At 44.7% G+C, this 72,089-nt stretch overlaps 4 protein-coding genes across 7 annotated transcripts in view; 2 read left to right on the top strand and 2 right to left on the bottom strand.

Annotated features, from left to right (window-relative positions):
- Window positions 1-10,195, bottom strand: part of sec23a (Sec23 homolog A, coat complex II component) — an 18,222-nt gene extending 8,027 nt beyond the window's left edge. The window contains exons 1-9 of the mRNA XM_080011740.1: window positions 10,126-10,195; window positions 5,687-5,922; window positions 5,388-5,445; window positions 4,696-4,782; window positions 4,318-4,554; window positions 3,931-4,010; window positions 2,534-2,678; window positions 1,467-1,625; window positions 748-863 (exon numbers count right to left, since the gene is read on the bottom strand). Of these exons, the coding sequence (XP_079867866.1) occupies window positions 748-863; window positions 1,467-1,625; window positions 2,534-2,678; window positions 3,931-4,010; window positions 4,318-4,554; window positions 4,696-4,782; window positions 5,388-5,445; window positions 5,687-5,907 (1,103 nt within the window). The 5' untranslated portion in view covers window positions 5,908-5,922; window positions 10,126-10,195. The remainder of the gene's footprint in view (window positions 1-747; window positions 864-1,466; window positions 1,626-2,533; window positions 2,679-3,930; window positions 4,011-4,317; window positions 4,555-4,695; window positions 4,783-5,387; window positions 5,446-5,686; window positions 5,923-10,125) is intronic.
- A 1,083-nt stretch (window positions 10,196-11,278) lies between these two features.
- Window positions 11,279-21,122, bottom strand: srp54 (signal recognition particle 54). The gene is made up of 16 exons (XM_080013006.1): window positions 21,012-21,122; window positions 20,077-20,160; window positions 19,908-19,999; window positions 19,588-19,672; window positions 19,167-19,271; window positions 17,911-17,977; window positions 17,730-17,787; window positions 17,427-17,577; window positions 16,952-17,100; window positions 16,378-16,478; window positions 16,185-16,271; window positions 13,933-14,006; window positions 13,747-13,855; window positions 12,419-12,589; window positions 11,780-11,875; window positions 11,279-11,708 (listed from the first exon to the last, which is right to left on the bottom strand). The coding sequence occupies exons 2-16, from the start codon at window positions 20,152-20,154 to the stop codon at window positions 11,617-11,619; spliced, it is 1,515 nt and encodes a 504-aa protein (XP_079869132.1). The 5' UTR covers window positions 20,155-20,160; window positions 21,012-21,122; the 3' UTR covers window positions 11,279-11,616.
- Window positions 21,123-25,608: 4,486 nt separating this feature from the next.
- baz1a (bromodomain adjacent to zinc finger domain, 1A) lies at window positions 25,609-48,978 on the top strand. Of its 4 annotated transcripts, none has more exons than XM_080011885.1 (30): window positions 25,609-26,041; window positions 27,217-27,495; window positions 27,951-28,076; window positions 28,215-28,307; window positions 28,399-28,486; window positions 31,154-31,282; window positions 31,414-31,605; window positions 31,874-31,969; window positions 32,196-32,289; window positions 32,485-32,613; window positions 32,773-32,868; window positions 34,446-34,670; window positions 36,272-36,437; window positions 38,967-39,056; window positions 39,257-39,318; window positions 39,510-39,589; window positions 40,032-40,225; window positions 40,752-40,939; window positions 41,086-41,195; window positions 41,325-41,437; window positions 41,535-41,668; window positions 41,848-41,919; window positions 42,162-42,244; window positions 42,649-42,813; window positions 42,914-43,161; window positions 43,870-44,091; window positions 44,882-45,006; window positions 45,311-45,480; window positions 45,906-45,993; window positions 47,835-48,978. In XM_080011885.1, exons 1-30 carry the CDS (start codon window positions 25,929-25,931, stop codon window positions 48,005-48,007), a joined length of 4,143 nt encoding a protein of 1,380 aa, XP_079868011.1. In that variant the 5' UTR covers window positions 25,609-25,928; the 3' UTR covers window positions 48,008-48,978. The 4 variants fall into 4 exon arrangements, with proteins under 4 accessions (XP_079868011.1, XP_079868010.1, XP_079868012.1 ...); XM_080011884.1 differs by having other exon boundaries at window positions 32,151-32,289; window positions 43,909-44,091; XM_080011886.1 differs by having other exon boundaries at window positions 32,151-32,289; window positions 44,930-45,006.
- A 9,269-nt stretch (window positions 48,979-58,247) lies between these two features.
- Window positions 58,248-65,108, top strand: cfl2 (cofilin 2 (muscle)). The gene is made up of 4 exons (XM_080012785.1): window positions 58,248-58,365; window positions 61,429-61,736; window positions 61,820-61,896; window positions 64,499-65,108. The coding sequence occupies exons 1-4, from the start codon at window positions 58,363-58,365 to the stop codon at window positions 64,609-64,611; spliced, it is 501 nt and encodes a 166-aa protein (XP_079868911.1). The 5' UTR covers window positions 58,248-58,362; the 3' UTR covers window positions 64,612-65,108.
- Window positions 65,109-72,089: the final 6,981 nt, after the last annotated feature.

The raw sequence follows: 72,089 nt of genomic DNA, 5'->3' as shown, positions 1-72,089 counted from the left end.
GACAGCACCTGATGCACTGACCACACCTGATGCACTGACCGCACCTGATGCACGGACAGCACCTGACGCACCAATTGCACCTGACGCACTGACCTCACCGACCACCCCTGACGCACCAACCGCACTTGATGCACTGACTGCACCGGCCACACTTGACGCTCCTGATGCACCGACCACAACTGACGCACTGACTGCACCTGACGCACCTGACGCACCGACTGCACCTGACGCACCGATCGCACCTGACGCACCGACCGCACTGACCTCACCTGTCGCGCTGACCGCGCCTGACGCACCAACTGCATTTAACGCTTCTGACGCAGGACCTCACCTGATGAACGATCGCACTTTCGCTTGTGCTGTTCTTTGGCATGTTAAAACAGATAAAAACTGAATAAAAACAGAGATAAAAAGTTGACAATCGTCACTTAAACACAAACCTTAGTTTAGGCAGTATTACAATAGGTAACCGGTCGCTCCAGGCAGGTGTTCCCCACCGAGCTATATGTTATATTATATTAAATTATAGTTATTACAGTAAATTGTTTATTATTATATAATATAATAGTTATAGCGGTAAAGTTTCATCAAACTACATCAAGCCCTCAACAGGGGGTTATTACAGGGGTTATTGTGCAATAATGCGGCTGGCCATACATATTAGACATAAATATATACATACTGTATATTATATACTGTAGTATTCCCTCTATAAGTGTGTGTGTGTGTGTGTGTGTGTGCACGTACCCTGTGTTGTTGACGCAGCACTTCATCTCAAGCAGGCCGCTCTGGTCGAGGGCACAGGCGTACAGGTCCATAATGTGGCCACTAGAGGACGCTCTATTGGCCAGGGCCTCATAATGCTGCAACACAGGACAGTGTGTACCAGCAAAGGGCAGAGCTACAGGGAACCAGCAGAGGAGGAGCTACAGAAAACCAGCAGGGGAGGAGCTACAGGGAACCAGCAGAGGAGGAGCTATAGAAAACCAGCAGGGGAGGAGCTACAGGGAACCAGCAGGGGAGGAGCTACAGGGAACCAGCAGGGGTGGAGTGTGACAGTTCTATCCGAGTGGTGTATCCAGGGCCTTCCAACAGAGACACTTGAAAACACAGTGGGGTTGAAAAACACACAGGGTTATTGTAGTGAGTGGGCTAGGTGTAACAAGCCTGTGTAGGAATGGGGGTTTTAACTGTTGCTCATTGAATACTCAAACGAGGAACAGGCGTACAGCCACCCTAATCCCGGGTCCAAATGACCCAAGACAGGTGTGGCTGCTTAAGCCACACTATCCCCACACCACAAGGTGCTACAGAGAACCAGAAGGGGAGGAGCTCCAGGGAACAAGCAGGGGAGGAGCTACAGAGGAGCAGCAGGGGAGGAGCTACAGGGAACCAGCAGGGGAGGAGCTACAGGGAACCAGCAGGGGAGGCGCATCAGAGGAGCATCAGGGGGTGGAGCCTCCTACCTTGGTGGCCTTCTTGAGGAACTTGGCGTTGTCCTTCTCGATGTCATGCCAGGACCTGATGGGCGTCTTCATGTCGTCGCCCACCACCATGCCGGGCCCTTGGGTGGCCGGGCCGCCCAGGAACGTCATGATTCGGGCACCCGTGTTGGGGAACGTGCACTGGGAGGGGGAAGGGCCATTAAACTACTGACCCCAACACACCCTACTAGGGTTGAACGATGAATCAAATTCAAACCAACATTGTGATATAATGGAACGCAATTTCCTAATCTCAAAGGCTGTGAATGTTACATCATCTAACATATAATATTATACTGAATATATTATAACATCTATTACAATTTAAAAAGTTATAATCTGACCAACTTTTGGGCTGTGTCCTCCCCCGCCTCCTCCGGGGAGCAGAGACGGGGGGCGGAGGGGGGACTCCTTTCTCCGGGATAGTTACATGATTTCATCCCCTTATTTTGCTCCTTCGCTCTTTATCCTTTGTCGTGAGATTTTGGGAAGTGGCCCCAAAAAATAGAAGAGAATAAAAAAAGGCCATATTAAGCGAATTGTCCGGGCCGCGGTGCGCTGTGCCCGGAACACCTGTCGAGTCCGGACGGAGCCTCTTCAAGAAAAATGCGTCTGTTTGGGGTTTCTTTTACCTTATTTTTTAAGTGAATGAGCATAAAGCTGTCCCTGAGTCCACGCAGCGGCGCACGGACAAAGCTCATTCACTTGCAGCACAAAGAGGATGTATGGGGATGTATGCGTGCAACATTTTTATAAAAAATAATACATTGCTGAAATGCTGCATTTTTTTCGAATGTTAATTTTCAGATTTAAACAATTACAAGGCTTGAAGTTAAATCAATCAGTTAATATTCTCCTGTGATTGAAGGTTTTTCTTTTTAAAATTCAATAGTTAAATCACAATATTGGTCTCACAAATCGCAACCCTAACCCTATCCCTAACCCTAACCCCAGTACTTTAACCCATACCATAACTCTAGCAGTACTCTAACCCATACCATATTACTGTCACAGTACTCTGGCAGTACTCCCTCCTCGCTAGCTCATACCTCCAGCAGTCCCACAGCGATGGACATGGCCACGCCAAGGGAGCGCAGCGGCCTCTTGCCCTGGGTGACTGGCCACGGGTCCCTCTGCAGCTCCCCCAACAGGTCGGTCAGGTTCATGTCCACATTCTGCACCGGTTGGAGGAACCTGGAACACAACACGGTCTGAGGAGCACTAGCGGGGCTGCTGGCGGGGCTGCTGGCGGGGCTGCTGGCGGGGCATTAGCTGCACCTGATGAAGGATCCAATCCATGTCACCTTTATCACCCCGCAGCTAAACATAACAGCACTGCATCACTCGGTCACCATCTCTACCAAGTCCAGGTGACTGGGGAACATCCTGTAGATTTTCTCCATTCCACAGAGGGAAGGCTGAGGCACGGACCGAAGCTGGGGCCACATCACAGGATTTCCTCAATCGCGAACGACAGCCAACAGCTTGCGCGTCGCACATTTAACAACATTTGCAGATTTTAAGTCTCTTCTACGCACAGACATAACAACGGCTGTCTCTGAGGAGCACAAATCTCAAGAGTGAGAGCAGACGGGGGCAGTTTTGTGCTACTCCCGCACTCTGCAAAAGGTATTTTATTGCAAGGTTCTCGCGAGGGGTAAAATATCTTGCGGTTTTGACACCAAAACAAACGTGTTTTGATTGAATCGTGTCCTGTATGACCCTGGACTACCCTAGATCACCCTGTTCAACCCGGTACTACCCTGGACTACCCTGACTCCGCCTGATCTATAATCACCCTAGCTTGAGCCACGGACTGAGACGAGTAACGTCAACAATTATCGATTAATTGCTGATAAGAGTCGAATCGAAAACGATTTTGGGTTTTCCATAAGAACTGAACAATCTGCAGTCTTGCTGTTATTGTATCAACGGGCGTCTTCGTGGGGCGCAGGGTGTTACGGGGGAAAAAAAAAAATACCCACGCAGGAAGTAGGAGTACTCGCCAGAACCGACAGGGGCAGGAAGTAGCAGTAAAAGTAGATGGAGGCTTTCTGAGGAGGAAACGATGTTTATTGTTTCTCAACAACTGATGCCGCGTTCAGATGGAGCATGGGAACGGGATAATGGCACTTTCTGAACGCCACGGGGGGAGGGAAAAAAAAAACGCAGCAGGGGAGACGTACGACGGCAAAACAAAACAAGCGATATGACTCCAGTACTGATAGTACTCCTTTTGTGTCCGTTCACATATGAGAATTTTAGTAACGTTTAGTTTAATTTATTAGCGTCTCGTTGTGTATATCTGCACCGGACCTGATCTGCTACGTAGCCACGCTGTCAACGGATCGACGATTGTTTGTTGAGGTTGACGACTCATCAATTGAGGCGGTTCCTTTTCAATCTGCATCCCTCACTCAGACACGGACCAGAGTGCAGAGTTTACCTGTTGGATAGCGGCTGTGCGGGCGACTGCTGGCCTCGCCCCGTCTGGGACCCAGAGGGTTTGGTCAGACCCAACATCTCCTGCAAACGTAGGACCGAGTGCAGACAGACAGACAGACAGTCAGACAGACAGACAGACAGAGTACCAGACAAACCTTAATGACCTTATCCTAAAGGTGGTTAGGAGCCATTCTGTCAGGTATCGAGGTACTAAGGCAGTAAGCGTGCTCACTCCTTTGCGCTCAGGTCCTTGGTTTGCCAGAACAGGTAGCTCTTGGAGAACCCCCTCGCAGGTACTAATGTGTTCAGGTATTTTGGCGCTAAGGTACTTATACACATTCGGGTAAAACAGTTTGTAAGTTATTGAGCTGCTAAGGCGGTGTGGCACCTGCAGCTGCTTGGCCGTCAGGTCCTTGGTTCCTCGGAACACGTAGCTCTTGCAGATCCCTTCGCAGCCCAGTTCGTGGACCTGCACCATGCGGCCGAAGGTGATGAGCCCCACCAGGGAGGTCGGGGGCAGCAGCGAGAGGGACATCTGCAGCGACTCTTTCAGGGCCTGGAGGTCGTCATCCTCCATGCAGGTGTCCACCACGTAGAGGAAGACCAGCGGCATCTGAGGACCCCTCTGGATGGAGGGATGAGAAAGAGGGCGAGAATAAGGAAGGAAGAGACAGACCAGGGGCATCTGAGAGCAGGTCGGGATGGAGGGATTAGTGAGTTAAAAGAAAATAAGGAGGAGGAGGAGGAGGAGGAGGAGAGTGTTTACCTGAACAACATATTCAATGGTGGAGAACTGTGGCAGCAGCTCTGCGGGCTGGTTCACCTCCGAGATGCCAGCGTATGTGGACGGGAACTGCAACACATGGTCTGTTAGGATAACCAGCTAGTGCCCAGTCTGTCTAGAAGTAAACAGCTAGTGACAGGTCTGTCAAGAACTAACCAGCTAGCGACCAGTCTGTCTAGAAGTAAACAGCTAGCGACCGGTCTGTCTAGAACTAACCAGAACTAACCAGCCAGTGAGTGGTCTGTCTAGAACTAGCCAACTAGTGACCGGTTTGTCTAAAACCAACCAGCTAGTGACCAGTCTGTCTGGAACCAACCAGCTAGCGCCCAGTCTGTCTAGAACTAACCAGCTAATGACCAGTCTGTCTAGATCTAACCAGCTAATGACCAGTCTGTCTAGAACTAACCAGCTAGCGACCAGTCTGTCTAGAACTAACCAGCTAATGACCAGTCTGTCTAGAACTAACCAGCTAGCGACCAGTCTGTCTAGAACTAACCAGCTAATGACCAGTCTGTCTAGATCTAACCAGCTAATGACCAGTCTGTCTAGAACTAACCAGCTAGCAACCAGTCTGTCTAGAACTAACCAGCTAATGACCAGATGTCTAGAACTGACCAGCTAGTTGACACAGTGGTACTTAGCTTGCGCTAGCATTAGCCCTAGCCTGGTCCTACCTGGTTCCTCTGGTAACAGAAGTTACACGCCCACAGCTTGGCTCTGTAGTCCACCTGGCTGGAGGGGACGACGACGACGACAACAACAACAACAACAACAACAACAACAACAACAACAACGTATAAGAACATGTTCATGTAGGATTCTGTTGATCCCCCTCACCAGTGTGTTTAGCCCCGCCCCTTACCACATTGGGTTTAGCCCCGCCCCTTACCACAGTGCATTTGGCCCCGCCTCTTACACACACAGTGTGTTTGGCCCCGCCCCTTAACACAGTGGGTTTGGCCGCGCCTCTTACCACAGTGGGTTTAGCACCGCCCTGCAGGTGGCCCTGCTGCACAGCACCGGCTCGTACTGGATCGGGGGGAGGTCGGGTCTCTCCTTCAGGGGGGTGAAGAGCGTTGCCATGGGGACCACCATGCGGGCGGCCTCCAGGCGGCTGGAGGGCCACACGTTCCAGCTGAAGCGGACCCCGTCGCGCTCCTCATTCTGGGAGATGTACTCTGGGAAGGTCGCCATGGCAACGCCTGCAGGCTGCACAGAGGGCGGGTGTTACCGCGGCAACAAAATCATCACATTTCACGTCAGGGTTCCTCCGGGATCTCGCGGTCAACCAGAACCACAAGCAGACAACCACAAGCAGACAACCACAAGCAGACAACAACAAGCAGACAACAACAAGCAGACAACCACAAGCAGACAACCACAAGCAGACAACCACAAGCAGACAACAACAAGCAGACAACCACAAGCAGACAACCACAAGCAGACAACAACAAGCAGACAACCACAAGCAGACAACCACAAGCAGACAACCACAAGCAGACAACCACAAGCAGACAACAACAAGCAGACAACCACAAGCAGACAACCACAAGCAGACAACCACAAGCAGACAACCCCGAGGGTCAACATGCTGCTCTGGCCAGACGGTTCTGTTGGTCATTGTGTGTAATACCCAAATGATCCAGGAGGGGGCGCTATGAGCTGAACACAGTGCTCTGCTGCTTCATTAAACCTGTTTGTCTGAGATTTGACAGAACATCACTTATCACTGATACCTTACTGATAGTACTATCATAGTACTATCATAGTACTATCATAGTACTATGATACATCACTGATACCTTACTGATAGTACTATCATAGTACTATCATAGTACTATGATACATCACTGATACCTTACTGATAGTACTATCATAGTACTATCATAGTACTATGATACATCACTGATACCTTACTGATAGTACTATCATAGTACTATCATAGTACTATCATAGTACTATCATAGTACTATGATACATTACTGATACCTTACTGATAGTACTATCATAGTACTATCATAGTACTATGATACATTACTGATACCTTACTGATAGTACTATCATAGTACTATCATAGTACTATCATAGTACTATGATAGTACTATCATAGTACTATCATAGTACTATCATAGTACTATCATAGTACTATGATACATTACTGATACCTTACTGATAGTACTATCATAGTACTATCATAGTACTATGATACATTACTGATACCTTACTGATAGTACTATCATAGTACTATCATAGTACTATCATAGTACTATGATACATTACTGATACCTTACTGATAGTACTATCATAGTACTATCATAGTACTATGATACATTACTGATACCTTACTGATAGTACTATCATAGTACTATCATAGTACTATCATAGTACTATGATAGTACTATCATAGTACTATCATAGTACTATGATACATTACTGATACCTTACTGATAGTACTATCATAGTACTATGATACATCACTGATACCTTACTGATAGTACTATCATAGTACTATCATAGTACTATCATAGTACTATGATACATTACTGATACCTTACTGATAGTACTATCATAGTACTATGATACATCACTGATACCTTACTGATAGTACTATCATAGTACTATCATAGTACTATCATAGTACTATGATACATCACTGATACCTTACTGATAGTACTATCATAGTACTATCATAGTACTATCATAGTACTATGATACATTACTGATACCTTACTGATAGTACTATCATAGTACTATCATAGTACTATCATACATTACTGATACCTTACTGATAGTACTATCATAGTACTATCATAGTACTATCATAGTACTATCATACATTACTGATACCTTACTGATAGTACTATCATAGTACTATCATAGTACTATCATACATTACTGATACCTTACTGATAGTACTATCATAGTACAATCATAGTACTATCATAGTACTATCATACATTACTGATACCTTACTGATAGTACTATCATAGTACTATGATACATCACTGATACCTTACTGATAGTACTATCATAGTACTATCATAGTACTATCATAGTACTATGATACATCACTGATACCTTACTGATAGTACTATCATAGTACTATCATAGTACTATCATAGTACTATGATACATCACTGATACCTTACTGATAGTACTATCATAGTACTATCATAGTACTATCATAGTACTATGATACATTACTGATACCTTACTGATAGTACTATATAGTACTATCATAGTACTATGATACATCACTGATACCTTACTGATAGTACTATCATAGTACTATCATAGTACTATCATAGTACTATGATACATCACTGAATCCCTTACTGATAGTACTATCATAGTACTATCATAGTACTATGATACATCACTGAATCCCTTACTGATAGTACTATCATAGTACTATCATAGTACTATCATAGTACTATGATACATCACTGATACCTTACTGATAGTACTATGATACATTACTGATACCTTACTGATAGTACTATGATACATTACTGATAGAACTATATTATACATTACTGATACATCACTGATACCTTACTGATAGTACTATGATACATTACTGATAGTACTATATCATACATTACTGATACATCACTGATACCTTACTGATAGTATTATGATACATTACTGATACCTTACTGATAGTACTATGATACGTTACTGATAGAACTATATTATACATTACTGATACATCACTGATACCTTACTGATAGTACTATGATACATTACTGATAGTACTATATCATACATTACTGATACATCACTGATACCTTACTGATAGTATTATGATACATTACTGATACCTTACTGATAGTACTATGATACATTACTGATAGCACTATATTTCACATTACTGATACATCACTGATGCCTTACTGATAGTACTATGATACATTACTGATAGTACTATATTATACATTACTGATACATTACTGATAGTACTATGATACATTACTGATAGTCTATATTATACATTACTGATAGTACTAAATTATAAATTATTGATACATTACTGATAGTACTATGATGCATTCGTGATACATTAATGATAGTACTATGATACGTTATTGATACATTACTGATAGTACTATGGTACATTGCTGATACATTACTGATACCTTACTGATAGCTATGATACATGACTGATTCATCACTGATAGTATTATGATACATTATTGATACATTACTGATAGTACTATATGATACATTACTGATAGTACTATGATACATTATTGATACATTACTGATAGTACTATGGTACATTGCTGATACATTACTGATACCTTACTGATAGTTATGATACATGACTGATTCATCACTGATAGTATTATGATACATTATTGATACATTACTGATAGTACTATATGATACATTACTGATAGTACTATGATACATTATTGATACATTACTGATAGTACTATATGATACATTACTGATACCTAATCGATAGTACTATTATAAATTACTGATACCTTACTGATACCTTACTCGTGGTATTAAAATACATTACTGATAGTACTCTATGATACATTATTGATACATTGCTGATAGTACCATGATACATTATTGACACATTACTGATAGTACTATATGATACATTACCGATAGTACAATGATACATTATTGATAGTACTATGATACATTATTGACACATTACTGATAGTACTATATGATACATTACCGATAGTACAATGATACATTATTGATAGTACTATGATACATTATTGATAGTACTATATGATACATTACTGATAGTACTATGATACATTATTGATACATTACTGATAGTACTATATGATACATTACTGATACCTAATCGATAGTACTATTATAAATTACTGATACCTTACTGATACCTTACTCGTGGTATTAAAATACATTACTGATAGTACTCTATGATACATTATTGATACATTGCTGATAGTACCATGATACATTATTGACACATTACTGATAGTACTATATGATACATTACCGATAGTACAATGATACATTATTGATAGTACTATGATACATTATTGACACATTACTGATAGAACTATATGATACATTACCGATAGTACAATGATACATTATTGATAGTACTATGATACATTATTGATAGTACTATATGATACATTACTGATAGTACTATGATACATTATTGATACATTACTGATAGTACTATATGATACATTACTGATACATTACCGAAAGTACTATGATACATTATTGATACATTACTGATAGTACTATATGATACATTACTGATACCTTATCGACAGTAGTATCACAAACTACTGATAGCTCACTGATGGTAATAAAATACATTCCTGATAGTACTTATACTACCCACTTATTACTGGTATAACTAAGTATTGAGAACATGGTGAATAAGACTCGTCCACTCACACGTCCAGCGGCTCCAGGTCCTGCGCTCTGCTTTAGCTTAGCTTAGCACTTAGCACTAGCTTCACCTCGGAGCTGTCAACGTAGCCAACATGGCGTCGCACGGAGGCGCGCTGCCACGTAGAGGCGTGCGCGCCCCCGCCCGCAGCTCTACAGTTGTGGAGTATTATTATTATTATTATGGGATGCGAGTAATAAGATCTTATAATGCATGTACAACTTATGCTAATAATGTACTATCCGGTATCTACACTACTACTATTATTGTGTATGTCTGTCTGACAGGAGACAGACAGACAGGCGAGACAGCAGAGGAGACAGACAGATCAAAAGAGGAGACAGGCAGACGGACAGACAGGAGACAGACAGACAGGCAAACAGACAGGAGACAGACAGACAAACAGACAGGAGACAGACAGATCAAAAGAGGAGACAGGCAGACGGACAGACAGGCAGACAAACAGACAGGAGACAGACAGACAGACAGGCAAACAGACAGGAGGCAGACAGACAGGCAAACAGACAAGACAGGCAGACAGAGGAGACAGGAAGAAAGAGGAAACAGGCAGACAAACGCACATATAGGCAGAGGAGACAGACAAATGAGACGAGACAAGACAGGCAGGCAGGCAGACAGAGGAGACAGGCAGACAGAGAAGACACAGAGGCATAGGAGACAGCGAAGCAGATAAACAGGCAGCCAGACAGATAAGACAGACAGGCAGAGGAGACAGACAGCCAGAAAGACCAGTAGACAGAGGTGACAGACAAGACAAACAGACAGACAGGAGACATGCAGACAGACAGGTAGGCAGGCAGACAGACAGAAAAAGGAGACAGGCTGACAGACAGAAAGACATGCGAGACAGGCAGACAGGCAGGCAGAAAGACAAGAGGAGACAGACAGGTGACAGTCGGACATAGACAGAGAAGACAGGCGGAGAGACAGACAAGCAGAGGCGATAGGCAGACAAGAGACAGACATGGGAGACAGGTGGACAGAGGAGACAGACAGACAGACAGGTAGGCAGACAGACAGAGGAGACTGGCAGGCAGAGGAGATGGGCAGAAAGAGGAGACAGACAGACAGTGGAGACAGGCAGACAGGTTCCCTCCACACATTTCCAACAAACACAAGACACTTAAAGAACAAAACTCCTTTTAAATAAAAACTTTATTTGGTGACAATAAAAGAACACAACAGTCCAACTTGCTCCGCTCAGGTTTCCATGGCAACCTCGTTAAATTAACAAAACAAAAATAACACCCCTCTGTCTCCGTTCTTCACAACCAGCCACTGAGCGGTTAGACACTAGTTATCCTGAATAAATCCTCTCAGATCGTCACAGATTCATGTGATCTCATCATTTTGTGGTTTTCTGAGAAAGAAGGAGCAACAAGCTTGGTTGAGGAGGTGGAGAGAACCTTTATTCTCTTTCACTACTTTTCTTCTGGTCGTTCTTTAAACCAGTCCATCAGTCCCACTGCTCCCAGTTACATGTTGTTGAATCCCATCATGCCTTTCATGTTTCCTGCCGCTCCTTGTTGGAACTGTCTCATCATGGACTGGAGCCCAGCCATCCCACCTGCAACACAACAACTAGTTAGTATACTGGTAACCACGGTAACCAACATCAGCCCATTAGAGTGGTCTTACCCATGTGGTGCAAAACTCGGGGGTCCATCATCTTGGCCATCTGCTGGTTGAGTTTGGCCATCTGGGACGGGTTCACATTCTTAGACATGTCTCCACCTGCAACAACAGAGAGAGTATTTGTGTGGTCGTACTGTGCTGGCAATGTGGTAGTACAGTGGTAGTACTGCTCTGGTACCGTGGCATACAGTGGTAGTACAGTGGCAGGACTGCACTGGTGCAGTGGTACTACGGTGGTAGTACTATGTTGTAGTACAGTGGTAGTACAGTGGCAGTAGTACAGTGGTAGTACTGCGCTGATACTGTGGTAGTACTGCACTGGTAGTATTGCGCTGATACTGTGGTAGTACTGCACTGGTACAGTGGTACTACAATGGTAGTACAGTGGTAGTACAGTGGTAGTACAGTGGAAGTGCAGTGGTTGTACTGCACTGGTACTGTGGTAGTACTACGCTGGTACAGTGGTAGCACAGTGGTAGTATGGTAGTAGTATTGTGGTAGTACTGCACTGCTACAGTGGTAGCACGTAGTAGTACAGTGGTAGTTCTGCACTGGTACAATGGTAGTACAGTGGTAGTGCTGTGGTAGTGCTATGGTAGTTCTGTAGAAGTACTGTGGTCCACTATGTCAGTACTGCAGTACCTTTGAACAGGCCCTTGATGCCGCCCATCTTCTTGACCATCTGGGCGAACTTGGTGTACTGGGTGAGCAGCTCCTGCACGTCCCGGGTCGCGACCCCTGACCCCCGGGCGACCCTCTGGATGCGGTTGGGCTGCTTGCTGAACAGCTTGGCGCCATCTTTGTTGTCCAGCTCTGTCCAGCAGGGGGCGCAGGTTAGACCCAAACTACACCCACACTTAACACAGTCGGCACCCAAATTCAGGCACCACAGTGTTAACACTGAAATTATTAAAAAGCAAACAAAGTACAATAATAATAGTAATAATAATATTTTTCATTTTGGGGCAAGGAATAGTACAGAACACCCAAAACACAACTTGTGATTGGTCACATAGTTCTTAGGGACTCATGGACGACAACAACAACAAACTTGTGTGGGCTGCGACCCTGACAGTGTGGGTGTGTGTATGTATGTATGTGTGTGTGATAGACAGTGTGTGTGTGTGTGTGTGTGTGTGTGTGTGTTCCCAGTGTGTCTGGGCGATCTCAGTGCGTGTGTGCGTTCCCAGTGTATGTGTGTGTGCGTGCCTAGTGTGTGTGTGTGTATGCGTTCCAAGTGCGCGTGTGTGTGTGCTCTGTGTGTGTGTGTGTGTGTGTGTGTGTGTGTGCGTGCCCAGTGTGTGCGTGTATGTGTGTGTGCATGCGTTCCCAGTGCGTGTGCATGCCCTGTGTGTGTGTGTGTGTGTGTGTGTGTGTGTATGCATTCCCAGTGCGTGTGCATGCCCTGTGTGTGTGTGTGTGTGTGTGTGTGTGTGTGTGTGTGTATGTGTGTGTGTGTGTGTGTGTGTGTGTGTGTGTGTGTGTGTGTGTGTGTGTGTGTGTGTGTGTGCGTGTGCATTCCCTGTGTGCGTTCCGTGTGTGTGTGTGTGTGTGCGTGCGCACACGCGCGCACACAGTATGCTCGGGCAGATTGTCTGAATCAACTTCCACCACACAGACGGAATTTCTTTCATATGAAATGTATTTTGTTTCCTTCGTTTCTTACTTGTATGGAAAAGGAAAAAGGGTAAACCTAACCAGTGCGGGCATCGGGCCGGTCCTTCGGTGGCAGGGAGCGGCGATGCTCCTCCGGTTCGGAGACCGGCTTGGAGCCCGGCCGGGGGGAGTGCATTTGCCGCATTACATCACGTTCTATCTATTCTTGTACTATTCTTCTTTCAATTGCTGGGGGGCATTCCCTGCCCCCCAGCGATTGCCAATTATAATTTTGCACTATCGCCCAAGCCTTGTGCAGAGTGTGTGTGAGCGTGTTCCAAGTGTGTGCGTGCGTGTGTGCGTGCGTGCTCTACCCTGGTCGTTCATGCTGTCCATGATGGTCATCAGCTTCTTGAGCCTCGCCATCGACTCCTGCTCGTTTCCTTTGCTCATGAAGTCTGTTCCAAAGCCTGGGATCATTCCCTGGGGAGAGAGTACTGGCTAGTACTGGGTAGCACTAGGTAGTATGATGTAGTACTGACTACTGTGCGTGTACTCACCATGATTTGTCCAAAGGGGCCCATCTTCATGATGTTCTGGAACTGCTCGTACATGTCTCTGAGGGTGAACTGACCTGGAGACAGACAGCTAGTTATCAGCTAGTAAACCAACTGGAGCAGGACCTGGATACTGGTCTGATGGTCCGGTTAGTTAGTGTGGTCAGTTGGTGGTTGATATAATGTTTAACCGCAATCCGAATTAACACATTCCTGGAGGTTTACATCCTAGAACGACACCAGGGAGTCTGGAACAGGGACCCAAAGTATTACGCAATGTCTTATAGAACCCAGACGTGGTAGTATGGTCCTATTCATGGATATACATTAAGATCAGAACCAGATTGTATAAAAGCCCCTTGAATGACCCTTTGTTCAGGGTTCGAGTGATACGATTCACGCTTGCTTGTGGTCGTACTGCTGCACCCGGCCATATCTTATTAAACTTGCATGCAGATACTTCTGCGTGGCCATCATGAATCTTTCATATCCAAGCAGAACCACTTCTATGAGAAACCCTCAATAACAGCTGTTAATTAGTCTGGTTAGCTAGTCTCGTTGGTGGTTAATTACTCTAGTTAGTGGTTAGTTAGTATGGTTGGTAGTTAACTGAAAACACTTTTCTGGTCTGTGTTTACATTCCACGTGACCAAACTCACAGGACGCGCAGCAGCTGGTCGCCCATCAGATACTGGATGTAGCGAGGAAACACTCAGAATCCTTGGTTATCGTCCTCTAGGACTTTGACAAAGGGAATTTAAGACACAAACCCCCGAAATACAAGCAGTTTAGTAACTGTCCGACCAGAGACGAGAACATGCTGGATCTCTGCTACACCACATCGTACACAACGCTTATCACGCCATAGCCCGCACTGTGCCGGGAAACTCTGACCGCGTCTTGGTCCACCTGATCCCCGCATGAAGGCAGAAAGTCAAACTGTCTTAAGTTGTTGCGAGGAGAACCAAGAAGCGGCGCAGTGAAGCAGCGGAGGATCTGCCTGAGTGCCCGAACCGCACGGACTGGGAGATGTTCAGAACCGCGACTGACGATCTGGACGTATAGACAGATGCTGTGACATTGTATATCAGCTTTTGTGAGGACGGCTGTATATCGACACACACCAGGGTGAGTTTTAAGCATGACAAGTCCTGGTTCACAGCCAAACTCGATTTTCCACTCGCCGCCAGGTTTTTGGAAACTGCCGAGCAAAGCCCCAGATTGGTGGGAAATAATTGTGTGATCCCGTGAGCGACGAGCGTGTGGTGTGAACTGCTCACAACACCACCCCACATCCCGTAGTTTGGAGACCTGACAGACTGGTCTGGGATTCTTCCTGGTGAAAGGTCTTGTAATGTGTGACTCCCTGTCGCCGATCAGTCATGTAGTGTGAAACCACAAGACTGCAAGATTCCCCATCACATGACAGAAAGTTGTGTAGTGTGAACTGTACGGCGATGTGACCACTTTGAAAGTGGTGTAGTGGCAAAAGGGATGGTTCGGACGCCATCTCCCAAACCCCCAGCTATCAGCACCAGCACCTTCACCCACCCCCCCATCTCTATTCAGGAGTAAGACATCAACAGGCTCTTCAAAGGGCAGAACCCCCGCAAGGCAGCTGGACCAGACTGTCTCCCCTTGCATGCTGAAACACTGTGCAGACCAATTGTCTACGGTGTTCGCGGATATTTTTAACACCTCACTGGACGCCTGCAGGGTGCCATCCTGCTCCAAAGCCTCCACCATCATCCCTGTTCCCAAAAAGCCAAGGATCACAGGTTTTAATGACTACAGACCCGTCACTCTGCCCTCTGTGGTGATGAAGACTTTTGAACGCCTTGGGCTAAGTCACCTCAAGTCTATCACCGTCACCCCATGGACCCGCTGCAGTTCGCTCAAAGAGCCAACGTGGCTCTCCACTTCATCCATAGTCCATTACCTGGACTCTCCCAGTGCCAGGATCCTGTTTGTAGACGTCAGGTCCGCATTCAACACCACCAGCCCAAGCTGGGGAAGCGTGTCTCTGACCACCCGACCATCGACACCGGTGCCCCAAGGCTGTGTCCTCTACGCGCTGCTCACCAACAGCTGTGCCTCCAGACACCGATCTGTCAAGCTCCTGAAGTAACAACCAGCCTCATCAGACTCATCTCTGATGGTGACGCGTCTGCCTATAGATGGGAGGTGGAGCACCTGGCTTCCTGCTTCAGCCAGAACAAACTGGGAGCTGTGGTTATTTAGTGGTTGGTCCTCACCGTGTTTCAATTTGTCGATTAACTCCTCGTTGTCGTCCAGTTTGAGCTCGTTGACTTTATCGATCAGTCCCTCGATGTCGCCCATACCTGCAACAGACCAACAGTTAGATCTTCTGACCCAAACCACTTTCTGGGCCAAACCACCTACTGACCCAAACCATCTGGTGTACTACTGACCAGACCAACTACTGACCTAGAAGCTTGCTGATGAAGGGCTGAGTCTTGAACGGCTCAAAGTCGTCTATGTGTTCTCCTGTTCCGATGAAGATGATGGGACTCTTAGTAGCAGCCACCCTGATGGGGGGAGATACTTTAATAAAATAATAATAATAGCTTAATTTATATAGCACCTTTGAAAACACAGTTTACAAGTGCTTTGACAGATTAATTAAAAGCAGAGTGCTCAGATCATGAATTTAAAAAACAAAGGCAAGACCTGAATTAAATTCCTTCATTAAATTGTAAAACGGAATATAGACACAAAAATAAAACAAATAGATACAATATGATGATAAGGAATAGAAATACAACAGAAAAATAAATAAATAAGTGACAAATAAAATAGATAAAGAAAGGGGGGGGCATCACACAAAAGCAGATCTATAAAAATGGGTTTTGAGAAGTGATTTAAAATAAGTCAATCGGTCAAGAAGTTCATCATCGTCGCAATCTGCTCCTGTGTTCTAACTCCCCTCAGAACACATTTCAAATCAGATCCCAACTCTGTGATTTTTCAGCCACCGTCTTGTTTTCTGCCCCTGACTCACGCGCTCAAAGCACCGCCCCCTTTGGCATGGCCGTCCAACTTGGTTATGATGACTGAGGCCACGTCCACCTTGTCCTTGAAGGCCTTGGCCTGGGCCTCGCACGCCTGGCCGATGGAGGCGTCCATCACGTACACAATGTTGTCAGGTTGCTAGGGAACGGCACGTCACATAATATTTATTATAATATTACGCGACATGATGTCATTAATCAGACGCTTTTGTCCAAAGTGACTCACAAGTACATTTTGTCAAAGTATTAAACCACTGTACATAAGATTCACAGCGAAACATTCTCTAGAAGTAAGCACATCACATGTTATACCAAATCACTTACACGGTGTTGCGAGGGAACAGCAGCATGTCATGACTTTGTGTTCTGAAGCAGAGACCTTCACCCGCACAGCAGCTGGCGTGTTCACCGTGATGTAAACTCTTTATGTTGGGTGTGGGAAAGCCTCTCGGGGCCTGGACTCACCACAGCGTTTGAGACCTGCAGCATCTCCTCGAATAGGGAGTCCTCCTGCTTGTGACGCCCGCTGGTGTCCACAATGAGGATCTCAAAGTTCTCCGACTTGAACTTCTCCACCCCTTCTGCCGCGATGACCACGGGGTCCATCTCTGTGTAACTGCACACGGGACATTGTGTTCACACACACACACACACACACACACACACACACACACACACACACACACACACACACACACACACACACAATATAAATGCTTACATACAGTATATAGATATAAACTGACAGATGTATAAATTAGAACTTACCTTCCATAAAAGGGGATCCTGGCTTTGGTGGCGTTCTGTTTCAGCTGATCAAATGCACCTTGGGAACAAGAGGTGAGATTTACTTTAGTTACTTTAGACACTTAGAAATGCATTTAGTTCATGTAATGTGCTTTTGATGAAACGTGTTCTATAAAAAGTGGAATATAGAGGAGGTGGTCACCAGCTCTGAAGGTGTCGGCGCAGATCAAACATGTCTTCCAGCCTTTCCTCTGGTAGTAGTACGCCAGCTGCACACAGAACAGAGTCAACAACCAGCAGAGGGGGCTGCCCGCTGAGTTCACATAGAAAGGCCTACTGCTGGCTAATCAATAACCATAACTAGGGCGGTGCTTAAAAAAATCTAATAAAATAAAATGTTGCGTGCATACATCCACATACAATGTATTCGTGCTGCAAGTGAACGAGTTTGAAGGACATATTGGACATATTGTGTGCTATCACCAGGTGCGTTGCATTACATTTCACTGCATATATGTATGGAAGTATGTATATGTATGTGACAAATAAAAATCTTTAATTTAACAATTTGGGTTTTTTTTGCTGATCTGAAAAATGATCCCGATCCGTGACTCAAAACCATGATAAGTGATCCATTGCACCCCTAGCCCAGACGTAGGGACCCGTTAGTTTGATGACGCTATCTTGAAAACCGCTGTTGAGCCATGTTGCAGTCCATGATCCTTTTTTTGATTCGGGACTCGCAGCGGCAGCTCATCCATTTTGGTCACCAGAGGCCGAACATTGGTGAGGAAAATGCTGGGTAGATAGCCGGTGAGGAGTTATCGTTAGCCTAGCCCCTAGCCCTCCTCTCTTGCCCTGTGCTTGATTACGGGTCTGGATGCTGCCTGCGAGCACTTCCGGTCGGCGTAGGCGGGTCGGTAGCCTCCATCGTCTTGGCCATCTCTGGAATGAGCTCGAGATCGGCAAAAAAATTTTCACTATTGCAAGATCCGATGTCCAAAAGTTCATGTCGGATGTACGATGTGTACCCAAGACTGTTCAGAGTAAACACTTGAAACAAATAGGCAGATAACTACTAATTTGCAGAATCTGGAGCGACGTTGAGCCTTGTGTTGTACATGCGCCGTCATCCACAAAGGTTAGGGGAAGGACCATGGGAGGATGGGACCGTACGTGCAGCTGTCCAATCACGTGAGTGTGGTCAGATCACACGACGTATTTGTCATTGACGTACAGCAGATATACCCAATGAGACCAAATGATAAGAAAATGTGATTTTACTGATCCGGATATAAACTCAAAATGATCGAACGTAATGAGAAAAAACCCAATATCCGTAACATATAGCCGGTTCACCCGATCAATCGGCTCACCCCTACTTATACCATACCTCGGAAGCAGCCTTGTCCCCTACCCAAAACATACCCATGTTCCCTACCTAGTGCTGTTCCTTACCTTGGAGCAGGTGGTGGTCTTCCCACTGCCCTGGAGACCCACAAACATGATGACGTTGTTCTTGCCCTTAGTAGGGGTCCAGGCTTTGACGCCGGGGTCCACCAACTGCAGAGGCACAGCGAGAAGAGGAGGAAACAGAACTTTGAGATCAGCCAGTTCTTTAAATATCCCCATGGGGGAGATCACAGTGGTTGTCATCCGTCAAACAGCTTCACCACTCAAGTCTCACATTCCACCTCAGATGGTCAGACATGTTGGCTCAGATTCTCTCATTCATGTGGATTTCAAAGCAGCAGGTGACTGGTAGGACACAGAGCAGGTCTGATGTCCTGGTTCTGTTGAACCTTCCAGACCTAGTGACTGGTAGGACACAGAGCAGGTCTGATGTCCTGGTTCCGCTGAACCTTCCAAAAGAACGGACCTTCACCAGCTCCTTGAACACAGCGTGCTGGATCATCCTCCTCTTGTTCAGACCAGACGCCATCTCCTCCAGGTCGATGGCGGCCCTGCAGGGACAGAAAACCAGAGAAGGCCTGACGATCAGCAGGAAAACTGCTGAGTAGGGAGGAAGAAGAACCTCCAGTAATATTCATTCCAATATTATATGTATTTCTTGGTATATACATTATTCAGGGTGTTCAGATATTAGAGGGGTTCTAGGTTTCTAACTACAGTCCATCAATTTTCCTATTAACAAATGGGGCTAGGGCTGGTCCGTAAATCTGTCTGTCTGTCTCTTACTTGACATTCTCTCTGAGTTGCTTCACCAGCTTGATGTTGACATCGGCCTCCAGCAGAGCAGCACAGACCTCCTTCAGCATGGCGTTCAGCACCTGTGGGGGGCACCACCGCCATGTTCAACTGACCTTGTTAAGAACAATTAAGACCCCGCTCACTCCCGTCCATTTACCTCCTCATTGATGATGGTGGCGTTGCTGAGGGACCTCAGCGCCGAGGTGATCTTCCTCCCAAGATCCGCGAGCACCATGTTGACCTGTGGAACACACTTTGTTTACCATGGAACACTGTACTGCTTCCTTTCAGACTAATTACTGCTCGATTCCACCTATTTGATACATTATATACAGTACATACAGGACAGTACACTGACGACAGAGGACAGTACACTGAGGACATAGAGGACAGTACACAGAGTACATGCAGGACAGTACACAGAGTACATGCAGGACAGTACACAAAAACAGTATACAGAGTACATACAGGACAGTACACAGGACATGTGTAATGTACACAGAGCACATGCAGGATAGTACACAGGGGACACACAATGCAGGACACAGAGTACATACATGACAGTACACAGAGGACACACTGGACAGTACACAGTACACGCAGGATAGTACACACAGGACGGTATACAGAGGACATACAGGACAGTTCACAGAGGCATACAGGACAGTACATCCAGGACAGTGCAGAGTACATACAGGACAGTACAGAGAACAGTACACAGAGTACATCCAGGACAGTACACAGAGGACATACAGGTCAGTACACAGAGGACACAGAGGAGGACACAGAACTGGGGGAGAATTTTGGTCCCATTACGGCTCTACTCTAACGTCACATCTGGGTCAGCTTTTAAGTCTGTTGAGAAGGGACGCGGTTTTAAAACTACGCATTGTTAACTGTACATTTAACTAATAATTATAGATGTAAAACAGGATCGTAGAGTGAACTTAAGCAGCCCAGCCCTGTACAGCTAGTTAGCACCAGGCTCGCTCCTTAGCTTAGCATTTAGCTCCTTTGTATTTAGCTCCTGAGTATTTAGCTCCTTAGTATTTAGCTCCTGAGCATCTATCTCCTGAGCTTCCAGCTCCTTACTGTTGAAACGCTCCAAGCTCTTCCGCTTAATGAACAGGATTCAAACTCCAACCAAACGAAGCAACAGGGCTCTGTTGAGAAGCGGACCAGGAAACGTCATCAAACAATCCGTAACCCGGAAACAGAAAAGTGCACTTCCTGCAACATGTTGACATACATTTTAAGGTCGACCGGCATCTCACGGTTAACTCGTTCACACAATGGCATAAGCTGCTAATCGTGGACGTATTCTGATGAATAGAAAAGTTGATGAATAAAGAATGATAAAAACAACTAAACTCAAGTCGGTTAATATGAAGGTGAATTATAAAGATAAATACAGTGTTCATTCTCCGGAAATCCCAACCCGGTCCACCTTAAACCCGGACGTCCTGGCACTACGTGCAGGCGTTGTGGTTACTGAGTCTTTTCTCTCAAGTCATTCAAATCAACCAAATCATTCAAATCAACCAAATCATTCAAATCATCCAAATCAACCAAATCATTCAAATCAACCAAATCATTCAAATCAACCAAATCATTCAAATCAACCAAATCATTCAAATCAACCAAATCATTCTAATCATCCAAATCAACCAAATCATTCAAATCAACCAAATCATTCAAATCAACCAAATCATTCATATCATTCAAATCATTATTTTCATTCAAATCATTTGAATCATTTGAATCATCAGCGAAATAAAGCTCCTGTGTCCAGGGTGAGTCCAGAGGATCTGCCCAAGCTGCTGCACAACTCAGGTGAGGGTGAGGCTTACTATGATTATACTATAATACTACGTTATTATTATATAATACTATATTATTAACTATAATACTATATTATTATACTATAATACTATTATTATCCTGTAATACTATATTATTATACTATAATACTTTGGTATTAACCTATAATATTATATAATTATACTATAAAACTTATCCTATAATACTGATTCATAGCAGTACTCTGGCTGCGTTAGGGAGAAACTATTGAATACAACTATTCATTTACTCTGATCAATCACTGTCATCAGTGGCAGAAGCAGTAGATCAATAGATTAACTAGTTTCCATCCTATACAGATAGAGCTTTCATATCCCTAAACCTTTCATATGGCTAACCATTTCTTATCCCTAACCCTTTCACATCCCTAACCCTTTCATATCACTTACCTTTTGTCCGTGTCCAGCTCCAACACCATCATCAAGTTTGCTGATGACACCGTCGTGGTCGGCCTGATCACCGACGACGACAAGGAGACCTACCACAAGGAGATGGCTGACCTGTCACTCTGGTGCCAGGACAACAGCCTCCACCTGAACGTCAGCAAAACTAAGGAGCTGATTGCAGACGTTAGGAGAGGATTACAACCGAGGACGCATGTGCCCTTGGGGATTAAAGGGACTTCTGTTGACAGGGTGAGCAACTTCAAGTACCTGGGAGTCCACATCACAGAGGACTTAACATGGACTACCCTCACAAACACTCTGGTGAGAATGGCGAGGCAGTATCTTTACCACCTCAGGCAGCTGAGGAAAATCAGGGTCTCGGTGAGGATCCTCAAGTCCTTCTACTATGGAGCAGTGGAGAGCATCCTGACAGGCCACATCACGGCCTGGTTTGGGAACTGTACTGCTCAGGATGGGCAGAGGGTGCTGCGTTCACCTGTACGTACCACTGGAAGTACCTTCCCCTCCCTGCAGGACCTATACACCAGGTGGTGTAGTAGCAGAGCCCGCAGGATCATGAAGGATCCTCACCACCCCAACAACGGACTGTTCCAGCTGCTGCGGTCGGGCAAGAGCCTCCACAGTCACACAGCGAGAACAGAGAGACTGAGACGGAGTTTCTACATCAAGACACAAGAACTGTCAACGCTGACCTCACCAGGGGTCCTCACTGAGACACACACATAGGCTCCACTACCTCACTGTACTGTATGTAGCATACTGTACTGCATACTGTACTGCATACTGTACTGCATACTGTATCACTGTTCTGGGTTACTGCATACTGTACTGCATACTGTAACACTGGGTTAATGCATACTGCGCTGTATTGCTGTTCTGTTTGGTGTTACTGTATTGCTGTGTCGTACTGTTGTATACTGTACTGTATATCTCTATACACACTTTATTCACATGCACTTTACTGCACATATCTGTAGCTACAAATAGCCTATCCCATATACATAACTCTATTCCATTTGCTTCTATTTTGTACCCCCACTCTGTATTACTTTTTTGAGTCTTATTTTAATTTATTTTATTTTGTATTATTCTATTCACTAACATTATGTTTTTGGAATCAGTTTCAGTTAGTTGCTATGTAGGAATTAGGTTAGCTATTATGTTCGGTTTAGAACTTATTGTGCATCATCTCCGGGTGCGTTGCAAAGACATTTCACTGCATATATGTATGAACGTATGTATATGTATGTGACAAATAAACCTCTTGAATCTTGAATCTTTTCATATCCCTAACCCTTCTTCTTCGGCCCAAGTCACAGACAAGATAAATAAAATGTGTATTCAGGGCGGTCAACCACATGCTGTCGTCCAAGTTTGATCCAGATCGATCCATCATTGTGGAATAATTTTGTAAAAAAAAATGTGTTTTTTGCACAAATGCGCAAATGATGCCTCGCACAAGTCACATGATAGCATTGCAGTCTAGTGATTGGTCAACAAGAGGGTCCTCATCAAGCTAGCGGCACGTGCAGATGTAACTGAAGTCAGAACTTCATGGATGTCATGAGATAACATGTGTATTAGGTGTGTATATGTTGGCAGTTCCAACATGGCGTCGTTTGAGTTTCATCCTGATTGGTTTAATATTGTGGAAGGAGTTGTGATCAACAATTACAACCTCACCAAGATGGTGCCCCGCACAGTGTGAAAACCTCCTGAAACATAATTAACGGTAACAATAACCATAAGCAATAACATAATACAAGGAACAAGTATGAATTGTATGTATATGTGCATGTGTTTTGAAATATTTTCATTCTTTTTGTGTTTTGGAAACCCTTCTCTTGCACTAGTTGTCGTGCTTTGCCCTCCATTTGCTGTCCTACTCTTCCACCATGAATCCTCCCACACATTTGGTACAAATGACGTCCATAACAATGACTCAGAGCACAGAGTGACGCACCCAACACCCCACTCAGGAACAGCACAATAAGCACAATAAGCAACAACATCAGATTTGCAACAATTACAACAAAAATGTGTAGCCCACTACATACAATTCATGTCATTATATATCCTCTACAATTGAAGTCAGTTAAACCATTTACTGTAATTTATTTGTTTATAGGGTTATGAAACACATTATTATCGTGAAGGCAGTTTTCTGTAGATTTACAAAGTGCCATAAAATAATTCTGTTTCCCAAAATGGATTAATAATTGTGATAAATAATGATCACAATATTGACTAAAATAATGGTGATTATCACTTCCCTATTTCAGAATGATAACCGCTGTTGGTTGCAGCATAGGGACCCCACCCACAGCCGCAAAAACCGTCCCATCATAGAATGAATTACACTGTCACCAGGGTTGGGAAGGAATGAACTTCTGCAGCCACAAAACACACTGAACAGAGAGACAAAGCACATCCCAACATTGAACTTTAAAAAAGGGCCGATTACCCTGGACCTACGATTACCCCTGACCCTGGTGGTGTATTGCTGCCTGCAGATAGATAATAATAATAGTAATAATAATAATAATAATAATAATTATTATTATTATTATTATTATTATTATTATAATTATTAGTAGTATTAGTATTAGTATTATTAGTATTAGTATTATAATACTAATAATAATAATCGTATTATGTTTATTGTATCCCTGTGAATAAAGCCTGGGTCATACTGTCTGTGATGGTTGTGGTATCCTGCATTCTTATTTTATTTTTCTTATTTTAATCACATCGAACATTCTCTTGAAAACGCGCCATTATTTGCCAGCTGCTGGAAGAATGACATCACAACGTTTATGATCGTGTTCCGACGTCACTAATAGATCGTCGCTCATTGGCCGAACAGAAAATATGACGGCTACAGTGAAGCCACGCCCACCATCGGATCCGTGTGATGAGTTCAAGTAATCTTTGAAATCAGTAAAACGTAACCTAAAAACAACCTCATTGAAGCCAATTACCTCAAAATACATATTTAACATTCACACGCGCATGAAGTTCCTGTGTTCTACCAGGAATATACTGTGAACTCAGTTTGTATGAACAAACTGTGACAGTCAACTACAATAAATCAAATGCATTTTTTATAAAATGTACGTAACTAAGAGAACCGTTGGGTTTAAGGAGACAATAAAACATAATCACTGCTGGGGAAAGTTGTTTAAGTTGTGGGTATTACTTAATTGAGCCTAAATTAATTTCAATCGATTTAATTTTAAGGTTTTAAGCAGTTTCCTGGGGCCCGGGAGGCAACAGTCTGACCGTGAAACTGCTTTTTCCGGGGCTGAACTGGGTCTTGAACGCAGCAAAGTGAGCGGAGCGCTGTGTTTTCCGAGGCTGCTTAGGGCCTTGAAGGCATCAGAGTCAGAAGGCGGCAGAGTGAGCGACACAGCGCGGAGCGGAGCGGCTTGACCGGGAAAAACAGAGGAAAAAGGGAGGAAAAGAGTTTAAAAAGGAGTTTAAAAACCTGCTAAAACGCCGAGTTCAGTATTAAACTGAACGCAGAGCGACAGGCTGAGCCCGAGCGGGAGACGCTTTGTGTGGGTTAGTTCCGTTTGTAACAAAAGAAACTGAGACAAAGTGAAAAGAAAGTTCTAGAAGAAAAGAAGCAGAAGTGTTCGCCCAGAGTTAGCAGAGATCACGCAGATAATACAGATAGTAAAGGATAATACAGGTAGTAACAGAGGGATAGAGGAGACGAGGAGATAAGGGAAAAGACAAGATGCCGCTGCTCCACAGAAAGCCCTTCCAGCGGCTCCCTCCTCCCCCGGACCTAGAGCCCGACGAGCTGGTGTTCCTGTGCAAGACAACCCGGGAGGCGTTCCGGAGCTACGAGTGAGTGGGTTAACTGCTTATCAAACTAAACCAACTGGTTATTAAACTATACCAGTGGAATGAAATGGGTTATTAAGCTAAACCAACGTAAGGAAACTGGTTATTAAACTACACCAGTGGAATGAAATGGGTTATTAAGCTAAACAACTGGTTATTAAACTAAACCAACGTAAGGAAACTGGTTATTAAACTAAACCAGTGGAAGCAAACTGGTTATTAAACTAAACCAACTAACTAGTTATTAAACTAAGCCAACTGGTTATTAAACCAAACCAACTGGTTATTAAACCAAACCAACTGGTAACTAAACTAAACCCGTGAAATGAAACTGGATATTTAACGAAAGTAGTTTGGCTTCGTCTCAGTTCGTTATTGAACTGTTCCCAGTGGTGGAGCTTCGCAGCTAGCATAGCACTAGCCCTGTTTTTAGCCTAGCTGCCCTGTAGAGGGACAGACAGGACTGATGGAGGGAGAGACAGGTAGAGAGACAGGTGTATTCTGGTGGGAATGCATCTGAGCAGTGTGAACTGGATGTGCTGGGGTTTGGGTGGAGGTCTGGAGCTGCTGGGGCTTGGGTGGAGGTCTGGGGCTGCTGGGGCTTGGGTGGAGGTCTGGAGCTGCTGGGGTTTAGGTGGAGGTCTGGAGCCTACAGTTAGGGGCTGAGGAGCGGGAGCAACGTGGTCCGGCTGAGGCTCATTGTTGGAGCTGTAGCGCCCCCCGTTGCTACAGCTCCACCTGCTGGTGGGATGACCACACTACGCCGATAAACGCGTGACACACGTCGAGTTATTTGGATTATTTCATGATCAATAACTCCAGGTGGTGACCGTGTGCGATCACAGGGTTTCTCCATTCAATCACAGGAAGGAACCGCCACAGCTCAAACTAACCCTAGAGCAAGGCACTCGTACTGTTGTGTTGGAGGTTCTATTCCCTAGAGCAAGGCACTAACACTACAGGGTTGGGGGTTCTATCCCCTACAGCAAGGCACTAGCTCTGCATGGTTGGGGTTCTGTTCCCTAGAACAAGGCACTAACACTGCAGGTTTGGGAGTTCTATTCCCCTGAGCAAGGCACTAACACTACAGGATTGGGGGTTATATTCCCTACATACCAACCCTCAGTCACTAACCTCTCTCTCTCTTCCCTCTCTCTCCTCCGCCACCCCCACCCCAGTGACTTCTTTGAGCGCACCATCCTGTGTAACAGTCTGGTGTGGAGCTGCTCTCTCACTGGGCGATCGAGCTTGACATACCTGGAGGCATTGGAGAGCGAGCAGCGTGCGAGGCTCAGCGTGAAGAGCTTCCCCACCGCCCTGCTGCAGCCGCTGCTCCACTTGGTGGCGGCGGGACGCCACTGCAGGCTGCATGACCTCTGCCAGCACGTCTACACCTACACCAAGGAGCGCTTCTTCCCCGGGGAGAGCGTACGCGTGAGCGAGTGCTCTGGGGCCAGGTGGGTGCGCTGATCCACCGCTTGATTATTGAGCACTCTGGTCGTCCCTAACCCTTTGTGCACCATTGATATGGTCACAGGAAACAAGAACGCTCTCATACACAGAAAGACATGCACATAAGTACATCAGGACCTGGATGATTCCATTTAGACAGATTGATGGAGAGACAGATGGATGGATCAATAGATGTCAGTTTATAATTTATAGTCATTAAGTCACCTGTTGCCATGACAGTACACGTGCACAGTGTTGCGTACTTCACAGTGTGAAATGTATGACCAATAAGTGACGAAAATAAGTGTAGTGATGTTAACTTTGTGTACCGGATTTCGTGAGTTTACATGGGAAAAAAGTGTGCGGGATTGATGTTTGAAATTTTCAAGAGGGTGTTGGCTGGCCATTTTGCCATGCACGTCAGTAAACTAGTAAAAAGAGTATTGGCGTTTGTGTGCAGGCATTTGTGTGAGGTTCTGGAAGTTCGGGCAGGGCCGTCTAATGGCTGCAGAACACCACCTGGTGGAGACACCATCATCATCAGTGACAGTGATGAAGACAGCGCTCCCATAATGCATCTCAACGGGTCAGTGGGTCAAAGGTCGCTCGATGTAAATAGTTGTGTTTTAGCGCCTGTTGCTGGAGACGAATGAAAGTGCAGCGCATTGCAGTACACCTTGCTTAGTGTGTGTGTGTGTGTCCGTGTGTCCGTGTCCGTCCACAGGTCAAAGAAACCTCTCAGCCCTTCAGCGTTCCGCTATTCAGTGAGAAAGATGGACAACAGCGAGACGTTGGTGGTCAGACACAGTCAGATCAGGTGACAGATATCTTATACAGAATCCATATTAAAACGTCACATTGAAATATTGCAGTGTTTGTAACTCCGCCGTAAATGATTGTTGTCACAGTCGGAAGAAGAACATGTTGTCCAGAGAGAGACTGAAGCTGTTGTTCAAACACTACTGTGAACCTCACAACGGGACCATCGTACTCAAGGTAAGTTCAAGTTCAAGTTCAAGTGATTATTTGTCACATACATATACATACGGTCATACATATATGCAGTGAAATGTCATGACATCCGGTGATGACGCACAATAAGCTCTATAAGCTCTAAAAATACAAAAATATACCAAAATGTGCGTAATCGACACAAGGTGCTCGCGCAGGCAGCCGCAAGGGGAGGCGCCACAATCACGATTCTGGGTTCTATAATTATATAATAGAATAAGTTAATTAACTGTTTAACGGTAAGAGTACTACACTACACCATTCTACACTGTATGTCATTTAGAACATCAACACAATCAAAGTATTTTGTACAATGTTCATATACATCACAATATCTGTACTAGGGTTGAAACTGTACACGGTATGCTATCGAACCGTTGCAATATCACGGTAGAAGTCCACCAGACGCGTCAGCGCAGCGTACAGGCGTGGAGTGCTGTCAGTGCACACTTTCTACTGAATCCACTGTTGAAGCTCCACTGACCACGCCACGCACGTGACATTCTTCTGTTTTTGCGTGAGAGGTCTTTTCAATAGAAACACAAGATAAAATTACGTAGAAATGTTTTTATAAACAGTGCAATCAATTAAAATGTATTTTATATGAGCCTACATTGTATAAGAGACTCAGAGCTGCTGTCGGATTTTCTTATTGATGAGGAACCGTTTTAAATACAAAGAACAAACATATATTGCAACTACCCCGGGGTTGAGGTGTCCAGTCAGAAATTAACCCCCTGGGATGGCCGTGTCCTTTTTTTTTTTATTATGAACTTCTCTTCAGACACTCTCTCTCTCTCTCTCCCGCTTCCACTCGCACTAGTGTTGAAAGAAAGAAGAAACAATCTTTATTTATCACACAACACACCACACTACAACACACACACACGCACATGCACATGCTTTGATTGTGGCCGGTGAAATGGATTCTCTGCTTTTGACCCATCCTGGCTTGTCCTTCCTCCGGGGGCACAGCCAGGAGCAGTGGGCAGCATACGTGGACGCGCCCGGGGACCAGGTGATAAATGTCCATTGCTGGTCAGACAATGATGTGTGCATGTTTTTGAGGGGGGTCCTAACTGACGTGAGGTGGAGGAAACCCCATGTGAGCACGGGGAGAACATGCAAACTCCACACAGAAAGGCTCCTATTTGGGAGATAACCGCCGGAGCACGGTGCCAACAGCGCCCCAGGCGGGAATCGAACCCAGGACCTTCTTGCTGTGAGTCAAGTGTTGGGTCATTCATAAACGAGCCGGTTCTTCTGAACGGCTCTTTTGTAGGAACGGCAGTAACCGAGTCACGCTAATGAGCAGTTGTTTTCTTTTTTGCCAAGTTTTACAACCCACCAATGAACTTGAACTCCCGTCTCCCCCCTCAGTCATACATAAAAAGTGGAGGTACACTCAAAAAGAAGACATTTTGGATCAAAAAGACGTGTTCAGAACAAATTGACGTGGTGATCTGGATTCTTGTGTTCTCGGTGCAAGCCCCTGAGCCGAACCCTGTCTTGTCTTTTTCTTGCTCTGGAAGCTCCCCTTGTCGTGATTGGTCCAAATGCTGTTCCGTCACGGCAGGGCACGGACTTCAACCTCCCTTTCCAGGTCACTCAACCTCCTCCCTTTCCTGGGTCAACAAGATTGTTTTTTCCGGGGCCGAAACATTCGGAGCATGTTTTCTAGATACCATATTTCCTCAACTATAAACAAGGCTGGATCTGAGTCGGTGTGTGTAGTTTTTTTTTTTTTTCTCATCCAGCACGACGCCGTGTTCCAGTTTTTTAATGTGTTTTATTTTATATCTATTGTTTTAGTTTGTTTCTACTTGTATGATACGAACATTTTAAACCCAACTAAGGGACGTTCCTCCTTGGAGGGGGACAGTGGATTGTGTAATGGAGAGAGAGCGTCTCTGGTCCACTGTGCGTCCCGTATCTCCGAACAAAGAAATAATGAAAGTTTATTTAACATGTGTTTATTTTGAGGAGCACGACACCCAAACGGCAGTGGAGGTAAACAAAAGCCCCGGTCACTATTTGAGGAAATATGGGTACTGTCGATAAATGACATTGACTTTGTTTTCACTTATTTTTTATTTAATTTTTTTCATCTTTATTTAAAGCAAAGCCACTCCCAACTCCTCTCGCTGTCGTGTTGGTGCTCCTTTCAGCGCCTAGTTCTTATTGAGTTCTTACTGAGTGTTCTGCTGACGGTGTTCCGGGACATGTTCTGCGCTGGTTCTAACGCAGCGTCTTTTGTTCTCCCGTCTTTATAAGTTTACCTCCTGCTTAAAAGAGCGTTACACTAGTTATTTATGGCAGTTTACTATAAAAAAATAAAGTTTTATACACCCTTTTAACCTAAAAATGTGTTTGTTTTTTTCTTAACTATTAAGATACCGTTACCGTGGCCCAAAAAACGTAATATATATACCCTACTGTGGGCCCACTGTACCATTGCATCCCCAATATGCACATAGTGTTATACAGTGTAGTTTTACGGTGTACTGTGTGTTGCACAGTGTCGTGTCTTAAGTGTACTGTATACTTGTACAGTATAGTATTTTACGGTGTGTGTGTGTGTTTTACATTGTCGTGTTTTGCCGTGTACTGTGTTTTACACTGTAGTGTCTCACTGTGTACTGTCCTCCACAGCGCTCGGCGGTGCTCCGCTTCGCTCTGGACTCTCAGTCCTTCTCTCAGTTCTTCCCAGAGGAGCCAAACTTCTCCTTTAGCCCCCCCACTGGAGGCCATGCCCACCCTGTCACCGGGTCACCTGACCAGGTGAGTCCATCATCCCCCTGTCATACCCGTCCCTCCCCATCATCCCTCTGGCATTCTGTCCCTCTGTCATTCTGTCATTCCTCCATCATCCTTCTGTCATTCTGCCACTCCTCATCTCCACCCCTCTGTAGCACCAGATGCAGAGGATGACAGTTGCTGCTCAGGAGAGATCCAAGCTGAAGAAAGAGGAGCGTCAACACGAGTTGAAGAAGAGAGAGAAGGAGGAGAAGGAGGTGCTGAAGGAGGAGCTGAAGAGGAGGTTTGAGGAGGAGAGGGAGAGGAGGAGACAGGAGAAAGACAGGATGAAGGAGCAGAAGGAGAAGGTGAGGAACAGAGTACTGACCACTTTGAGTACACTACTACAATCAAGTACCTGTAGTACAGTTCAGTATCAGTACTGCTGTGGTACAGTCGTACTGCTAGTGAACAGTACACATCTGGTTCTGGGCTAGATTCTAAAAGGTCCAGTGTTCTGGTCCAGAACAGGTTCCACTGCAGACCTGACCTACTCCACTGCACTGGACATTGCAGCAGCCCTTAGGGTTAAGGGTAAACTGTGGGTAAACTAATGGTACACTCACTCTCCTGCAGGAGCGAGAGAAGCTGAAGGAGGAGAAGAGGAGGTTTGCTGAACAGCTGAAGCAGTGGAACAAACCCAGGGAGGACCTGGAGTGTGATGACCTCAAGGTAACCAACTCGTGACAACTCATTAGATAACGAGTTACTAATTTTAAAAAGTCTCCTAGCTCCTGCAGTGGACTGTCTATTTAGTAACATTTGTCTACTTGTCGTGGTCCAAGCAGTTTAGTTAATAATGAATTGTAAAGTCATTTGTATAAAGTGGTCAAGTAGTGTATCCTGCGAACAGGAACTGCCGCCTCCACTTCCTGTTCGCACCCGTCTTCCAGCCCAGGTGTTTGGAGACGCTCTGATGGTGGTGGAGTTCCTGCGAGCGTTCGGGGATCTGTTCGACCTGCAGGACGAGTTCCCAGACGGGGTTTCACTGGGTCAGTACTACACAGTACACGCACTACGACTGCAATATTTCACAGTACCAAAATAAATGTCGATACATCGTGGAGCTAAACATGGATCACTATCAAAATGAGGGCAGAACCACCACAGAAACTGAAACTGGTCCTGGTTCTAACTCCCTGTGTCCTTTTTTCTTGTTCCGACCCTCTGTCCTGGTCCTGTTCCAGAGGTGCTGGAGGAGGCTCTGGTGGGTTCTGACCCAGAAGGTCCGCTGTGTGAGCTGCTGTTCTTCTTCCTGTCGGCCATTTTCCAGGCTCTGGAGGAGGAGGAGGAGGAGGAGGAGCAGCTGTCTCAAGGTGAGACACACCAATTACACATTAATTGTTGCCTCACAGAAGAAGGTTGTGGGTACAAACCCGACTGGGGCCTTCCTGTGGTGAGTCTGTATGTTCACCCCATGTCTCCCCCCCATTACTTTAATGTGCATTGATGATGTGTATTGCTTTTTGTTGTAGAAGCTTCTGAAGCTGCAGAAGAAGAATGTGACCAGACTCTGTCTGCTGTCAACGCTGTGGAAGGGCTAGCTGCTAGCTGGCCTCAGCTCTACCAGGGTAATACACGCACACACACACACACACACACACACACACACACACACACACACGCATGAACAGCAGCTTGTGGTTAAACAAGTTCCTGCTGCTCTCACTGTATCCGTTTACATCAGGTGGATGGTGGATCCACCATGTCGCACCATGTCGAGCCCTGGAAAATGATATAGCCCTATGTAATTAGTGAAATTAGTAAATATTCAATATTATAGAAATAAAAAAGTATCACCTTCTCTCCGGCTTGGGCCGATTTACAAGGATTTTAATGGTCTAAGTGCAGTTTATCGTGTTCTGAAACTGGAGTGGAGAGGTAGCGAGGGAGAGAGGGGATGGAGGCTCTCCCCCTCTCCGCTCAGAGCTGTTCAGTAACCACTGGTGATCAGGTCTCACTTCCCCTCTACAGTCCTGTACAGAGACTTTCAGAGACATTACATTACATTACATTACATTGATCAGACGCTTTTATCCAAAGCGACTTACAATTGTTCAAACACCGACGGACGCAGCCATCAGGAGCAATGTGGGGTTAAGTGTCTTGCTCAAGGACACTACAGCATGCTAGCAGGAGGAGCCTGGGATCGAACCAGCAACCTTTAGATTACTAGACGACCAGCTCTACCGCCTGAGCTACCACCCCCTAAGCAGAGGCAAGTGCTCAAAAAAAAAAAAGGCCCATGGACCCCCAGCTCCGGTTCTAGACATTTTGCTGCTCTGGGCAAACGGAGCAGCACAGCGGAGCCGCTGTTCGTACATCGCAGGTGCACCGAGGTTCGAGTTTCATGAGGAATTCCTCATAAATATATCTTGCCCAGACGATCGGCTACCAACAAAAAAAAAAGCGCCTGATAAGTGCAACCCGGGGTGCTCAGACTCCCCATGATTATAATATAATCTCACCGAGAAAGATTTAGATTTTTTTTGGTTTCTTTAGTCTCTTTCTTTTATGAAAAATTATGGAAAATATCCCCACTGATCAGCGATTGGAATTTTGCACTCCTACCTTGTATTTGTCTTTATTTATCTTGTTTGTCTATGTGATGGCTCTTCTAATTCTAGGATCCTTAAATTTACCTACATTAACTCGCAACTCACGTTATGTGTGCAGTTGCACATTATATTTATAGATATAACTGGACGTGCCTCTTTAGACAACAGTGTTGTACTGTGTGTACTAGAGGTGGCACAATTTTGTTTGAAAATCTAAAATCGATTGAAATGATCGTTTGATTTCGAACTTCGGAATCACATACAGGTTTTACGATTCTCCAGCATTTTTGTGGGTAATATTGTCCGACGTTTGAGTTTATATCCGGGATCAGAGAAGTCATTCAGCTGTTGCTGCGGACTGAGGACACAGACAACAGGCGGCACAATAATACTTCTTGGGAAGAATCCTGACACCACTAATGTGTACTGTTCTCCAGGCTGCAGTAACAGTGTGTGTAGTGTGTGTGCTGCAGGCTGCAGGAACAGTGTGTGTACTGTGTGTGCAACAGGCTGCAGTAACGGTGTGTGAAGTACAGGCTGCAGTCACGGTGTGTATAGTACAGGCTGCAGTAACAGTGTGTGTTCTATAGGCTGCAGTCTGCAGCAGCTGGACCTGGACAGCTGTTCTCTCTCTGAGATCCTTCGGCTTCACATCCTGGCGGCCGGAGCCGACTGTAACCACGCTAACGCCAAGTACCGCTACCAGAAGCAGGGCGGCCTCCTGGCAAATGACGACCCGTGTGTCGAGCTGCGAGCGGCTCATCCTGCGCTGCTGCGGAAACTGGCCTGTACCTCTGTGTACGACCTGGTCCCAGGTACTGTAGTACTGTTACTAAATGTTATACTTGAATGTATATACAGGTACTGTATTAAGATAGTATTTCAATCCCCACAGGGCTTGACATTAAGCATTTTAGATGAGATTTCCAAGATGTTTTACTTGCCCGATTGGAGGTTTTGAGCATAAAACACTTGAGTGAAGTTATATGGACCGATTTGGGCCTTTTCTGCATCAATTTATGGTGGAAATATTTTTATTTATGTAAAGGAAAACCCAAAAGACTTTCTGATCATCCGGCTCACTGAAAAGAGACAAACCTTTCAAAACTTCTGCAAGTGTGTCTCTTCTCCGCCCACCACATCTGTGTCCGCTCTGTATGTTCTTTTCTGATCTGACTTTTCATAATTCTACGCATATCACATAGCATCATTTTCCATTTAACATTGCTGTCTTATCACAATCCAAATCATATCCATAATATTTACTACTCTTATGGAGTGCCTACCGGTGCCTATACCGGTACCTCTGACTGTTCTGCCTTCTCAAGTGGACAAATGATGTTGACCTTTTATATTATAAAATATATTTTATACATATTTAATTGAGTCTGAGAGCACTTTTTATTTAAATTATTAGAACGCACAAGCTGCGAGCTCCGGCCTGAGCCAGTTGTAGCTCTGGCTGCGGCTCGTTACATACTCGCGCACAACTGCATGTTGCATTCCGCTTATGCAGAGTTGATCTGCCCCAGACAAGCGTTAATGTTAAACCCCCCCCAGGGGGTAAATTGGGGTCCACTATTGGTGTCCACCAAGCCCTAGCAGGGCAGGTTGGACTGGCTGGGGGGACAGCTTGACGTCTGGACCAGGAGCTTGTTGCTCGGCTGGACAGCTCTCCTCATTCAGGACTGGTTGGATCATTCTCATGAAACCACCATAAAACATGTCCCAAATGAACTTGTAGTGGGATAGGGACCTATAGTTAATATTTATATTTTAATTGGGCACCACCAGATTTTTGCTTAAACCTGGAAAAAATGTATTTGGTTTATGGTCGCACGGGCGGCGGAGGTCCGTATGTCTCGGGTAGGTTCTACATTCAGGAATTCACACACGATATATCAGATAAATACACGACTATGCTGTTAATCAAAGAATTAAAGTTCTCTGAACATGCATGATACAACAACGAATGAGTTCTATAATATGGTAAAAACGGTTTGAGGTCGAAAAACAAAGTAGGTTAAAACCCAAACACATATCTGGGAAATGTAATGGTGGTTGCTATGAAAAGAGGGAGAGACTGACTGACTGACTGAGGGATTGTATGTAAATGCACTCTTATTTCTAAACTCAATAATAAAATAAAGACATTATCGCCATGCCAAACCAACATCACATCGCCATGTTTTACCGGAGTTCTGGGGCACCGTATCAGCTCCGATGAGTCATTCGCCTTTATTACGGGATCGCCTCGGGATTGCCGTCATATTTCAAATTAATATTTCTTTCAATAATATGGGATACTACATTGTTACAGTAATGTCTGTAACAATATTTTTTTTTTTTTTTGCCAAAAGCGTTACGTTCCCTTCTGCACTGAGCATAGAGATGATTCTGTGTACTGTGTGTACAGGGGAGAAGCTGCAGCTCCTGGGAGCCCTGGCAGGAAAGCTGCTCACCCTGGTCTCCACCAGGGAGCTGATGGAGCAGAGTGCTGAGGAGCAGCGAGCAGCTCGCCATGAGGTCCGAGAGATCCGAGCGGAGCAGCACCGCCGGGAGCGGGAGGAGGCAGCCTACAGGTTAGATCGGTTCTATTCACAATATAGAAGCAAAGCCAACCCCCACTCCTCCATCTTTCCATCCGTTGTTTTTTAACAAATCTTTATTGGATATATACGTAGCATGTGGCGTACACAACATCAGAGATGACACTGAATAATATTAACACTTGTGTTTGACAGTGTTTGCCCACGTGGGTCAGTGTTTGGAATTTCAAATTAAAAATATTCTAACAGTATGTTTCTAACTGTATGTGTTGTTCCAATCCTACTGTGACCTAAATTAATGTCCTGCAAATCCTTGCGTTGATAGAATTTATTATAATATTTATATATTTTATATAATCTGCCGATCAGTTGAGGCGCAGAACCATGTTCAGCCTGAACAGAGATTTCGATTTATTTAATTTCCTTATTTTCCTACTTATATTTCCTACCTTTCCTATGTATGAAATTAAAACCAAACAAACAGAACTAACAGACGGTCCAGCTCTGTCTTGAAGAGACAGAGACTCTCTGGTAGCTTTAAGGTCTCTACATAGTAGGACTAAACATCTCTACGTACTAGTGCTAAATGTCTCTACATACTAGTGCTAAATGTCTCTACATACTAGTGCTAAACGTCTCTACATGCCAGTGCTAAACGTCTCTACATGCCAGTGCTACATGTCTCTACATACCAGTGCTCAATGTCTCTACATACTAGTGCTAAACGTCTCTACATGCCAGTGCTAAATGTCTCTACATACCAGTGCTAAATGTCTCTACATACCAGTGCTAAATGTCTCTACATACTAGTGCTAAACGTCTCTACATGCCAGTGCTAAACGTCTCTACATACTAGTGCTCAACGTGTCTACATACTAGTGCTCAACGTGTCTACATACTAGTGCTCAACGTGTCTACATACTAGTGCTCAACGTGTCTACATACTAGTGCTCAACGTGTCTACATACCAGTGCTAAATGTCTCTACATACCAGTGCTAAATGTCTCTACATACCAGTGCTAAATGTCTCTACATAGTGGTGCTACATGTCTCTACATACTAGTGCTAAATGTCTCTACATACTAGTGCTAAATGTCTCTACATACCAGTGCTAAATGTCTCTACATACTAGTGCTAAACGTCTCTACATGCCAGTGCTAAACGTCTCTACATACCAGTGCTACATGTCTCTACATACCAGTGCTAAACGTCTCTACATACCAGTGCTAAACGTCTCTACATACCAGTGCTAAACGTCTCTACATACCAGTGCTAAACGTCTCTACATACCAGTGCTAAACGTCTCTACATGCCAGTGCTAAACATCTCTACATGCCAGTGCTAAATGTCTCTACATACTAGTGCTAAACGTCTCTACATGCCAGTGCTAAACGTCTCTACATACTAGTGCTCAACGTGTCTACATACTAGTGCTCAACGTGTCTACATACTAGTGCTCAACGTGTCTACATACTAGTGCTAAATGTCTCTACATACTAGTGCTAAATGTCTCTACATACCAGTGCTAAATGTCTCTACATACCAGTGCTAAATGTCTCTACATAGTAGTGCTACATGTCTCTACATAGTAGTGCTACATGTCTCTACATACTAGTGCTAAATGTCTCTACATACCAGTGCTAAATGTCTCTACATAGTAGTGCTACATGTCTCTACATACTAGTGCTACATGTCTCTACATACTAGTGCTAAATGTCTCTACATACCAGTGCTAAATGTCTCTACATACTAGTGCTAAATGTCTCTACATACTAGTGCTAAATGTCTCTACATACTAGTGCTAAATGTCTCTACATACTAGTGCTAAATGTCTACATACCAGTGCTAAATGTCTCTACATACCAGTGCTAAATGTCTCTACATACTAGTGCTAAACGTCTCTACATGCCAGTGCTAAATGTCTCTACATGCCAGTGCTAAATGTCTCTACATACCAGTGCTAAATGTCTCTACATAGTAGTGCTAAAGTCCTGTAAAAATACATTTTTTATTTAAAATAAGTGCACTGCAGAGACAGTGCAGACAATAACATAGGTGTTATAGTTGTTAGTGTAAGCATTATTGTATCTCATTTGTTATTATTGTTAAATATTTGTATTTTATCAGATGCAAAAAAAAAAAATCAACATTATATATCGGCCATTGGCCGCCCCGCTCTCTGAACATCGGCATCATCCATTGAAAACCCCAGAAAACCCCGGTCGACCACTAGACACCATGCTGTGCCATGCCTTTGCAGATGTATAAATTTCAGTCTGTTTGACATTGTCACATTGTGCGCAGCGTGAACAATACACAGAAGTCACGCAGAACCATATTGAAGCCTTTAGAGAAGGCTGTTTGTTTTAGATTTGTTTTTAGCAGTTTCAAACTGGTACAATGCAAAAATCCCTGTGCCGTGCCGGCACGTCTCTCTGTTGCTCTGGGACCTAATTTTGTAAAAACTGTTATTTTGTACAAGTACTCTTCACTTCTAAAGCTGTCATGGATTCGTTGTTTCACCCTGATATATGTGCAACAGCCGCTTTGGTGTCTCCTCAGGGTTCGTCTGCGTAAGGAGGAGAAACTGAAGGAGCAGGAGCTCCGGATGAAAGAGAAAGAAAGGAGGATTAAGGAAGAGGAGCAGAGGAGGTAGGGCAGGAAGACCTGATGATAAAATACAAACCAGAATACAACCTGGAACAAACTGTGTGTGTGTGTGTGTGTGTGTGTGTGTGTGTGTGTGTGTGTGTGTGTGTGTGTGTGTGTGTGTGTGTGTGTGTGTGTGTGTGTGTGTGTGTGTGTGTGTGTGTGTGTGTGTGTGTGTGTGTGTGTGTGTGTGTGTGTGTCAGTGTACAGGATGAAGAGCAGCAAATGGAGGAAGAGGAGCAGCACACCGTTCAGAGGAAGAAAGGTTGGACACCAGGAAGTAGAGTAGATAAACGCGCTCCGAGTGGTTCAGTCCGACGTGGTGAACCTGGAGCTGATTGTTTTCCTTCAGCCTGTTGTCGTCGTCACAGCAACAAGAGCTGGAAAATGGATCCATTGAAACAATAGGCTGGTTGCTTGTTTGGGTTAATTTCTCACCTTGTTGTTCCACTACAGCTCAACAGCAGGAGGATCCGAGTGAATCCAGTCCAGCCTTTAGTCTGACGGTTCAGGAGCTACAGAAGGAGCAGGAGAAGGTGAGAGAACCTGCCACGAGACCTAGGGTCTCAAACTAGGACTATCTGGAGGCACCGGCAGAGGTTGTCTTCCGTTTGGGGGCCCCCCGCGTTGAACATTAAGAGAAAAGCAAACTGTCCCATCTTTTTGTACAATGCATAAATTAATTTCCCTTATAATACGACTAAAATTAGACAGACAAATAGACAAAAACATCTTTGTGGTATTCTACTTATTTTTGTTTCTGTTTAATGTGGGCTGCACTAAATTATCTTGTGGGCTCGACAGACCTGTGGGTTGTCACTAGACTGTAGAACTAGGCTGTAGAACCTGCGACTAGGCTGTAGAATCTGCCACCAGGCTGTAGAACCTGATACTACACTGTAGAACCTGTTGACAGCCTGTAGAACCTCCTTCCCTGAGAGAAGAGCTCACCGAGGGGGGGGGGCGGGGTCTCTGCAGGTCCGGGAGCTCCAGGACCGGATCCAGCGTGCCGCCTCCTACACCTCGGTGCTGCCTCTGGGCCGGGACCGGCTCTACCGGCGCTATTGGCTCTTCCCCTGGGCCTCGGCCCTGTTCGTGGAGGAGGACGAGGCTGGAGCGAAGGAAGAGCTGCTGCCACCCCCCGAGGAGGAGGAGGAGGAGGAGGAGGAGCGGTACTGACCTCATGTTGCTAGAAGTCCCTCTGAGGTTTCACGGAGGTTTTGCATGTTTTGTCTCATGGTGCTAAAATTTCAAGTCAAAGGAAAGACTTTTTATTATTTTTTTGTTTTATTTTATGTACCATTGAAGACAGAGCCATGTCTTCACTTCCTGTGATGAAAGAGTGAAACAACTGGATATATTTGACTGTTCATCCTTTTTTATTTTCTCTATTTTCTCAACATGAGTTGAGCAAGTGCTGCTCTGGGTTCCAGTGATGAAGCTATAAAATAAATATGTTTCAGTTCAACACAGTGAGCAGTTCTGACACGACTTAAACGCTTGTTGATTTGGACGTTTAATGCAGAAATGTTGTGGCAATTTTGCAAAATTTCCATAATTTGTATTCATTACGGTGATTTCCTTGAGTGAGTGGTTACAGGTCTTTAAGCTTTAATCAGTTTATTTTTATTGTTGATATTCATCATAATTTGAGCTTCCCTTGCGTTTCATCTCTCGCCCCATCCCGGTCCAACTCAGAGCCCCGCCCCTCATCCGTCCCAACCAATGGGCTTTCTATGGCTCCGTCCAGGAGGTTGAACGCCTGATCGAAGCCCTGAACCCTCGAGGCCACAGGGAGAACGGCCTGCGGGAGGCGCTGTTACAGGAGAGGGAGCGGCTGCACCAGCAGCTGGACAACAGCGCTGCTCAGTGCTACAACCTGCAAGGTACCGCCCAGATTAACCAATGATCAGGGATTAAAACCAATCACCTCACAGATTAAAACTAAAGTAAAACCCTTTACCATGGTTACACACGGCTCGTGCCGCTCTGGGCTCATGCCGCTCTGGGTGTGAATGTCCTGTGCCTCTAGTTGCAGGTGGACCTTCTGCTCCTGCTGAGAACTTCCTGGAGAACCGACTGAGAGACCTACTGCTGGACCTAGAGGACAGAATCTACCAGGGAACCCTGGGAGAGCTGAGGGTCAGCACACACACACACACACACACACACGCACACTGAAACACACGGGTCACACTCACACACACACACTTGAATGCACTTGTGCTGTTTACTTATGGAGCTTTAAAAACGTAACCCCCCCCGCTCCAGGTAATGGACAGAGCAGAATGGAGAGCGGCGTTGGAAGAAAGTCATTATGAGCTGCTGTGTTGTGATGGACATAATGGAGGGATGGATGGAGGTGTTGAGCCACCCAGAGACAGGTAGAGAGAGAGAGAGACAGAGTTGGTTAACCGTGTGTGTGTGTGAATAAAGAATGTAATGTGTGTACTGTATATAACTTATATTAAATGTCTCCAGGCTCCAAGTTGTTCTGGGGGGCAGTGGGAATGTGGGTCCCCGGCAGGCGGTCAGCGATACTGTCCGCTGCCTGGCTCGGGCACTGTTCCACATTGAGCAAGGCATCGACAAGAGGTTCCTGAAGGCTCCACTGGGTGAGGACCAGAAGTGATGTCACAGCTGACGCAGTGCAACCGTGACCGTCACTATGCTTCCTTGTACTGCCCGTCGCAGCTTGTTGTACTGCATGTGTACTTGTGTGTATAATATTGGGATGTTAATAACGTTGAGCTATATTTTATCTTGAGATATTTTTTATTTTTATTTTTTGTAGGAGACGAAGATTCAAAGAAAGAACAGAAGATAAAGAAATCAAAGAGAAAGGATGAAGAGCGTTCCAGTGACGGTGTGTTTCTATTTCCTGTTTCAGTTTTTCTCTGATGTAAACGCTTAACGAAACTGTGAGGTGCATTTCATCATATCTTGTACAGAGACTGAAGGTGTGTGTGTGTGTGTCTGTCTGTGTCTGTGTCTGTGTCTGTGTCTCTGTCTCTGTCTCTGTCTCTGTCTGTGTCTCTGTCTGTGTCTGTCTGTGTCTCTGTCTGTGTCTGTCTGTGTCTCTGTCTGTGTGTCTCTGTCTGTGTGCAGCTGGCAGTGATGGCGGCCGTGTGTCCAGGACGGTGTTGGAGCGCTGGAGAGAGTCTCTGCTGTGCTGCTCCAGTCTGTCCCAGGTTAGTACTGCTGCTCAGCCACTACTAGGAAGATACTAGTACCCTGCTGTTACTATACCAGAACCCTGCTACCCTGCCGCTACTATATCAGAACCCTGCTACCACTTACAAGGTACTAGTACCCTGCTGATACTATACCAGAACCCTGCTACTACTATGCCAGAACACTACTGCCACAAGCAAGGTACTAGTACCCTGCCTCTACTATACCAAACCCGGGCCTCTACTATACCAGAACCCTGCTACCCTGCTGCCACTATAATAGAACCATGCTACTGCTAAGAAGGCCGGGGGCGGCGGGTTGATTCAACCCACCACAGACACCGCTTGCATTGGAGGTGTTGGATGGCAGAAAGCTGGGCACTGCGATGTTATGGTGATGAACTCTTATAAACCTTTTCTAGGTGTTTGTGCACCTGTCCTCCCTGGACAGCAGCGTCCTGTGGTCCAGGTCTCTGCTGAACGCTCGCTGCAGGATGTGCAGGAGGAAGGGCAGCGCAGAGGATATGCTGCTGTGCCACGCCTGCCACAGGGGTCACCACACACACTGCCTGAGACCCCGGCTGAAGGTTCACACACACACGCACATACACTGCCTGAGACCCCGGCTGAAGATACACACACATACACACACATCCTCACACTGACGTGTGATATCATGTCATGCAGAATGTTCCGGAAGGTGATTGGTTCTGTCCGGAGTGTCGACCCAAGCAGAGAGCCAGACGCCTGTCCTCCTTCCAGCCCTCCTTCAGCTCGGAGGAAGAGGAGGAGTCTGATGAGGAGGGGGAGGAGTCTGACATGGAGGAGGACGAGTCTGATGATGATGAGGGGGGGGAGTCTGAGGAGGAGGAGGGAGAATCTGATGAGGAGGAGGCATCTGAGGAGGAGGAGTCTGACGAGGAGGCTGCAAGAAGGTGTGTGTGTGTGTGTGTGTGTGTGTGTGTGTGTGTGTGTGTGTGTGTGTCAGACGGGGCTGGGAGTCAATACTCTATACCCTAAACCCCAACCCATTAAATTCTCATGTATCAATTTCTGAGTCGATCAAAACATAATATCAACACTTTGTGTTTGAATTTCTGCAGCTGTTTAAATACCACCAATCACAGATTAATTGAAATATTTTATTTCTGTATTAGACTGGATTTGTTCACTGAAATATTTTTATAATCAGGTGGTAAACTGAAAATTTGGTACAATTTCTCATTATGTATAAAATGTCAATATATTCATATAGAATCGTATTGTGAGATCCTGATCCTGGTGTTGCAGCTTTATGAACCTTTTACTGATCACATTTCCAGATCAATAATTTAACAAAACATTTCGGAACATAGAATCTATAGATTGTAGAAAATTTGGAGGAAGTTGCTTCCTGTAATGAGTAGAAGGTAGGAAGCCGCTTCCTGTTTCCTGTCGCAGTAGAAAGTTGGCAGCCCCTTTGTGCTTCCTATACGGAGCAGGAAGCTACTTCCTGCTTCCTGTCCGGAGTAGAAAGTGGGAAGCTGCTTCCTCTATGGAGCAGGAGGCTACTTCCTGGTTTCCTGGATGGGGCATGAAGCTACTTTCTGTATGGGGCAGGAAGTACATCCCAGGAACCGGAATTGTTTCATTATATTTCAAAGGAAAAAGAAGAGCCAATCAACTGTCAGACTGCCCCCCAGATCCAAAGGCTCCAAACCCCCAGCTCGCCAACAGAGTACTCCCAAAAGTGCTTCTGCCCGCCCACGGAATACTCCCAAAAGTACTTCTGCCCGCCGACGGAGTTCTCCCAAAAGTACTTCTGCCCGCCAACGGAGTACTCCAAAAAATACTTCAGCCAATGGGAAGCCAGCACCAGCCTCCAGGTCAGTGCCTAAGTACACACCCCCAGTGTTTACTACTGTGTGTGTACTCCACACCCAGTGGATACTACTCTGGTACACAGTATAGTATATATAATCTGCAGAAATGCGTAACTCTACTTGATTCTTGGGCTGCCCCGCACTAAAGATTTTCCTCTTTGCACTGCCACGTTGTTCCTCCAATTTCTGAACTGAACAGAACCAAAGAAAGAGAGAGAGCACGTTTCAGAGTGACCTGGAAATGGCGTTACGGTGATTTATTTGCCCTTTTAGTCAAGTCGACCAGTCTTAAATTTTAACTTCTGTTTAAATGTCAGGGAAATTAGTCGTTAGGAACATCCCTATTCTGAATGTGTTGGAACAGCAGGCAAGGAGACTGAACAAAATTTTGTTCATTTATCAGTAACGCCAACACAATAACTTATAACCAAATCAGCCTTTAAAATATGAATTTAATTTACAAGCTGTTGATTTCTGGCAAACCATCAAAATCTGTAATTACCCTTTTGAATGTGTCTGAACAACCAGCAAGCAGACTGAACATTATCTTTGTTAGAATTTGTTTCAAATTAAAAGCCCTCTAGCGTTTCATACACTGGTCCAGCCATATAGTTTTTGAGGTTTATTTTGACAATGTGCAGCTCCTGAATGGAGTTTGTTTTTTTTCCTGCTACCAACCGACCAATGAAAATCTTGGTCGACGAAGACCCTTCCCGTCGACTAACCTTTGGTCGACTATTTGGAAGCAGCGCTGCTCGATTCTATTATTTTGAGTGAAATTGTGCTGCTGTAGTTTTCTGATCCATCAGAGCCCAGCTCCACTAAGCTCCACCCCCTCTAGGTCCTCTGGTAAGAAAGCTCCGCCTTCCAAAGCTGCTCGAACCCCGGACGGCCGCACCGAGCAGCACAAGAGACCAGGTGAACTTCCTGTTCAGCTTTCACTGCACTTTCTACCGTAAAAATCCTGTGAAGACATTTTGGGCATAAGATAGATGGATGATCGGGGGGGTAATTGCAATATCATAGCTGTTCACATCAAAATAGACATTAATAAAGAAATACGAGTAAAAATAGAAAAATGAAAATGCCAATATCCAATCACATCACATGCAATCATTATAATCATGTGAGGACATTTTGGGACTTAGTGCTTTTATAGGCTGTTTAATCCTTAGACGTGAAACCCAGGAGGTCCTCATTATTCCTCCTCTTCCTCCTGAAGCCTCCGAACCCCTCCTTCCTGTCCTGACCCCCTCCTGCTCCTCGTCTTCCCGCCGCTCCTCCGGCCGTAGTCATGGTGTGCACCAGCTGTCGGCCTGCGAGCAGCTGACTGTGGAGCTGGTCAGGCACCAAGACAGCTGGCCCTTCATCAAACTGGTCTCCAGAACGCAGGTAAACAGATCTCTTCTCCATCAGCTCCACCAGGATCCTCCGCTCTCCGAAGTATTCACAATACTTCAAAAAGTACTCACTCTGTACTATTTCCTTTATATTTCTTCTGGTTCAGTGTCGCAGAGGTCATCTCCTCCACATGGAACACAACACAACACAACACAATTTTAAATGTTTTCTAGTGTTTGAATTAGTTTATTTACAAAACTCAAAATGCAACAAATAATATTGGGTCGACTCAGGTGTCGTGTTTCAGAGCCGATAAATACTGGTGTCTATTGCAGGGTCATTTGACCCGGGACTGAAACCCGGGTCTTACCTTTACCACTTATGACAAATGCCGGATGTTAGGGGGTGTTACGGGATTTTTGGCACAGTAGGTATTAGACTATTCTGTTTTTAAAGCTTCACGTTGCCCCCTGCAGGTCCCAGACTACTATGACGTCATCAGCAAGCCCATTGCACTGAGCGTGATCCGAGAAAAGGTCAACAACTGTCAGTACGAGACAGCAGGTGAGGGGGGGGGCAAGGTCCTCACTTAGTGGTGGCCAGCACGCACTTTACACAACAAACACTAAGACCAACTCTACACAAGATCCTCAAACACTAGAACCAACTATACACACTGAGTACACTGTCCTCAGAAACACTCAGACAAACCTGCCAACCTGCAGGCATTTTGCGTACCAACCACGCAATTTTTGGCCAAAATATGCATGTACGAAATGCCAGCTGAATCTATGCTTAAAAAATGTAGATATATTATTGTAATTTAATGGCGGAAAACAAACAATCAATACAAAACAATACCGTACATTTATTCGGAATTCAAACTACATCCCTCGGACCAGATGCTACGACCTTGTGCTTGTGGTTCTGTAACCCCTCCCTCTCCTCTTACTCACTCAACATCCACTGATACGCAGCGATACTTTATTATCCACTAGGTGTAACGCTGCTTTGCTGAGGTAAAATGGGTGGTGGGGGAGTAATAATCAGTCACAAAAATGTGACCGTAATGTGAACATATACATCGTGAGATGCACCGATCGATCTGCGGGTGACTGGAATCGGACCGTTGGGCGCCCCGGTGGCTCACCTGGTAGAGTGACCATTTTCAAGGCCAAAAGTCCATTTGCTGCATGTCATCCTCTCTCTCTCTCTCTCGCTTGCCTTTCCTGTCTCTGTACTGCCACTGTCCAATAATGCATGAAAAATGCCAAAAGAATATCTTTAAAAAAAAAAAAAAAAAAAAAAAAAAAAAAAGATATCCCTTTCTGTGCCGGTCAGCTTTACAGGCCCCATACTGTGCTCAGGTACTGTACTCGTAAAAATTATTATTCACTTTGGAATGTCAAGTACCATATATAAAGTATAGAAAGATATATTTGCACTTGAAAGTGAAAGAGACTTTAATTTGAAGTTTGAACTGGACATTTCCATGTGATTTGTATGATGTGTCCAGTTCCAGGTTGCATTATACTGAAACTTGGTGACAGTCCCATATTACAATTTATTGGAACTCAGTGACCGTTCCATGTTGTATTTTATTTTATTGGAACTCAGGGACAGTTTCATGTTCTATTATGGTTCCATGATAAATAATTAACAAAACTAACACATGGGGCAAATTCGCAAAAAATGTATTGTGGTCACAAATGACACCATTAAATGCGCATCAATTGCGCCCGCTATCTGCCCTGCCTTAGTGTACGATTCACAAAAAGATATTGCACAAATGATATGCAAGCTCAAACACGCCCATAAAGTTTTTCTGGGGGGGGGGGGGCGACAAATGGCCGACTATTCTCAGTCTCGTTCACTGGAGGTCCTCCTTCCCTCACCGTGCATTAAACCAACTGAATTGGAATCGGCAGGTCAGACTTTAAAAAATCAGAAATCTGAATCTGCCAAGAAAATTGCAATCGGTGCATCTCTAGTTGGAAAACATGGTTGGTAACGTTATGAGATGATGTATTTCAGTGGTTATAAAGTTAGCCGTAGTCGCTCGCATACAAAGTATTTTGCTTTGCTGCGAGACGGCTATGGTGTGAATACCTGATGGATCATTTAGCTGTAGTCACTCAAACACCACGGAAGACTCCCTGTTACACAATTGTGGTACTCAAAATATTTTCCCAAGGTTGGCAGGTCTGCTAAGACAAACTATACACAAGGTCCTCATAAACACTAAGACCAACTATACATAAGGTCCTCATAAACACTAAGACCAACTATACACAAGGTCCTCAAACACTAAGACCAACTATACACACGGTCCCTAATAAAGTACAGTGTCTAGTGAGTGAGTACAGTGTCTAATGAGTACTGAAGTACTACTCCCCTCCCCCCAGCGGAGTACATAGAGGACGTGGAGCGCATGTTCTCCAACTGCATGCAGTACAACGCCCGCCACAGCTTGGAGGCCCGTGCGGGCGTGCGGCTGCAGAGCTTCTTCCAGGCCGAGCTCGTCCGGCGGGGGCTGGGCCAGATAAGCCACGCCCTCCCCAAACGCTCCAGGCAGTAGAGCGGCAGTAGACCTACAAGCCGTAGTGGAACCGCCCTTTAGTACAACTCCTTTTATGTCCATCCAGGCTGGGAGGCCTTCTGAGGACCTACAGGAGGCCTCCCAGCATCCAGCTGAATCTCACTTTAAGCTAAATTAATCAAGATGGCCGCTTGGTTTTCTAATTCCTTGAATGGACTTTAACAGCTTGTGTAACCGTGGCAGCGAGTGAAGAAGTGGTGAAATGATTTACACTCTCCAGCACCGACTAAAAGGATCCATGTGATGAGAACCATCAGCCCATGAAGGAATTCGAACCCACAGCATTCCACAGCGGCCATTTTAAAGGTGGTTCTCCCAACCTCCAGGGGGCGACAGAGTAGGTTTGCACTGATTTTGCAGGAAAGTCATCAGTCTGCATTTGCTCAGGGATCGCTTGTCATTAAACTGGATAAAGTTCTCTATTTTTCTATTGAATACTACTAAAGTACTTTAAAGTATTTCTGTTCCAGATACTTTCACCTGTTGTGTTCACTAATTAGTACAACACTGCTTAATTAATATTTCAGTTTGGACACGTCTATTTATTTTCCGGGATAAAATGTGAGAAAAGCTTTTAATGGATAGAAATAAATCCTCTTGTGGCTTGGTAGGTTGTTAGTTAGATCCCAGTAAGGAGCTCCACACTGGATCCCGGTGAGGAGCTCCACACTGGAGCCCGGTGAGGAGCTCCACACTGGAGCCCGGTGAGGAGCTCCACACTGGAGCCCGGTGAGGAGCTCCACACTGGAGCCCGGTGAGGAGCTCCAAACTGCATTCCTTCCGATAAGGAGCTCCACACTTGCATCCAGTGGAGCTTCACACCAGATCCCAGTAAGGAGCTCGGATCCAGTGGCGGTTCACACCGGATCCCAGTAAGGAGCTCCACACCGCATCCCAGTATGGAGCTCCAGTGGATCCCAGTCTGTACTGGTCTCTTGGTTTATTTATTAGCGGTGTATCTTTATTTATGAGAACTTTGTTTGGATCCAGTTGTAAAAGTTGAAATAAATTTACTTTGTTTTTCTTAGTTTCCGCCTTGCTCTTGTTTCCCCCGCAGCGTGCAGCCTTGTCATGACAACGTGCTGACAGGAAGTGCAGCGGCTATATGACATCTAGCATGTTCTGTGTAGCACTGTATGTACTATGAAGTACCCACTCATGCTCCATGTACTTTTCCGAGGATCTACTTTTATTTTATTTTTTATATTTTTTTGCCTGTGCTCTCAGCATGCAGGACGGACAACACAGAGTATTTGTTCCATTGCATCTAGGACAGTCAGTCTGCAAGTGGAGTTGAACTGGTCAACCTGCAATGACTCTTTATTCATTCTTTAATCATCAACAACTGCTGCAATAACTCTGTCCTGTGGATGACCTGGGTGACGAGCAGAGCACAGCAATTTTATTACATACAACCACCACCAACCCCCTCTTTGGAGAATCATCTCACCATGTTTTGGTCTTTTAACAACTAATCATCGTTACGACTCCAAGAGGGAGAATCACCACAGGTGAGACAATTAACCAAACAAATGTGTGACGTGTGTGTGTGTGTGTGTGTGTGTGTGTCAATTGGTTCTGGTGTATAAGGTTATGTCGTGGCGCCTCCAAGCAGCGGAAAAGGCCCTGAAGCCACCCCTGAGTCCTGCAGTTGTGCAGACACTCCACGACCGCAGGAAAGCCCCAAGTACCCCGCCCTGCAGCCACAGAAAACCAACCCCCCAGTCCCCAGAGAAGCCAGAAGCCCGTGGAGCAACACCCTCGCCCGGCCCGAGGAGCATAACCCAGTCCCAGAGAGAGCGAGCAGACTCTGCACCCCTCAGCCGCACACATAAAACCCACCCCCACAGCCGCACACATAACGCCCCCCCCCTCGTGCAGACCGCCAGGACTCTAGCCCAGCCAGCCGCCCCCTGGCCAACCACACCCCCCCACGCAACCCATCAGCGCCTCGCCACCCCGTAAAACCCCAGTGCTCAATTTAAGCTGTTGGCAATTGCAGTTCAAATTGCTGGGTGTGGGGTAGCAAGTCTTTCAAGCAAGTCAAACCGGAAGCACTCAAACCCCTCCTGCCCCGCAGACCCTGGTCTGGTGGAGTCTTGTCCGGAGTAGGATTTGTGTGCCAGTGAAAGTGTTGTAGGCTAATATGAGTGGAATTCATTTTTCGGGAGTGGCGTGAAGCATGTCGGGGCAGGATTGTGACGAGCAAGATCGCAGCCGCCCGCCACATTCCCACCCACATAGCTCGTACCCTACCCGTCCCGCAAACCCTGGTACTGTTGTGTGGTGGATGTACTGAGTATGAGTTTTTGCACTGGGAGAGAGAGGCAAAGCACAACCAGATCAACAGAGCGGTCCAGCAGGCCGGGGAGCAGCCACGCTGATCCAACGCGCCAGAGCACGGCCACCTCCTGTACCCGGAGGCGCCCAACACACAGCGACCACCCACGGACACAAGAGTGGCCCACCATGTCAGGCAGCTCCGTGCCCCCATCAGGCCTAATTTTGGAATTTTGGGTCACAGAAAAGATGTTGTTGCAAATAAGCTTCCACAGGCTGATATCGGTGGAAAGGTCGAGGAAGGTCTCTTTCCAATTTCATGGTAGGTAAAGATAAAGTGTCATCTGTTTTTAATAAAAGTTTGTATATTCTGAAAAGGGGATTTTTTAAATTACCTACATGAGTAAGATGTTCAATCATCGGAGGTGGTTGTAGGATGTTGTTTGTCAATCTGATTTTAACTTTCAGAGACCGCTGTAGTTGAAGGAAACTGATCACTGATATTATACCTTTGGGTTAAGGTTGGATAGGATATAAGAAAATTGTTTTCAAAAATGTGTTACACATGTGAGATTCCTTGTCTTTTCCAAGACCTGAAGATTATTGGTCTGGAGATTATTGGGTTTGGTCATGCCACATTGGGGTGAATTTGTTTTCAGATAGTGTGACCACTTATTTTGAGGAATCTCCACCAGGCTGACAGTTGTTGCAATGAATGGGTTTATAAAGAAATTATGTTTCCTTATTGATTCAGTAAGGAATGGTAGATCCGGTAATGATTACTCCTGACATTCTGTTTGTTCAATGTTTCGCCATCCATGGCCCAGATGTTGCTCTGGTTGTAACCATTTAATTATAAATTGAAGATGGTTTGCTAGTTAGTAGTTTGGGGCTGCTAGGCCTCCACTGTCTTCATTTTTCTCTAGTGTTGCTGGTTTAATTCTCGGTTACTTGTATTCCCAATAGAATTTAATAATTATTGAGTTTAGAGTATTAAACCAATTTACTGTTGGTTGGACTGGGGTCATTGAAAGTATTTAGTTTATTTTTAGTACTATATTCATTTTTCACTGCTGCTATCCTACCAATGAGATGTGAGATGAGTAGGATGTGCCATCAAGTGAGGTCTTCAATAGATTTGAGCAATGGAGTTAAGGGTAAACAAATCTGACAGATTGGTGGAGATATCAATACCAAGGTATCTAATGTTGCCTGTTGCGATGGTGAAGGGAAGTTTCTTTGTTACAGCCTACCAGTCCTCCCCACTGAGTGGTAAGACCATGCTTTTAGTCCAGTTTACTGAATAGTCTGAGATAGCTGAAAATGTAGATATAAGATTGAACACTTCTGGTGGGATGATATTGGGTTTCGTAAATACAACAAAATATCGTCTGCATTCAATCTGATTTTGTGAACAGTGTCTCCCGGTTCTATGCCAATGATATTACTCTTTTGGCGGATGGCCACCGCGAGGGCTTCATTGAATAGGGCGAATAGTAAAGGGGAGAGCGGATATCCTTGTCTTGTGCCGGGGTTGTAGAGTGAAACGCTGGGAAGTGTAACTACTTGTGATGACAGAAGCAGATGGAGAGTTGTACAGGATTCTGATCCATTGAATGAGCGACTCTCCAAAGTCAAATTTGTTGAGGGTGGAAAAGAGATATGTCCAATTAACTCTGTCAAATGCTTTTTCGGCATCTAAAGAAGCAATAACAGTATTTAAGTTGTTCCTTTGAGATATTCTGATCAGACTGAATAAAGGGCGCATATGTCTGGATGAGTGTCTGCCCTTGGATGAATTATGAATGGAATTACTTTTTCAATTTTGTTGGTTAGGGTTTTACTAATAATCTTTAAATCGCAATTAATTAGGCTTATGTGTCTATACCTGGAGATGAGGGTTGGGTCTTTATTGGGTTTGAGCAAATCCGAAATGAGAGCAGTATTCATGTGCTGAGGCATGGTGGAGGTTGACTTAATCTCTGTAACCATTCTGATAAATAATAGGGATATAAATTGCCAGAAGTGTTTCTAGAATTCCACTGGGTATCCATCGGATCCAGGTGGTTCATTGTTGGGCATAGAGAAGAGTCAGTCGTGATTTAATGTGGTAGCCTACTCTGTGGAAAGTTTAGGGAGTGGAGGAATGAGTTAATGTTTTAAATATTTGATTCTTTATCTGAGTAATATAGCTTATTATAAAAGTATTTCTTGAAGGTATTTTATTGATACCTGCGGGGTGAGGTGTATGTTATCCTACCCTGTGGATCTTTGATGGCTGTAATAAGTGTTTTTGCTCTATCCCATATCATTTGATTAGCAAGAAATTTACCTGATTTGTCATTGGATTAATAATTGGCTCTTGCATGAGGAATTGTCTTTTGATGGGTGATATTATCAAGTTGAGATGGAATTGCCCGGATCGCATTTCAGATTTGCTCAGTGGGTGAGTGGGCTTGTTGGGAGTGCAAGTCTTTTTTTATCGTTGTTCTCGTTTATTTTGGCATTCTTGTCCTTTCTTTTTCTTGGGATTGGAGAATTAAATAATACAACCCCTCAGAACTGCCTTAGCCGTTTCCCAGAGTAAGGATGGTGATATTTCTGGGGAGTCATTCAGTTCAACGAAAGAAGTCCATTCTCTGGAATTTAAATGGTTAAATTCTTTATCGGTCAAAAGTGAGATGTTAAGCCGCCACCTGCCAGGAGGGTTCCAGTTGGTTTAATTTATGAGGTTGAAACTAGTTGGCCTGTGATCAGAGATTACAATAGGGAGGACTTCAGGATTAATGATTTTGGACATTACAGAGTTACTTGTGAAGAGAAAGTTGATTCTAGAGAAGCTTTGGTGGGGTGGTGAATAGTATGTGTATTCTCTATTCTCTATCTATGTTGATTTTTTGATCGCCAACAATCGTGACGAGCAAGATCACTCCTATATTGTGTTAGTGTCCGACAAACGCCAGGGCTTGTGATTATTGCTGGTTTGTGAAGTCTAAACTTGGATCAAGTACTTTTTTTGAAGTCCCCTCCCAGTATAATAATTGAGTCGGAGAATTCTCAGAGTTTTGAAAATATATTGTGAAAGAGATTTGGGTCATCCTCATTGGGGCTATAAATATTAGCTACAGTTAATTTGATCTTACACAAAATTACGTTAATCATTATGTAACGCCCTTCTGTGTCTGATATTGTGGTTTTATTCTGATATGGGATACTTGTATTGATCAATATAGAAACAACTATTTTTTTTGAGTTGTATAATGCAGAAAATGTCTGATTAACCCATTAAGCTTTGAGTTTTAGGTGCTTGGATGCAGTTAGGTGAGTTTCTTGCCGCAGACAGAAGCTGAGGTTCATCCTGGTGAGGTGACTTAGGATTTTGCTACATTTAGCTGGTGAGCCCAAGCCTCTCACATTCAATGGGTGTCATTGAGGTTAGTTAGGGGGTGATGGATGTGGATTTGTAGTTTTTCCCCTGCAGCAGCACAGTGCATCCAAGGCAATAGCTATACTACCGTGCCCGTGATTTCCCATAGATAAGTTGAGTTTTCCTCCTTTACATTCCTTTTTACTGTCCTGGTATTGCAGGAAGTTTGTAGGGATACATATCAACACAAACAAATGACAAATAGACAAAGATAAACATTGTAGAGTTAGACATACACATAGTGAGAGTGATGAGAGAAGTAGGGAGGGAGGGATTGGGCAGGTGAGATGATGAGTGAGCAATATTTACAATCCTAACATAGATAGGATGGTAATTTCTACATCTCGCATATCAGAATTATCAGAATAACAGGGTGTGGTGGAAAAGTCTCAGAATAACACCCTCTATATATAGCTTATCAGCAACCAGCGATACCCATTTACCCTTCTTCGGGTTCTCCTTCAGGATGGGGTACAGCACCTTCTGTCAGTCGTTGATCTCCTGGGGGAATTGATTGTTCATACCCAGTGTGGTCCTTTCAGTTTTCGCCCTTTGCTGTTAACTAGCTCCTTGTGCTTGAAGTGTTCAAACTTGGCAATGATGGAACGGGGACGGTTTTTAGATCTGCGTTGTCTTTTTGCATCTTGCCGACCGTGCAGTACAGGAAATTCAAGGCTGGTTTTGATCTCGGAAATCTCTCAGAAGCGGACCAAGCATGTCCAGCTTCTTGTTAATCTCATCCAAAACACTAACCTCTACAGTGTTGGATATTAGATCATTGGTATTAGTTGCTGAGTCTGTCTTCTTCCTCTTTGTGCGATTGTTCTGGTCCTGGTCCTCTTGCATCACGTACTTGTTATAATAATAATTAATATGATCCTCGAGGTCCCCCACTTTGGTTTCATGCAGTGTTTCTTTTCTTTATTTATATCTATATATATTTTGCAATTCGCTGTTATTTGTCTGAGTTGGAGCAGATTGTCTTGCAGATTGGTGTTTTGGTTCTTGCAGCTCGATGCCGCCATGTTGGATCTGTACTCGCTTCAGTCTTCTCGCAAGATCACAGGATGCTTCTGTCTCTCTCCTGCTCCTGACAATCTACATTTTTAAAGTATTTGTTAGTTCCCTCTACAGGTCAGACCCTTGCTGTGTCTCCTGACCGCCAGCCTCCAGGGGGCGTCGTGGTTCAGACGGCGGTGCTGGGCAGTGGAGGGTTGGGGGTTACCGGATGCCCCCCGGGGATTGCACGGACCCCACGTTGAGAACCATTGCTCCGGTGTCATATTTATTTAGTGCCTAACAGAACCTGAACTTTAAGTAAGGTGTGTGTGCGTGCGTGCGTGCGGTCACCTGCCAACCGTGGCTTAACCACGCCCCCTCATCTGCCACATACCACCACTTAGGCTGCGTAGCTGTCTGGACGCCAGCCGAGCGGGAGAGGAAGTGTGCTACCTGCGTCCCCGACCTATGGATCACCTTGAACGTGAAGGGCTGAAAAGCAAAGTACCAATGGGTGATCTGCGTGTTGGTATCCTTTATGCAGTGGAGCCACTGCGGGGCGCCATTCATTCAGTTGTAGGTCTGACCTGGACTTCCCAAATGGCTTCAGTCTGATTGTCGCCCTGAGGTGTCCTGTTGTGAATGTTGTTGCTGCCTCGCTGAGAGAATTCAGCTCTACGAAGCCTGTGGGGCTCCATGGCGATAGCAGAAAACACTCCCAGAGTTTTCCTAGCCTGGAAATGGACAAATCCTTTCCCTGGGTGGGTCAGCCTCACTCTGCGTTGGCCTGTCATTCTGCACAATCAACTTCTCTTGAAATAGTGTCCTGGAGAAGGGAGTCTATAATAAATCCTCCACATCAACCACAGCCACTCCTTCTCCTCCTTCAGCCATCTTTACTTTACTTACTTTAGTATTGATTGTGCATTTCAATTAATATTTTCTTCTTGATATATTTAAGATAAGATAGACACTTTATTAATGCCCAAAGGGAAATTCGAGTGTTGCAGAAGAAATGACATACATGTCAAACACACATAATGTACAAAAACACATGTTTGTACAAATGTACAGTATTGTTAATAGTTTATATTTGTATTATATCTTGTCAGTTTACACCTGATTTAATATTTGCTTTTGCACAGCAGTAGTCTATATTTTCTTGTTGATATGGTTTTGATTTACATTCTAATTCATATTTTCCCCCTTTTGTTATTTCTGGTTTTCATTTCAGTATAATAAAATATTTGTTGAGGACACCTTTAATTTTTTTTTTTATTTGACAAGGAAAATGCACATCAGTGCCCATTGTTCTGAAAGCCCAATTATGTCTAATGAGTTAACAAATGAGGTTAACTATTAAAATAAACATTCCAAATAATAATGAAATGAATCTAGTCTGAGACAAATTCATCTTTCATCTGTCCATTGTTCACATTGAAGGTGAAGTATGATGCACACATCACAGCAACAGAATGTCATTGTTATCCTCCCATATGCGATGGATTCAAGGGAGCCACATCGGGATGTCCGAGTCACTGTCCTATCCTATCCACTAATATTCCTTATCTCATATTCGCTAATGTTCATTGTCATTATTGAGTCATATTCATTGTCATATTCATTATATTCACTGATGCTCATTTTGTCATATAAACTAATATTCATGATATCATATTCACTAATGTTCATTGAGGTGCTCAAACCAGCAATGGTTTGAGCAGACCTAGAACTAGGTGATTGGGATCAGAGTGGCTGCATACCTGTTGGTCTAACAAGCAGCAGGTTAAAACCCCCATCCCCACACTCACACTCAGGAGAGGAGCCCTGGCATGACATGTTCTATCTGTTGCTGGCTTGTTCCACCTGGCCAACTCTCTACAATTAACTGGTGTTTACTACCCCCGGCTTCTGTGTCTCTGTGCCGGAGAAGCCCTGAAAGCGCCGCTTGGGTGGCGTGTGGCAGGAGAAACTGCCACATTCATTACGTCACATTCACTAATATTATCACTAATATTCACGAATATTCATATCATATTCACTAATATACATTATATTCACTAATGTTCATTGTCATATTCACTAATATCCATGATATGCATGTAATATTCACTAACGTTCATTATATTCACCTCATATTCACTCAGTCCTATTCATTATATTCACTAATATTCATTGTCGTATTCAGTAATGTCACATTCACCGATATTCATGTCATGCAATGATATTCATTATGTCATTGACTGGTATACATTATATCATATAAGGAGTTAGAGTCAGGATGGCCGAGCGGTCTAAGGCGCTGCGTTCAGGTCGCAGTCTCCCCTGGAGGCGTGGGTTCGAATCCCACTTCTGACAATGTGCTTTTGGTGGTACGTGCCACCTGAACGTCAGCAACACTAAGGAGCTGATGGTGGACGTCCTCACTGAGCCACACACACAGGCTCCACTACCTCACTGTACTGTATGTAGCATACTGTATGTAGCATACTGTATGTAGCATACTGTACTGCATACTGTACTGCATACTGTACTGCATACCGTACTGCATACTGAGTCACTGTTCTGGGTTGTTCATGATGCTGTATTGCTGCGCCGTACTGTTGTATACTGTGCTGTATTATCATATTCAAGATTCAAGATTTTTTATTTGTCACATACATATACATACTTCCATACATATATGCAGTGAAATGTAATGTGTATATATATAGTATAATATAGTATTATATATGTATTAACACTACCTCACTTTATTCACATGCCACTTTAAAGCACATATCTGTATATACGTAATTGCCTATTCCATATACATAAGCATATTCCTTCTATCTATTCCATTTTATCTCATTTTATTGAATTTTATTTTTATTGTATTTTATTTTATTTTATTTGATTCTCTATATTTTTACTTTATTGTAAGTATTCAACTTACTGTATTACTGTATTAGGAGTCAGTTGGTCTGTTAGAAAGAAATTTTCCCTAGGACATATTGTGTGTTATCACCGGGTGCGTTGCATTACACTTCACTGCATATATGTATGAAAGTATGTATATGTATGTGACGAATAAACATCTTGAATCTTGAATCTTGAATCATGGGAGGACTCCCTGCCCGCCTACCTGTGTCTGCCTGACTGACTGCCTGACTGACTGCCTGTCTGTCTGTCTGATCACTATTCAGGCTTGGACTCTCTTCTTGTTGCTATAGCACCCCCTGTTGTGACGCGTGGTACTGCAGCTTATGACACATTTCAGAACCACACTACGCCAGAAAGCAGCTTCCTGACGTAATTGCAGAATAAGCCCCGCCTCCTAGGACAGCAAAGCCCCGCCCCCGGGCCAGCGGCATAAACCCGGCCCCTCCGGACAGCAGTTAAGCTCCGCCCTGGTGCAGCAGCATAAGGCCGGCAGCCTAAGCCCCGCCCCTCCGTCCCCTCTGGGCAGCCTAAAAACCCCGCCCTCGGGCCAGCAGCCTAAGCCCCGCCCCTCTGGCTCGCTCTGGGCAGCAGCCTGAGCCCCGCCCCTCCGGGCCGCTCCGGACAGTAGACCGAGCAGCTCCCCGCTTGCTCCCTCAGTGCGTGTGGATCAGCTTGATAGAAGGAGACGAACTGCGGAGAGAGAAACATGGTGAGAGCCGCTCCGTCCTTCGTCCTCCGTGACTCGGGAGCATTCACTTAGTTGAACCGACTCTTTGTGGGTGACAGCGTGCCGCACCGGGAGCTGTCCCCGGGGGAGGCGCGGTGTGTCCGGGCAGCCGCTGTCCGGCTGCCCGGCGCCATCTTAGCCTCATGTTAACCGTTAACCCAGTGTGAATGAACTACAAGTGGAACTTGAGTGACGTTCATTCAATCATCCACTTTGCATTTCATTAATTTCTCTTCTGCTTGTGTTCCAGCCCATTTAACCTGTTTTCTAGTGAAAACCTAAATTAGTTTTTATTTCCACAGATTTTCAACCTTCGCCCTAAAACTGCAGAGCCCAGGGATCCACAGAGAACTGGGGTTTCTACACCCATCTAATCTAATATAATGTGATGTCATGGCATGTGATGTCATCTATCTCATCTCATCCAATCGATTGTATCTAATGTTATGTAATCTATCACATGTAATGTAATCTATCACATCTAATTTAACTTTAATGTAATCTATCACATTGACACTAATGTATTGTAATCTATCACATCTCATGTAATCTAATATTACATGAGATGTGATAGATTAGATTAGATAACATGAGATGAGATTCAATTGGATGAGATAGATTACATTCTAATGATCTAATGTAATCTATCTCATCCAATCTAAACTAATCTAATGTAATCTATCTAATGTAATCCAATGTAATCTATCTAATGTAATCCAATGTAATCTTTCTAATGTAATCTATCAGAGCATCAGCACAGCCCCCCCCCCCCCCCCCGGCCAGATAGGATTTATTTCAGTGTCACTTCAATAAACGTATTGTATTCCAAGATGAAGTCGTTTGAAGAGTGATGATATTGGAAACGTCATTTCTATCTGACCAATCAGAGACGAGGACACATACACTCATAAAGTCTTTAGGAATACAGGTACTCCTCATTTAACGACCGAGTTCCTTTCCTACAACCAGGTCGCTGAGCGAATTTGTCGATAAGCGAGGACCCGTGTTACTAGCCAAGCGAGGCTGGTATATATATTATATAGTATATATATAGTGTTATTTCACGGTAAGGGGGCGAGGCCATTGCAAACACTAGTGTAGTGAATACTGACAGACTGCGGGAATGAGACTGAGAACGGTGATGAGATGAATTGTATATAGTATATATAGTGTATACAGTGTATAATATATATAAAGGGTGATGAGATGAGATGCTATGGTATTGTACAGTGTACAATACAGACTGGTCAGAGAACTGTTTGTAAGTCTGAACGGTGGTTAAACAGGTAGGTCGTTCAGTGAGGAGTACCTGTACTACATAATACTACATAACACTAAATTTAATTTGAACTTGAACTTAAATCATACTACATAATACTACATAACACTAAATCATACTACATAATACTAAATCATACAACATAATACTACAGAGTACGACATAAAACAACAGAATACTACAAAAAAATACAGAATACTATAAAAAAATACAGAATACTACATAATACTACAAATTACTACATAATACTACCGAATACTAAATCATCCTACATGCTACAGAATACTACATGAAACTACACCATACAACAGAATACTACATAAAACTACAGAATACTACATAACACTAAATCATACTACATAATACTACAGAATACTACATAAAACTACAAAATACTACATAATACTACATAACACTATAATATACTACATTATAATCCATGATACTACAAACTAATACTACAGAATACTACAGTATTTCAGGTTGCGTCGGGGTCGCTCTAGAGCGGGGATTGAGAACCTATGGCTCGCGAGCCAATTATGGCTCTTTCCATGACGGTTTATTGCTCGCAGACAATTTTGAGTTCAAATTTTTCATCACAATTAACAAGTAATAAATCATTATTCTGTGTCGTTTTAAAGTAAAACAGGTGAGAGAAAATTCAATTTAGAAAATAAAATTCAAAATATAAATGTGGCGGATAAAGGGGCATGGTCAAGCACCGGCTGCGGACCACCTTTCACTCGGCGCCCGGCCCCTCCCCAGTCTCTGCTCAGGCGCCGCTTGTGGGAGTCTCTGCCACAGGTGAGGCTTCAGGGAGGGAGACGGAGTCTTTGTGGCCGTGGTGCACCCACACTGCCAGAGTTGTATTGTTCATTTACATATGCGGCAGGCAGGCCACGATAATATATATCACTGAGAATTATTATAATAATTGTGGATAACAATGATCCTCTTGGGCGCAGGAGGAATGGTGTTCCACTGCTGGGCTGCTTACCAGCCCGTGCACCATCCCCTCTGTAAGAGAGAAACATTAAGAAAACTCCCTGCCTCCAGTCGGACCGTTCAGCTCTACACCAGTGGACAGAAATGGAATGTATGTGACAAATAATCTCTTGAACTTGAACTTAAACCTGAAGAGCAGCTGATTCTTAAAACTTGGAAGGAGCTTCCCGTCACGTAGCACACAATGCAGCGTGGGGGTGTTGCCGTGTGGAGCGTGCTTGCCTCTACATACGCATGTGAGTCTTTGTGGCGTCTGAGGAACATGAAGAGCAACCTCCGCTCATGTTGAACTGATGGAGCCTCAACGCAGCATGAAGCTCAAGCTCACTACGTATGAAGCAGACGACAAGGCCACCAGCAGAAACTGGCAGCAGCACCAGTCGCATTAATGCTATAAAGTATTTCATTTATTATTGGTAAGCTGCAGTATAACAACAATATTATTAAGAAGAATAAAGAGAAATTTATAATATATAGCGCTTTAAGTTGCATTCAATTTTATTAAATATTATATGGCTCACAAGGAAATACATTTAGAAATATTTGGCTTTATGGCTCTCCCAGCCAAAAAGGTTCCCGACCCCTGATCTAGAGTGAAGTTCTACTGCTCTGCAAGAGTAGAAGAACCTCCATGTCCTACTGAGGATGTAGATCCTCCATGAGCGACTAGAACAAACCTCCTCCCTCCGTCCCCTTCTCTCTATCTCCTCCCTCCCTCCCTCAAAGGGTTTTTAAAAAGTCCGGCTCTGCCTCCTCCCCAGGCTTCCGGGGTCACAGTGAACGACGAGGTGATCAAGGTGTTCAACGCCATGAAGGTGCGGAAGTCCTCCACGTCAGAGGAGGTGAAGCGGAGGAAGAAGGCGGTGCTGTTCTGCCTGAGCGAGGACAAGAAGAAGATCATCGTGGAGGAGGGGAAGCAGATCCTGGTGGGCGACATTGGCGACAGCGTGGACGACCCCTACGCCTGCTTCGTCAAGCTCCTCCCGCTCAATGACTGCAGATACGGCCTCTATGACGCCACCTATGAGACCAATGAGTCCAAGAAGGAGGACCTGGTCTTCATCTTCTGGTGGGTGTCTGCTCCTGCGGTGGAGCGTCTGGATCCAGAGGTGGTGCTGCTCTGTGCTGCTCTAAAGCTTGTTGTTCCTCCAGGGCACCAGAGGGCGCTCCGCTGAAGAGCAAGATGATCTACGCCAGCTCCAAAGACGCCATTAAAAAGAAGTTTACGGGTAATGCTGCGACATACTAAGCACTATATACGACATAATATGTACTATATGCTACAGACTACACACTATATACTGTTATCACTAACGCAAGTTGGATTTAGCGTGGTGACGGTGTCGGTAGGCTACTTTTTAATTTGTCTCATAATGACAAATGCTGTTTCAGTCGGTTTGCATTAAATCAAACTGGTTTAGGCTCGTACACCGGACGCCACCTGCAAACTATACTATATACTACATGCTCCGTACTCTATACTATTCACTACGTACTAGATACTGTATACTAGGTAGTATGTACTATGTGCTGCGTACCACTAGGAGGCAGTGTGTTCACTCTGCTGAGGTGCCTGAAGGAGGATCAGTGTCAAGAAGATGGAGGGATAGGTGGTGGGTGGGAGTGGCAGAGTAACTCAGGACACGTTTCCCAGGATAACCATGGTAACCGTGGTATCACTGTACAGCGGCTCTGCGATACTCGTACATTGCAGGACAATTCGTCGAGGATACATCACGATATCTGTGCAACTGAAGAAGAAAAATACCGCTAAAAAGGCAAAAAAGCAGGAGTTCTGTATTTATTCAAGGCATTGTGGTGTCAGGCCCCGCCCACACGTGTACTGGTATTTTCAGAAACGTAGTATTTTGTCTGCGTGTTGGCCTCCCGTCTGCACCAAAACGGCGTTTCAGGTCACTGAAAAAACAAACAAAAAAAAAAACTCCTTCCAGAGTGGATATTTTTCAAAACTCAGTTTTCTGTGTATCGGTGTGGACTGTGAAACAGAGGTTTCAAGCGATGATGTCAGGACCTCGGTTTTACACATGCACAACTGCTGTTTCACACGTTGAGCGTGCGCCAGGAACCTACAAACAACGGCGGCGGCGGCAGCCAACCGGTGTGTACATGAAGCAAAAAAACCCCCCAAAAAAAAAAAAAACACCTTGTCTAACCGTGCGTAACACGGCGCACAAAAGCGGAACAATCCCGGACAAGCCGTGACGTGCGGTCACCGTGGATGAACGACATGTTTACAAGTAGCGTCACCTCATGGCGACGCCGCTGTGCGGACCCGTTTAAATACACCGCGCCCAATCGCTCCCTATGCTGTTGTTTGGTGTTTGACTTCATCGCCCCGCCCCCCGCTGGCCCGGCACGTTTGTGTCAGCGTTGTCCATGGTTTTTGTGTTTGCGTACGGACGGACGCACCGTTGGTGTGGACGGGAATTCTTGGGAAAGCGCAGGGGTCAAAAAATTTTTTTTTCAAAAATACCCGTATACGTGTGGACGAGGCCTCAGTTTCACCTCGTTTGACAACTGAGATGAAGCAATGTACAACGAAAAGATGTCCGATGGTTGAATAATATCTTAAAATATATAAAATATTCAATACTCAGTTAAGTTAAAGCTTAAAGCAATATGACGCACACGTGATAACCTCTTCCTTTAAAGATGGTAGTTGATGATTCGATTTGATCGGCCCCTAGTACCTGGATTTAATTCCAGACACAGTAACCGGTTTCATTTCCACGTTAACAACAAACTAAATGTCGTGAAACTCTGTTGAGAATGAAGCGAGTTACAGTGGATTTTGTAGGGAAGTCTGCGTCTCTCAACACACATGGTACGTTGTTTACTGGTGGATCTTGAGCGTTCCAGTACGGAGGACGAGCAGACAATGAGCAGCGACGCTGTCATTGGCCCGTTCACCACATGTGGTAAAGAAGCAGCGACGCAGCGTCAACCAATCTCTGCTTGAGAGTAAAACACAGCAGCGTCGTCTTCATCCTCGTCTTCATCCTCGTCTTCATCCTCGTCTTCATCCTCTTTTCACTCTGCGCCGTCCGGGCGGCAGTAAAGCTCCGCTCCACTACGATGGTTAGGTTTTGACACCGAGCCGCGCTTCACATGCGAGCCGAACCGCGGGGGGGGGGGGCGACCCGTACGCATCAGCTACGTTCTGTTGCACCTCCAGCTCAGAGCGCCACCGTGTTTTAATACAAATATCTGTATTTGGCGTCGGTGCATCGAGAACGTCTCGCAAGAGGCAGTATCGCCGTATGTTTCAGCACCGATATTTTGTCCCAGACCTAGTGGTGGGTGGGTGGCGGGACGAGTGCCTGGAGGGATAGAGTGATGGGATGAGGGATGGAGGGAGGGAGGGATGAGGGATGGATGGAGGGATGACGGCTGGATGGAGGGATGACGGCTGGATGGAGGGAGGGAGGGAGGGATGACGGATGGATGGAGGGATGATGGATGGAGGGAGCGAGGGATGACAGATGGATGGATGGATGACAGATGGATGAGGGAGGAAGGATGGATGTAGGAAGGGAGGGATGACGGCTGGATGGAGGGATGGAGGAAGGGAGGGATGACGGCTGGATGGAGGGATGATGGATGGAGGGAGCGAGGGATGAAGTATGGATGGAGGGATGATGGATGGATGGAGGGATGATGGATGGATGGAGGGATGACGGATGGATGGAGGAAGGGAGGGATGACGGCTGGATGGAGGGATGACGGATGGAGGGGGGGATGATGGATGGAGGGATGACGGATGGAGGGATGACGGATGGAGGGATGACTAAGTGCTGTCGATGTCCTCAGGGATTAAACACGAGTGGCAGGTGAACGGACTGGACGACATCCAGGACCGTACCACTCTGGCCGACAAGCTGGGGGGGAACGTGGTGGTTTCCCTGGAGGGCAAGCCGCTGTAATGGACTGTGCCATGTGACGCTGCACACGGGGGGCGGAGCCACCTCCCGCTTCCAACATGGAGGACGAAAAACAATCGCTGTTTGCCACAGAAACTGTTTGAAGCCAGTAGAAGAAGAAAGCTCCGCGACGAGCCGATTGGCCGATCTGCCAAAACACCAGGAAACTCCACAGCCTGTCTGTCTGTCTGTCTGTCTGTCTGTCTGTCTGTCTGTCTGTCTCCCTGCCTGCCTGCCTGCCTGTCTGTATTGCTGTTCTGAAGCAGGAAGACGGCGTCACTTTGTCACTTTGTGTTTGCGCTCCCTGAGAAGGTGCTGAAGAGGGGCTTCCTGTTTCCGGTCTCCTGGTTACAGCCTTAACTTCCTGTTTCCTGTCGCCTGGTTACAGCCTTAACTTCCTGTTTCCTGTCGCCTGGTTACAGCCTTAACTCTGAATGTAAAGTCAGTTCCTTTTTGAAGAAGCTTCGTGGAACTTTGCAATAAAAGCCATGACGTCCCAACGTGTGTCTATTAAAGTATTTAATCGGTATATGTATCAATTAATATTCAAGTATTTGTAATCTATTGGTATTAAAGTATTTCTAATCTATTGATATTCAAGTATTTGTAATCTATTGATATAAAAGTTTCTGAACTATTGATATAAAGTTATTTCTAATCTATTTATATTCAAGTATTTCTACTCTCAACCACCAGGGGGAGTTCTGGCCGCCGCCCCCCTGACAGATTGAACCATCTGCTTCTGACCTTTGTCTAAATTTACTCTCAGCTGTTTGCAGATCCAGCAAACAATTCCTGACTGGACTAAGGCAACATTACTACCAGTAGTACTAGTACTACCAGTACCACTCGTACGACTTGTAGTACTTGTACTCAAGATTCAAGAGGTTTATTTGTCACATACATATACATACATACATATATGCAGTGAAATGTCTTTGCAACGCACCCAGAGATTATGCACAATAGTTAAACTGAAGATAATAACCTAATTCCTACCTAGCTAACTGGTAGTAGTACTGTACTAGTAGTAGGTATAAGGTATACTATGGTATAATATGGTATAATAATGTGGTAAACAGAATAGTATGGTATAAGGTTTATTGTATGAATAGGTATATGCTATAACATATATTGTGTAATATAGTATAATGTGGTATATAGTACAAGGTATATTGTATAAAAAGGTATAAGGTATATTAAGGTATAATAACATGATAAGATATATGGTATATTGGCAAAATAAGGTATAGTATGGTATAGGGTATAAAAAGGTATAAGGTATAATGTGGTCTAATAAGGTATAATATGGTATCATGATAGTATAATACAATATGTGTGTAGCCGTACAGTAAATAAGATAATAACAGTACAATTTAATATATGATATAATACAATACAATATAACATTATACAATATAATACAATATATAATATATAGTATATAATATATACAATAAGTATATAATATATACAATATATACAGTATATAGTATAATACGATATAATACAATTCAGTACAATATAATACAACACTAATAATAGAATATAATGCAGTATAATACAGTATAATACAATACATTATCATACAATACAATATAATACAATACAATATTATATGATATAATACAATATAATACAATAAAATATACAGCAAGACAATATAATACAATATACAATAAAACAGTATAATACAATATAATATAATACAATACAATATATAATATAATACAATATAATACAATATATAACAACAATTAAATATAATACAATACAGTACAATACAATAAAATACAATATAATACAATATAATTTAATGTAATACTCTAAAATTATACAATATAATACAGTATAATACAATATATTGTAAAATGGTAAAATGGACTGCATTTTATATAACGCTTTTCCAGTCTTCGGCCACTCAAAGCACAATATTAAAACAGTATAATACAATATAATACAATAGGATACAATATATTAATATATGTTACAATATAATATTATACAATATAATATGATATATGACACAATATAATACAATATAATATAGTGTAATACAGTACAATATAATATAATACAATACAGTACAATACAAAATAACACATTGCAATATAATACAGAGTAATACAGTAAAACACAATATACAATAACATATCATATAATACAATATAATATAATACAGTATAATGTCAATATAATACAATACAATATCAGTATAATACAGTATAATTATATATCATATAATATACAACAATATACAATAATATACAACATAATATGATATAATACAATATAATACAATATAATATAATACAACAACACAATATAATACAATATAATATACTATAAAACACTATAATATAATACAATGTAATAGAATAAATGACAACATAATACAATATAATATAATACAATATAATACAATATAATTGTATATAATACTATATAATACAGTATAATACCAATATAATACAGTTGGTACAGTATAACACAGTATAATAACATATCATATAATACAATACAATATAATATGATATAATACAATATAATATAATATACTATAAAACAGTATAATACAATATAATACAATACGATATACAATACAAAATATGACACATACAATATAATTCAATATAATACAGTACAATACAATAAAATACAATACTATATAATACTATATAATGATGCAGTACAATACAATATAATACAATATGATACAATATCAATATAATATGTTACAATATAATATAATACAATATAATATATAATATGATACAATATAATATAGTGTAATACAGTATAATACAATACAGTATAATACAATATAACACAATGCAATATAATACAGTATAATACAGTAAAACACAATACAAAATAATATATCTCTCTCGGCCGTCCAATCCTTCCGGTTCTCCATACACCCGGCCAGCTCCGAAGAGCTTTCAGCTCCCGCATCCTTCTTCAAGACGTCCACATACGTTAGCGCTGAACGTCCTCGCGATCGATGCCCGTGCGTTGGTTCCCATAGGACCAGCCTGCTGGCCGGGAGCTCCCGATGTCTGTGGCAGTGGCTGGCCAACCTCATCCTCCTAGATGCTACCTTCTTGCTGAGCCTTGGCAGTTGCCTGTACAGGTCCTTGTTGGTAATGTGGATGTTCTGGTCCACATTCAGAACAGCTCGTAGCATTCTGGTGTAGCACCCATCCAGGGACTTCTGCAGGGTGGGTGTCAGGGTCCAGCTTTCGCAGCCATACAGGAGGACAGACTCCACAGTGGCGTGGAATAGGTTCAGCTTTATGTGTCGGGGGAGATTCGAGCACCACACTCTTGACATACCGTTCAGGGCCCTCCACGCTAGTGCCTTCCTGACCTTAAGGTCCTGTTCTGTGGAGTTCACCCAGTAACCCAAGTATTTGAAGTCATTGACCTCTTGCAGAGCGTTGCCATCTGATGTTGTAATCGGCGGATGGTCCATGTGGAAGTTATAGGTGATTACCTCAGTCTTGTTTGCATTCAGTCTGAGGCCAACCTTAGCACATTCCACCTCCACTCTGTTCAGGAGTTCCTGTGCCTGCTCCACGTGGTCAGACACCAGGCAGATGTCATCTGCGTAATCTAGGTCTGCCAGGGCTACAGTAGGGCTTCTTCTTTCCTGAGCGCGTAGTCCAGAGCTATGATAAAGAGGAAGGGGGCACGAGTGTCTCCCTGCTGCACCCCTGCTAGGATTTCGAACTCCTCGCTGATGCCATCTGGAGTTACCACCTTGGCTCTTGTGCCCTTGTACATGGCCTCTCTGGCCCGGAGTAGATTTGGGGGAACCCCATAAGCCTTGAGGATTTTCAGCATTATGCCTCTGTCTATTGAATCAAATGCCTTTTTGAAGTCAATAAAACACAGCACTGCTGTCAAGTTGTTCTTCACCTCCTCAATGATTCTCCTTAAGGCCAGGATCTGGCCTACGGTGGACCTTCCCTTTCTGAAGCCATTTTGGTTGTCCCTCAGGTGTGGGTCAATGGCGTCCCTAATCCGGTTTAGTATCATGCGGTTGTACATCTTCACTATGACACAGGTCAGGCTAATGCCACGATAATTGTCTGGCTTAGACAGATCTCCAGACTTGGAAAACCGGGATGACGTTAGACAGGGACCATATGTCGGGCTTGATGTTATCTATCAGAGCTTGGTTGCAGATCTCCAGTATGATATTGTCGAGATCGCAGTTTTTAGGGGCTTCTGGGGGGATACCGTCCGGCCCAGCACTTTTTCCTTGCTTCAGGGTGGACTTCACTGTGGCAAACTCCGTAGCTGTAAAGGGGCCATCGTCAATTTCGAGATTTGTGAGGACTACAGGTATCTCTTCCTCAGCTCTGTCCACTGCTGGGTGGGTGCCCAGGAGATCCCTGAAGTGGGTGAACCAGGAGGTTACTCTCTCTTCTGGGCTGCAGCCTGCCAGCTGTCCCTCTCTCGCCCTCTTGCGCCCACTAATCTTGTTTATGACCTTCCATGACTCCTTGTATCTCTGTTCGCCATGTTCTGCCTCCACCCTCTTCACCTTCTCCAACATCTCTTCCCCTTTGATCCTGTCGTAGGTGTTGAACAGCTGTTGTTTGGTGCTGTCCAGCTCCTCCCAACTCTCTGCAGTCCCCTCTCTCTCATAGTTTCTGCGTGCCTCTGCCACCTGGCCCGCACTCGGACAACTTCTGGGTGTTTAGATCTAGTGGAGGCTCTGAGTCTCCCCTTTGTCGGCACCCATTTCCTGGTTGCCTCTTCGTTAGCAGAGAGGAACCGCTCGTAGGTTGTTGGCTCCCCCTCCTTGGCCAGCAGATGTAGGCGGGCTCTCACCTCCGCTGTGTAGTTGGCCTGGAGTTCAGGACTTCCCGCAAGGGCCTCCCAGTCGGGCCGGCTCCTTGGGGCGCTCTTAGGGACCCTCAAGCTCAGGCGCAGCCTTGTAGCGACCACACGATGATCAGAGCCTACAGAGTCGAATGTGCTGTAGGACTCTGCCTTTCAAGATGGACTTCCTCCACTTCATCCTTACCAGTATATAGTCCAGTTGGCGCCGCATACTGGTGGCTCGGTCCTGGAACGTCCATCTCTTGCCCATCCTCTTACGGAACAGGGTGTTGGCGGCCAGTAGGTCATGTTCCGTGAGGAGGGCAGCTAGATGTTCTCCGTTGCGGTTGGTATTGTCGTGGTACGTGAAGGGTGCCTCTTCCGGTCCAAGTCTCGCATTGAAGTCCCCCAGGATTATTAGGAAGTTGTGAGCAGGCACATGGTGGATCGCTGTTCTTAGGTCATCGTAGACCCTTTCCACTTCCTCAATCAGTGCCACGTTGGTGGGAGAGTACACACTCATGACCGTTGTTACTGGGTTTCCCTCGAAATCGGCACTAAGGATACTGTTGGTGTGTGGTTGCACTCTAGGGAGGACCTTTCGTGCTCGGGGGCTCACCATGAGTCCCATGCCACCTGTTGCTGCTTGGGCATCATTACGCCATGCAGATGAGGTGATGAACGTGCACCCCCCCACGTTGTGATGGTTAATTGGCTGGCTGGTGTACACTCTTCTATGCTCCTGGATTGCCAGGATCTCCACTCCCCTTTCCTCGACACAGTGTGCCAGTTCTTCCAACCTCGCCTCTTCCCTCACTGTGTTTGGGTTGTAGGTTACCATAATACATGGCCTCCTACTGCGCAAGAGTGCATTGGACAGTGGTCAGACTGAACCCTCCCTCCCCGGAGGAGAGGGTTTGGGGTCCAGTCGTCATAGTGCCCTCCCGAGGGAGGACCAGGACGAGCGTGGCTCCTGCGAACTCCCGCCGCTGGAAGTATAGGGTTATCGGTGTCTTGTGTCTCCATGGAAGCTATACATTGCGCATTAATAATGACTGTGGGGCGCAGCTCCTCGCAGCCATACTCTGGCCGTTTCAGGCTTAAAGCCTTCATCCGCCCTTGCTGCACACCTTTACATTTACATTACATTTAGTCATTTAGCAGACGCTTTTATCCAAAGCGACTTACAATTATTCAAACACCGACGGACGCAGCCATCAGGAGCAATGAGGGGTTAAGTGTCTTGCTCAAGGACACTACAGCATGCTAGCAGGAGGAGCCTGGGATCGAACCAGCAACCTTTAGATTACTAGACCACCAGCTCTACCTCCTGAGCTACCGTCCCCCCAGGCCTATCCTTCAGATGGTGTACGGTGCGGAGCCAGGCACGAGCAACGCCTGTGGTTTTTGTTCGGCGTGACCTTCTCCTAGATAGGTTGTCTACCATGGTGGAGCCCCATCTGCCCACTATTTTACCCATAGCTGGGACAGTGGTTGACGGGCACCAGGGCGTGTCCACTCGCCGGTAGGCCTGCGCACCGCGTCTATGGGGCCCACTGCTGCTCCCCGATCCCCTACAGTTTAGCCTGGGACTGCATAGTCCCAGTTACCGTGTGTGGCCGCTAGGAGGTACTGTATGGGTCTTGGTGGTGGAGAGGCTGTATACCAGCAGGAGGAGGCTTACGTACTCGGCTCCTCTTTTCGCCCCCCCCCCGCAAGGAGGGCTAGCCGGCGGCAGTAGCTGAAAGCAAACCACAGCAAGCAGACATGACATGCAGCATGCACAGACACATGCACAAGCTACAAACACTACTTCTACTACGCATGCACTACTGCACAAGATGCATCACACGCACCCTGTGTGCAAGCACACACACACAATACAATATATTATAATCTAATCTAATCCAATATAATATAATACAATAGAATACAATTTAATACAATACAATATAAGATAATATAATTACAGTATAATTACAGTATAATACAATATGATACAATATAATATAATACAATAGCTTTTGCCCTCACCACCACCTGTCTGGCCATTTTATATGCCTGTGTTCTGATGTCATACTATTATCACAATCCTATGATGTCACAATACGGACTGGGGGGGTGGGAATCTCCCTGCCTAGGGGTGGAACTCCCCGCCTGTGGTTGAACACTCCCCACGATGTCAAACCACCAGGATCCTTGACCTTCGAGAGTTGTGCTTCAGTCTTCTGCCTTGGAGTCACTGAGCAAAGGACAACCACCGAGACCAGTCAAAGGATGAGCTTCGCTGCACTGTCCTCACTTATTTTTACCTTGATCCTCCTCGCCTTCCTGTTGTCGCTGGGAAAACCGCTGACGAGTCCTCGGGTGTTCCCGAGACTCAGGACTTGTCTCCATTGACTATTGAACAGGTCCCTCTCAATGAACTGGGCTGGAGGTAACTAGGGTGGCAACAACCTTCTGGGTAGAGATTAGCTGGAGTGAGAATAGCTGGATGCTCTGGATCTGCGGAAATCGATGTCAAAAGCCTGGCATTGACTATTAGCAGGATCATCAAGGATCCTCACCACCCCAACAACGGATTGTTCCATCTGCTGCGGTCGGGCAAGAGCCTCCACAGTCACACAGCGAGAACAGAGAGACTGAGA

Source organism: Zeus faber (genome assembly GCF_960531495.2).
Source record: "Zeus faber genome assembly, chromosome: 13".
Lineage (NCBI taxonomy): Eukaryota > Metazoa > Chordata > Actinopteri > Zeiformes > Zeidae > Zeus > Zeus faber.
The sequence above is the reverse complement of the archived record's forward strand: the minus strand, read 5'-3'. Positions and strand labels throughout refer to the sequence as shown.

What these genes read in the sequence shown, in the direction of transcription:
- srp54 (XM_080013006.1), bottom strand. Translation starts at nt 20,154, where the DNA reads ATGGTGCTCGCGGATCTTGGGAGGAAGATCACCTCGGCGCTGAGGTCC. An exon ending in AGGATCCCCTTTTATGGAAG is followed by an intron (nt 17,578 to 17,729) that starts GTAAGTTCTAAT and finishes TCCCGTGTGCAG; the next exon opens with TTACACAGAGATGGACCCCG. An exon ending in CCGAGTTTTGCACCACATGG is followed by an intron (nt 11,709 to 11,779) that starts GTAAGACCACTC and finishes GTTGTGTTGCAG; the next exon opens with GTGGGATGGCTGGGCTCCAG.
- baz1a (XM_080011883.1), top strand. Translation starts at nt 25,929, where the DNA reads ATGCCGCTGCTCCACAGAAAGCCCTTCCAGCGGCTCCCTCCTCCCCCG. An exon ending in GAACCCTGGGAGAGCTGAGG is followed by an intron (nt 41,196 to 41,324) that starts GTCAGCACACAC and finishes CCCCCGCTCCAG; the next exon opens with GTAATGGACAGAGCAGAATG. An exon ending in GTTGAGCCACCCAGAGACAG is followed by an intron (nt 41,438 to 41,534) that starts GTAGAGAGAGAG and finishes AAATGTCTCCAG; the next exon opens with GCTCCAAGTTGTTCTGGGGG.
- cfl2 (XM_080012785.1), top strand. An exon ending in GACCTGGTCTTCATCTTCTG is followed by an intron (nt 61,737 to 61,819) that starts GTGGGTGTCTGC and finishes TTGTTCCTCCAG; the next exon opens with GGCACCAGAGGGCGCTCCGC. An exon ending in CATTAAAAAGAAGTTTACGG is followed by an intron (nt 61,897 to 64,498) that starts GTAATGCTGCGA and finishes CGATGTCCTCAG; the next exon opens with GGATTAAACACGAGTGGCAG.